This window comes from Oncorhynchus gorbuscha, linkage group LG08, assembly GCF_021184085.1.
Source record: "Oncorhynchus gorbuscha isolate QuinsamMale2020 ecotype Even-year linkage group LG08, OgorEven_v1.0, whole genome shotgun sequence".
Taxonomy (NCBI): Eukaryota; Metazoa; Chordata; class Actinopteri; order Salmoniformes; family Salmonidae; genus Oncorhynchus; species Oncorhynchus gorbuscha.
The window spans coordinates 45,210,692-45,266,319 of NC_060180.1; the positions used below are offsets into that span (position 1 = coordinate 45,210,692).

Here is a 55,628-nt window from a genome sequence, read left to right on the forward strand (position 1 = left end):
AGAGAGAGAGAGAGAGAGAGAGAGAGAGAGAGAGGATTTAGATGAAGAGAGCTTGGGACAAAGATACAGAGGAACAAGAAAAAGACTGAGAAAGAGAGAGTGTGAGACAAAGATAGAGAGAGAGGAAATGAGCCAGAGAGATCTGTTGCCTTGGCTGCATACGAGGTCGTCGAGTGTTCCTCCAGGCCTCCTCTCCTGGAGCCGTCCCAGTTCTCTCCCACTGAATGTGCTAAATAGGCTGTTTGAACACAATGTTTAGACACTGAGACAGAGCACAACAACAGAGCAAATCAACAGTAAATTAAAGACTCCTCAGGGGAGTCATAGAGAGACATCGGAGGCGGTTGGAGATTCCTACTGCCCAATTACTCATCCCCTAACCGTGTCCAGCCTCCCCTCACACAGCCTCACGCACAGCCGCATGCATGCTGCCTGTATTTATAGATATTAGAATCCACGCTGGGAGACCAGACCTATAGAATGAGACAAGACGTATAGAACATAACATGTGGATTTACAGGATTTGCTTGATTTATTACTGTCACATTGCAAGGTAGTTGCTACACTCAATCCTAAGCATAAATATGTAATTGATGCAACGCCATTGTATCATCAATCCCAGCAACATACAACTGCTGCGATATAGTTCATGGGAACGTTAGTAAGAGTGCGTGGATGCTGCATGTGTATTCTTATTTATGTCACGTCCCAGACTTGAAGTTCCCGTTCCTCCTCTCCCAATTAAATTGTAATCCTTTGTGCTGGAAGCTAATGTAGGAGCGTTTTAGAGGACAGACCCTCTCTAACCCTGTGCCCACCCATGCCTGGCCCTGTTGGAGCTGTGGCTAAATGAGTGCACTGCTCCAAGGTTTATTTTGACATAAACTCCATGCGGCAAAGAGGCCAATTGCGCTGCAAATACTAATTTTGTTTACCAGCTATATCCAGTGAACCTGAAGCCTCCAGTATCTATGGGGAGGCGAATGAGTATGCTGCTGCTGCTGCTCAAAGATCAACGCATGAACAGAACAGAACAGTGTTATTACGCTCTTTCTTTCCCTACTCCCCTCGCTTTGACCGTTGTGTCGTTTCGGTGGCCAGGCTGAGAGCTCTTCCATCTTGCTAGAAATGAGGTTAACTAATGGAGCGTGAAGGACCAGTCTGATATCAGAGGCCATCAGTCCTTTTGGAAGGCCAGACAGACGCTCGCTGTGGATCTCAGAGAATAGGAGATTAAAGGGGGGGGGGGACTCTTTCCTTTTGGGTTCCATCCAGCAATGTGACTCTTTCCAATCAGTGGTGCTGTTAAGTAGAACAGGGGGAAATCAATATTTTTTGACTGTATTTCTTTGGCTCTGTCCAGCACTGTTAATGTGGCTGTCTCTTATCAGTTTCACTGTTAATGTGGCTGTCTCTTATCAGTTTCACTGTTAATGTGGCTGTCTCTTATCAGTTTCACTGTTAATGTGGCTGTCTCTTATCAGTTTCACTGTTAATGTGGCTGTATCTTATCAGTTTAACTGTTAATGTGGCTGTCTCTTATCAGTTTCACTGTTAATGTGGCTGTCTCTTATCAGTTTCACTGTTAATGTGGCTGTCTCTTATCAGTTTCACTGTTAATGTGGCTGTCTCTTATCAGTTTCACTGTTAATGTGGCTGTCTCTTATCAGTTTCACTGTTAATGTGGCTGTCTCTTATCAGTTTCACTGTTAATGTGGCTGTCTCTTATCAGTTTCACTGTTAATGTGGCTGTCTCTTATCAGTTTCACTGTTAACGCCGGGGTTTAAATAGTAATTGCTTTCCTTATATTAGGAAGTGGGGTGCGCTTGATATATCTTATCGGTCGAATGTGTGAAGTGGATTTGCAATTTTGGGACTATTCCAATGGTTTTATAATGCCAGGCAAGCCAATTAAAGCAATGAGCACACCTCGTTTTTGAGAGAAAACAAAAGTAACAATTTAATTTATGTGCCCATAATGATCTGGTAATTCATATGGAAACCACATGGTAACAGAATAAGTCATTATCAGCCAATTTTATTACCAATTTTATTCATGAATTATTTCAAGTAAGCCTAATTAGGCCACCACAAAATACCAAATACTATTTCCACCCAGACCTGGCAGGGTAAAACCTTGTTGTTTGGGCACACAGATGAAATAACTCAATTAATTGGTAGCCTGGAAACAGTAATAAATTGCAGTATAGAGCTGTTAACCAATTACAAGTAGCTAATTAGATATCCACTAGCAGCAAATGATATGTCATCTCATATTGGAGGGCTATCAGGTGCTTGTTAGGCCACCAGAGATGAGAGATGATCATTTCTTGTGAGGGCTTGATAACAATTGCTGAATCCATGGAGACAGCTCCCTAAATGAGTAAAATGATCTTTCATGCCCAAAGAACAAACCCTTTAAAATCACTGATGTTATTTAGTACATTAAAAAAACTATGTTAGGCCTTGAAGTACTGTAGAGAGGACATGTTGCCTGGGACTATCCTAGGTGACACAAGGTAAAAACAGCAGGGTGAGTCTCGCAGGCACCGGGCTGGAACTGCAGCTAGCTCAGGCAGGTTGTGACAGTCCTGTCCCCATCCATAAGCTGGCGGGCATTTTGTAACAAAGATGACCAGCACTAGGTGCCAAAGCCAGTCTGTCAAACAAATGGCCCCACCACCCCCAGGCCACGCCAGCATTGGCACCACAGCAACCCACACAGATAATCTAGGGACAGGCCTGGCCTGCTAGTCGACAGACATGTCAGCCACACACGCACACACGCTCACACGGACACACACACATGCTGGAGTGTCTGCTGAGGCTGGTATGAATACAGACGTAATAGGCTGCTTATGGATGACCTTTCAACCTTTGTTACCCATCTGTAAGGTAGCTAGGGACTAATTTTACCATCTGAGCCTAATGGTACATTAAGATTGTGTTTTAAATGCTGCCTCTATTAGGAGATACAAATACAGGTAAACAGGAAATAGAATGATGTGATGTTTGCCTTCACTCAGAACTCTAATTTGTTTTGTGCTTAGTGTGACTAGTGATGCTGGTTAACATGAATGACTACACATAAATTAAGCTTTAATGTGATGATGGAGATCGAACTTAAAGTTGAATTTAATTTGGAAAATATTTATTTCTAATTTAGTTTTTTTGATGGGATTTGAATGCTTCCTTTGGTGAAATTCAGAACATCAGTTGTGTTTGACATGTCTCAGTATTCAGTATCAGGGGATACAGTCAGTTACAAATTAACAGCAACGTCTGAAGTGGAATCAATCCTCAGTATGCCCAGGGAGCTGGTTGAAGATACATTCATATTTCACCATATTGACAACATATTGGCAACATCATCTAAAAACGCAATCGAAAGAATGTTAAATCAGTTCCAATGTTAACTGGGAAAATGTTAATACGGTGTGTCATACTGAATGTCTGCGAAACAAAAGAGCAAATTGATTTCCTCTCTTTGATAAAAAAATATTCTGAGCACATTTCTGCTGCGTGACAGGTTATATATACCTGATACCCAAAGGGTCTGGCTTTGACATGCGAAGGTGTGTGCTCTGACTCCCTCCCCAAAAATCAATGGCTTACTCGGTGATTGATGTTCTCAGTGTTAAGAGGAGAGAGTTGTCATATTTCATCAGGCTTCCTTCCCCACACGGCAAGAGGCTGTATCTGTTAGCTAATCCCGTTTTTGACGGCAGCGGCAGATTTTTGGACGGGAGCAGCGGAGGGGTCGGTGGGGGCTGAAAATATATTTTGCTTAAATTAGCCCCAACCCCCCCCCTCTCTGTCTCTCTCTCTCTCTCTCTCTCTCTCTCTCTCTCTCTCTCTCTCTCTCTCTCTCTCTCTCTCTCTCTCTCTCTCTCTCGGTGTCTCTCTCTCTTTCTCTCTCTCTCTCTCTCTCTCTCTCTCTCTCTCTCGCTCTCTCTCTCTCTCTCAATTGCTCGGTGTCTCTCTCTCTTTCTCTCTTCCCCTCGTCTCCTAAACTGAGTGAAGACAGGAGCAGGAGGAATAGACATGGAAATGAAATAGACTTACTTCCATACGGAAGTGTTCCCTCAGCCCCTCCCTCACATGAGAAACACAAGAAATACAAATGAGCCAGATAAATAAAATAAAGTTAGGACTTTTGTCTCCAGGCTTTGACAGACTGACTCTTAACAGCTCAGTGTGAGAGGAGAAGCTGTGATGAACACACACCAACGCGTGACGCTCCATCGCTCGTTAACTCTGACCCAAATCACAAGACTGGAAGCTGTTAAAACACAGAGCAGATTGTGTGTGTGTGTGTGTGTGTGTGTGTGTGTGTGTGTGTGTGTGTGTGTGTGTGTGTGTGTGTGTGTGTGTGTGTGTGTGTGTGTGTGTGTGTGTGTGTGTGTGCGTGCGTGCGTGCGTGCGTGCGTGCGCACGTGTGTGTGCGTGCATGCGTGTGTGTGTGGGAGCGGGAGGGGGGGTGCGTGTGCGCTTGTGTATGTGCGGGTACATGTGAGTGTGTGGGTGGGTGCGTGCGTGTGTGCCTTTGTGTGTGTGTGTGTGTGACCTACATACCACTGGTTTCATCACATTAAATTGCTCTTCCATCCTCTAACTAACTAATATATTGAAAATGACATCACAATAGGGGTCTTTGTGACGGGGGAAAGGGATTCGCCTTCCCTTGTCTTCTCTGACACTCGGAGGGTTTGGTCAGAGATGTACTTATATGTATATTGGCCTCCCACTCGGATCAGACGACGTGACATCATCTGCCGTGACATTATAAGCGCACTTGAATCATTCCCCTGGTGAAATGCTTGCAGGCAGGGCGACACACCGGGCCAGACATTTAGGTACTCACACGCAGAGAAACAGTAATGACTAGACGGGTTGCAATACCCTGTTGTTCTGGGAAATGTAATGTGATGTGCCTCCTGTGTTTGAGTAATAGCAGGGCTGAAGACTCACCTGTAGAGGATGGAGGAGAGGAGCTAATCGAATCAAATGTAATTTGTCACCTGCTTTGTAAGCAACAGGTGTAGACTAACAGTGGAATGCATACTTACGGGTCCTTTTCCGACAATGCAGAGCTAAACAGTGATTAAAAAATACAAATAAAACAAGAGATAGAAATACTGACACAAGGAATAAATACACAGTGAATAACGAATAACAAAACGAGTAAAAAATAACCAGTACCGAGTCGATGTGCAGGGGTATAATTGAGGTAGCTATGTACTGTACATATAGTAGGGGTAAAGTGACTAGGCAACAGGATAGATACAGTTGAAGTCGGAAGTTTACCTTAAAACTAGTTTTTTAACCAATCCACAAATTTCTTGTTAACAAACTATAGTTTTGGCAAATCGGTTAGTAATTTTTCCCAAAATTGTTTACAGACAGATTATTTCACTTATAATTCACTGTATCACAATTCCAGTGGGTCAGAAGTTTACATACACTAAGTTAACTGTGCCTTTAAACAGCTTGGACATTTCCAGAAAATGATGTCATGGCTTTAGATGCTTCTGATAGGCTAATTGACATCATTTGAGTCACTTGGAGGTGTACCTGTGGATGTATTTAAAGGCCTACCTTCAAACTCATACCGCCCAGGAAGGAGACACGTTCTGTTCCTTTGAGATGAACGTACTTTGGTGCGAAAAGTGCAAATCAATCCCAGAAAAACAGCAAGGGACCCTGTGAAGATGCTGGAGGAAACAGGTACAAAAGTATATATATCCACAGTAAAACAATTCCTAAATCGACATAACCTGAAAGGCCGCTCAGCAAGGAAGAAGCCATTGCTCCAAAACCGCAATGAAAAAGGCCAGACTACGGTTTGCAACTGCACATTGTGACAAAGATTGTACTTTTTGGAGAAATGTCCTCTGGTCTGATGAAACAAAAATAGAACTGTTTGGCGATAATGACCATCGTTATGTTTGGAGGAAAAAAGGGGAGGCTTGCAAGCCGAAAAACACCATCCCAACCGTGAAGCATGGGGTTGGCAACATCATGTTGTTGGGGTGCTTTGCTGCAGGAGGGACTGGTGCACTTCACAAAATAGATGGCATCATGAGGAAGGAAAATTGTGGATATATTGAAGCAACATCTGAAGACATCAGTCAGGAAGTTAAAGCTTGGTTGCAAGTGGGTCTTCCAAATGGACAATGACCCCAAGCATACTTACAAAGTTGTGGCAAAATGGCTTAAGGACAACAAAGTCAAGTTATTGGAGTGGCCATCACAAAGCCCTGACCTCAATCTTATCAAACATTTGTGGGCGGAATGGAAAAAGCGTATGCGAGCAAGGAGGCCTACAAACCTGACTCAGTTACACCAGCTCTGTCAGGAGGAACGGGCCAAAATTCACCCAACTTATTGTGGGAAGCTTCTGGAAGGCTACCTTAAATGTTTGACCCAAGTTAAGAAATGTAAAGGCAATGTTACCAAATACTAATTGAGTACATGTAAACTTCTGACCAACTGGGAATGTGATAAAAGGAATAAAAGCTGAAATAAATCATTCTCTCTACTATTATTTTGACATTTCACATTCTTAAAATAAAGTGGTGATCCTAACTGACCTAAAACAGGGCATTTTTACTAGGATTTAATGTCAGGAATTGTGAAAAACTGTATTTGGCTAAGGTGTATGTAAACTTCCGACTTCAACTGTAATAGACAGTAGCAGTAACGTGTGTGTGTGTGTGTGTGTGTGTGTGTGTGTGTGTGTGTGTGTGTGTGTGTGTGTGTGTGTGTGTGTGTGTGTGTGTGTGTGTGTGTGTGTGTGTGTGTGTGTGTGTGTGTGTGTGTGTGTGTGTGTGTGTGTGTGTGTGTGTGTGTGTGTGTGTGTGTGTGTGTGTGTGTGTGTGTGTGTGTGTGTGTGTGTGTGTGTGTTGGGTTGTCAGTGTAAGTCTGTGTGAGTGTGTGGGTAGAGTCCAGATTGTGTGCGTAGAGTTAAAAAAAAGGAGCTGTTGCTCTATCCTGGATAGGAAGTTTCTCTCTCTCTCTGTCTGTCTCTCTCCCTCTCTCTCTCTCTCTCTCTCTCCCTCTCTCTCTATCTCTCTCTTTCTCTCCCTCTCTCTCTCTCTCTCTCTCTCTCTCTCTCTCTCTCTCTCTCTCTCTCTCTGTCTCTCTCAGTATATCTCTCTGTCTCTCTTGGTTTATCTCTCTGTCCCTCTCTCTGTCTCTCTTGGTTTATCTCTCTCTCTCTCCCTCTCTCTCTCTCTCTCTCTCTCTCTCTCTCTCTCTCTCTCTCTCTTCTCTCTCTCTCTCTCTCTCTCTCTCTCTCTCTCTCTCTCTCTCTCTCTCTCTCTCTCTCTCTCTCTCTCTCTCTCTCTCTCTGTCTCTCTCAGTATATCTCTCTGTCTCTCTCGGTTTATCTCTCTGTCCCTCTCTGTCTCTCTTGGTTTATCTCTCTCTCTCTCTCTTTCTCTCTCTCGCTCTCTCTCGCTCTCTCTCTCTCTCTCTCTCTCTCTCTCTCTCGGTTTATCTCTCTGTCCCTCTCTCTGTCTCTCTTCGTTTCTCTTTCTCTCTCTCTCTCTCTCTCTCTCTCTCTCTCTCTCTCTCTCTCTCTCTCTCTCTCTCTCTCTCTCTCTCTCTCTCTCTCTCTCTCTGTGTCTCTCTCGATTTATCTCTCTCTGTCTCTCTCTCTCAATTCAATTTCACTTCAATTCAAGGGGCTTTATTGGCATGGGAGACACATGTTAACATTGCCAAGGTAAGTGAAGTAGATAATATACAAAAGTGAAATTAACAATAAAAATGAACAGAAAACAAGACACTCATTGAAGTTTCCCAAGAATAAAGACATTACAAATGTCATATTATGTATATATACAGTGTTTTGTAACGATGTGCAAATGGTTAAAGTACAAACGGGAAAATAAATAAACATAAATATAGGTTGTATTTACACTGGTGTTTGTTCTTCACTGGTTGCCCTTTTCTTGTGGATACACGTCACACCCAGTAGATATGGGAGTTTATCAAAATTGGGTTTATTTTCAAATTCTTTGTGGATGTATATAATCTGAGGGAAATATGTGTAACTAATATAGTCATACATTTGGCAGGTTAGGAAGTGCAGCTCAGTTTCCACCTTATTTTGTGGGCAGTGTGCAGTAAGCCTGTCTTCTCTTGAGAGTCAGGCCTACCAACGGCAACCTTTCTCAATAGCAAGGCTATGCTCACTGAGTCTGTACATAGTAAAGCTTTCCTTAAGTTTGGGTCAGTGACAGTGGTCAGGTATTTTACACTGTATACTCTCTGTTTAGGGCCAAATAGCATTCTAGTTTGCTCTGTTCTTTTGTTAATTCTTTCCCATGTGTAATTAATTCAATTCAATTTAATTCAAGGGCTTTATTGGCATGGGAAACATGTGTTAACATTGCCAAAGCAGTGAGGTAGACAACATACAAAGTGAATATATAAAGTGAGAAACAACAAAAATTAACAGTAAACATTACACATACAGAAGTTTAAAAACAGTAAAGACATTACAAATGTCATATTATATATATATACAATGTACAAATAGTTAAAGGACACAAGATAAAATGAATAAGCATAAATATGGGTTGTATTTACAATGGTGTTTGTTCTTCACTGGTTGCCCTTTTCTCGTGGCAACAGGTCACAAATCTTGCTGCTGTGATGGCACACTGTGGAATTTCACCCAAAAGATATGGGAGTTTTTCAAAATTGGATTTGTTTTCGAATTCTTTGTGGATCTGTGTAATCTGGGGGAAATATGTCTCTCTAATATGGTCATACATTGGGCAGGAGGTTAGGAAGTGCAGCTCAGTTTCCACCTCATTTTGTGGGCAGTGAGCACATAGCCTGTCTTCTCTTGAGAGCCATGTCTGCCTACGGCGGCCTTTCTCAATAGCAAGGCTATGCTCACTGAGTCTGTACATAGTCAAAGCTTTCCTTAATTTTGGGTCAGTCACAGTGGTCAGGTATTCTGCCGCTGTGTACTTTCTGTGTAGGGCCAAATAGCATTCTAGTTTGCTCTGTTTTTTTGTTAATTCTTTCCAATGTGTTAAGTAATTATCTTTTTGTTTTCTCATGATTTGGTTGGGTCTAATTGTGCTGTTGTCCTGGGGCTCTGTAGGGTGTGTTTGTGTTTGTGAACAGAGCCCCAGGACCAGCTTGCTTAGGGGACTCTTCTCCAGGTTCATCTCTCTGTAGGTGATGGCTTTGTTATGGAAGGTTTGGGAATCGCTTCCTTTTAGGTGGTTGTAGAATTTAACGTCTCTTTTCTGGTTCTTGGTCATTAGTGGGTGTCTGACTAATTCTGCTCTGCTCTGCATTATATCTTTTCAGAATTCTGCATGCAGAGTCTCAATTTGGTGTCCCATTTTGTGAATTATTGGTTGGTGAGCGGACCCCAGACCTCACAACCATAAAGGGCAATGGGTTCTATAACTGCAAAAACACACACACGCATTCTATGCCATCAAAAGGAACAGAAAATTCGACATACCAATTAGGATCTGGCTAAAAATTATTGAATCGGTTATAGATTCAAGAATTTTTAGCCAGACCCTAATTGGTATGTCGAATTTTCTGTTCCTTTGATGGCATAGAATGCCCTTCTTGTCTTGTCTCTCAGATCATTCACAGCTTTGTGGATGTTACCTGTGGCGCTGATGTTTAGGCCAAGGCTTCTTTTGTGTGTTCTAGGGAAACGGTGTCTAGATGGAATTTGTATTTGTGGTACTGGCGACATTATTTTGGTCTTACTGAGATTTACTGTCAGGGCCCAGGTCTGTCAGAATCTGTGCAGAAGATCTAGGTGCTGCTGTACGCCCTCCTTGTTTGGTGACAGAAGCACCAGATCATCAGCAAACAGTAGACATTTAACTTCAGATTATAGTAGGGTGAGGCCAGGTGCTGCAGACTGTTCTTGTGCCCTCGCCAATTCGTTGATATATATGGTGAAGAGGGTAAGGCTTAAGCTGCATCCCTGTCTCACCCCACGGCCCTGTGGGAAGAAATGTGTATTTTTTGCCTATTTGAAATCAAAGTTTATTTGTCACGTGCGCCGAATACAACAGGTGTAGACCTTACAGTGAAATGCTTACTTACAGGCTCTAATCAATAATTCAAAAAAGGTATTAGGTGAACAATAGGTAAGTAAAGAAATAAAACAACAGTAAAAAGACAGGCTATGTACAGTAGCGAGGTTGCATACAGACACCAGTTAGTCAGACTGATTGAGGTAGTATGTACATGTAGATATGGTTAAAGTGACTAAAGTGACTATGAATATATGATGAACAGAGAGTAGCAGTAGCGCAAAAGAGGGGTTGGTGGGTGGCGGGACACAATGCAGATAGCCCGGTTAGCTAATGTGCGGGAGCACTGGTTGGTCGGCCCAATTGAGGTACAATGTACTTTTTTTAACCTTTATTTAACTAGGCAAGTCAGTTAACCTGTTGCGACGAGCAATCCCGTATCCGGGAGCGTAATTATAGCCTCAAGCTCATTACCATAACGCAACGTTAACTATTCATGAAAATCGCAAATGAAATGAAATAAATATATTGGCTCACAAGCTTAGCCTTTTGTTAACATCACTGTCATCTCAGATTTTCAAAAAATGTTTTTCAACCATAGCTACACAAGTATTTGTGTAAGAGTATTGATAGCTAGCATAGCATTAAGCCTAGCATTCATCAGGCAACATTTTTACAAAAACAAGAAAAGCATTCAAATAAAATAATTTACCTTTGAAGAACTTCGGATGTTTTCAATGAGGAGACTCTCAGTTAGATAGCAAATGTTCAGTTTTTCCAAAAATATTATTTGTGTAGGAGAAATCGCTCCGTTTTGTTCATCACGTTTGGCTGAAATTCAGTCATTACAACGCAAACTCTTTTCCAAATTAACTCCATAATTTCGACAGAAACATGGCAAACGTTGTTTAGAAACAATCCTCAATGTGTTTTTCACATATATATTTGATGATAAGTCACTCGTGGGAGTTTGGTTTCTCCTCTGTTCAAAATGGAAACATGCACGCACCTGGAGATTACGCAATAGTTTCGACGGAGGACACTGAGAGGACACCTGGTAAATGTAGTCTCTTATGGTCAATTTTCCAATGATATGCCTACAAATACGTCACAATGCTGCAAACACCTTGGGGAAACGACAGAAAGTGTAGGCTCTCTCCTTGCGCATTCACAGCCATATAAGGAGACATTGGAACACAGCGCCTCAAAAATCTGGCTCACTTCCTGTATGAAATTTCATCTTGGTTTCGCCTGTAGCATTAGTTCTGTGGCACTCACAGACAATATCTTTGCAGTTTTGGAAACGTCAGAGTGTTTTCTTTCCAAAGCTGTCAATTATATGCATAGTCGAGCATCTTTTCGTGACAAAATATTGTTGTTTAAAATGGGAATGTTTTTCATCCAAAAATGAAATACTGCCCCCAGAGGTTCAAGAGGTTAAGAACACATTCTTATTTTCAATGATGGCCTAGGAACAGTGGGTTAACTGCCTGTTCAGGGGCAGAACGACAGATTTGTACCTTGTCAGATACCCTCGTTGTTAGATTATGCATATATGATAAACAGACAGTAGCAGCAGCATAAAAGAGGGGTTGGGGGGGCACACAATGCAAATAGTCCAGGTAGCCATTTGATTACCTGTTCAGGAGTCTTATGGCTTGGGGGTAAAAACTGTTGAGAATCCATTTTATCCTAGACGTGGCACTCCGGTACCGCTTGCCATGCGGTTGTAGAGAGAACAGTCTACGACTGGGGGTGGCTGGGATCTTTGACAATTTTTAGGGCCTGGATGGCAGGCAGCTTAGCCCCAGTGATGTACTGGGCTGTACGCACTACCCTCTGTAGTCCCTTGCGGTCAGAGGCCGAGCAATTGCCGGACCAGGCAGTGATGCAACCAGTCAGGATGCTCTCGATGTTGCAGCTGTAGAACCTTTTGAGGATCTTTATTTATTTTGTATTTTTTTTCACCTTTATTTAACCAGGTAGGCTAGTTGAGAACACCTTTATTTAACCAGGTAGGCTAGTTGAGAACACCTTTATTTAACCAGGTAGGCTAGTTGAGAACAAGTTCTCATTTGCAACTGCGACCTGGCCAAGATAAAGCATAGCAGTGTGAACAGACAACACAGAGTTACACATGGAGTAAACAATTATCTTTTTAGTTTCCTGGGGGGGAATAGGTTTTGTTGTGCCCTCTTCACGACTGTCTTGGTGTGTTTGGACCATTCCAGTTTGTTGTTGATGTGGACACCAAGGAACATGAAGCTCTCAACCTGCTCCACTACAGCCCCGTCGATGAGAATGGGGGCATGCTCGGTCCTCCATTTCCTGTAGTCCACAATAATTCCCTTAGTCTTGGTTACGTTGAGGGATAGGTTGTTATTCTGGCACCACCCGGCCAGGTCTCGTTGTTGTCGGTGATCAGGCCTACCACTGTTGTATCTTCTGCAAACTTAATGATAGTGTTGGACTCGTGCCTATTTTAACCGCACACTTGTTTGTGTACATGGATTTTATAATGTTGTATGTTTTTTCCCCAACACCACTTTCCATCAATTTGTTTAGCAGACCCTCATGCCAAATTGTTTTCACTGAGGAAATGTATGAGTCTGCTGTTAATGATAATGCATAGGATTGTCCCAAGGTTGCTGTCTCTCACTCTCTCTGTCTCTCTCGGTTTGTCTCTCTCTGTCCCTCTCTCTCTCAGTTGATTTCTCTCTCTCTCTCTGTCTCTCTCTCGGTTTGTCTCTCACTGTCTCTCTCTGTCTGTCTCAGTTTGTCTCTCTCTCTCTCTCTCTGTCTCTCTCCTGTCTCAATTTATCGCTCTCTGTCTATCGCTCTCTCTCAGTTTATCTCTCGCTGTCTCTCTCTCTGTCTCTCTCTCTCTGTCTCTCTCGGTTTGTCTCTCTCTGTCCCTCTCTCTCAGTGTATCTCTCGCTGTCTCTCTCTCCCTGTCTCTCTTGGTTTGTGTCTCTCTCTCTCTCTCTCTCTCTCTCTCTCTCTCTCTCTCTCTCTCTCTCTCTCCTTGTCTCTCTCTGTCTCTCTCTCTCTGTCTCTCCCTGTCTCTCTTGGTTTGTCTCTCTCTGTCTCTCTCTCTGTCTCTTTCCATTTATCTCGGTTTATCTGTCTGTCTCTCTTTCGCTCTATATCTATATCACACCCACTCTCTCGTTCGCACACACCCACACATACACAAGTACAATGTCACACAATGTCACAGCACACACGTGCACAATGCCATATGAACAACTGAGCAGAGCTGCTCTTTTTGAGGACAGACACAGTGGAGTAGAGGTCTACTCTTCCAACAATGAACCATCACCATGCCAACCACATTGCTGTTCTCTGTGCCAGCTTTTGCCTTGGCACGGCCCCTATGTTAGAAGTGGATAATTCAAGGGCATTAAAAGCGCTGGGGCTTCCAATTCAAAGTGTGTGTGCGTGTATGTGTTTTGTGTGTGTTTTTGTGTTCCAATTCAGCGCTCCTAATGCCAAGATCCTCTCTCTCCACAGTTCTGCCCTAGAAATGAATCTGCTCTGTTTGCAGCCTCCTTCCCTTTCCTCTATAGTAAATAGCACATTATAAAAAGCACTGACCAGTTGAGGCTGGTGGGAGGAAGACGGACTCATTGTAATGGCTGGAATGGAATGAATGGAAGGGAGTCAAACATGTGTTTTCCGGTATCTTTGATGTGTATGATACCGTTCCGTTTAGTCCATTCCAGCCACTACAATGAGTCAGTCTTCCTGTACCTCCTCCCACCAGCCTCCACATTCACTGACCCTATGTGGGGTGTAGACGTTTGTAATGCAGTGTTTGCTTTCAGCTTCAATCTGGGATTCGTTTTTCAGGAAAATCACAGAATGTCCCTTGAGGAATGGAAATAACCGTGCGATCTAAACATAACCCAAACTGTGATAGCTAGACAAGAGAATGACTACCTAGTTTAGTGATGAATTGGTATCAGCCATGTTCACTTTTTAACTCATTATAATGAAGACTAATGCAGGAATGTGTTTTGTCGTGTTACTTACCAGTGGCTAATACACACACGTTAGCTAATGCTAAATGTCTTCCCTGTCTCTTAGACTTCCAGTGCTACTCGAAGGAGGGACAGTGATGTACAACATGAGGACAATCTCTGAAGTATCCTACCCAAGAGGCATAGCCCTACTCAACCTGGCCTAAAGAATATAAAAGTACCACCACAACCCATGCGTTCCCTTTGGGAGGAAGTATTCACCAATCACTAGGTGGGAACTGCACTAAAGAGCAATAGAGGGACCATGTAATACTTGACCTTCTTTGAGGGACATTTTAGCCGCCATGTTAGAACTAGTCTAAAGCATTCCAGAGGGCCACTCCAAGATCTGCCCCTTCATCAGCTCTGAGAGATCACTCAGACACTCCCAGGATGAGCCTACACTGAGAGAGATCGGAACTCCATGGCTTTCTTCACTAAATACCATCACACTTCCCACAAAGGACATGGAGGAGAGCTCCATCTTAGACTTGGAGTATAGGGAATTAGTGGACTCCATCTTAGACCTGGAGCATAGGGAATAGTGGGCTCCATCTTAGACCTGGAGTATAGGGAATAGTGGGCTCCATCTTAGACCTGGAGTTTAGGGAATAGTGGGCTCCGTCTTAGACTTGGAGTATAGGGAATAGTGGGCTCCATCTTAGATCTGGAGTATAGGGAATAGTGGGCTCCATCTTAGACCTGGAGTATAGGGAATAGTGGGCTCCATCTTAGACCTGGAGTTTAGGGAATAGTGGGCTCCGTCTTAGACTTGGAGTATAGGGAATAGTGGGCTCCATCTTAGACCTGGAGTATAGGGAATAGTGGGCTCCATCTTAGACTTGGAGTAGGGGACAGTGGGTAGGGTGCAGTGAGGTAGGTGGGCCAGTCCATAGGAGGTTGGGGGTGTGTGGTAACCATCCTGGATTAGGGGACAGGGGAGTAGTCCATAGGAACTTTAGGGATAGTGTGCTCCATCCTAGACCTGGAGTAGGAAGATAGTGTGCTCCATCCTAGACCTGGAGTAGGGGGATAGGAGACCATAGGAGGTAGGAGTGGAGTGATAACCCCATGGTGGATCTGCTGTGAGGAGGACTGAGGACAGGAAGGACCCGGGAGGATGTCATCAGCCGGAGGAGAGTCAGCCAGCTTGGAGCTCCAAGCAGGTGTCAAAACCAGCACTCTGAGACGGGAGTCCAGGAGGACTAAAGGTAAACATTCTAGATACAAACACAGAACTACGTAGATGTAATATATGCTATGCAAACACCCCCCACTCATGTGAACACACAAATACAGTTATTCTATTTGATACAATTCTAACCCATCATCACAACAAACTGGAACATACACAGGGTACTGTACGTGCGTTACATGTTTCACCAACCCACACAAAGTACACCGTATTCTCACAGAATACACACCACACCCCAATCACACACACACACACACACACACATACACATTTCTAGACGAAATGAAAAGATAGACGCTTGTATGTTTGCCAGCAACCAGAGACAAGCTTCTGTCTGTATTGCATTGTTTTTATCCATTGCTCCATTGCACATTTGTCCAAACGGAATTCGCCTTTTCAAACCAATGGACACCTTGCCCCAAACTGAAACACGTTGGTCAAAATGCATTAAGACTCTGAAAACATTAAATACATGACACACATTAACTACCTCCATCAAAACATGCAACTTGTTATCTAATGAAAAGTGATTTCAATTCATTGTTACACAATGGCCCAATAAATACTAACTACAGCTATTAATATACCCTAGCATGGTTAACCCTCTTTTATATGAAAGAGAGAGACAGCCAGAGAGAGCGAGAGAGAGACAGAAGAGAGAGAGAGAGACAGAAGAGAGAGAGAGAGAAATAGACAGGGAGAATGTGAGACAGAGAGAAACATAGAGGAAGGGAGAGAGACAGAGAAAGAGAGATAGAGACAGAGTGACAGACACAGAGAGGGGGAGAGAGAGAGAGAGAGAGAGAGAGAGAGAGAGAGAGAGAGAGAGAGAGAGAGAGAGAGAAAAATAGACCGAGGGAGAATGTGAGACAGAGAGAAACATAGAGGAAGGGAGAGAGACAGAGAAAGAGGGATAGAGACAGTGACAGACACAGAGAGGGGGAGAGAGAGACAGCCAGAGAGAGCGAGACAGCGACAGACAGAGAGAGAGAGAGAGAGAGAGAGAGAGAGAGAGAGAGAGAGAGAGAGAGAGAGAGACAGACAGACAGACAGACAGACAGACAGACAGACAGACAGACAGACAGACAGACAGACAGACAGACAGACAGACAGACAGACAGACAGACAGACAGACAGACAGACAGACAGACAGACAGACAGACAGAGAAATCGGTAATACAGACATTGTCATCCTGCAAAAAACCTGGTATAGAGGAGACGGACCCACTGGTTGCCCTCGAGGTTACAGAGAGCTGGTAGTCCCATCCACCAAACTACCAGGTGTGAAATAGGGAAGGGACTCAGGGGGATGCTAATTTGGTATAGAGCAGACCTAACTCACGCCATTAAATTAATCAAAACAGGAACATTTTACATTTGGCTAGAAATTCAAAAGGAAATTATCTTAACAGAGAAAAATGTCCTCCTGTGTGCTACCTATATCCCCCCACTAGAATCCCCATACTTTAACGAAGACAGCTTCTCCATCCTGGAGGGGGCAATAAATTATTTCCAGGCTCAGGGACATGTACCAGTCTGTGGCGACCTAAATGCCAGAACCGGACAGGAACCTGACACCCTCAGCACACAGGGGGACAAAAACCTGCCTGCAGGTGAACCCTAACCCTATGGTGAATCACTAAAACAATACAGAAATACACTACGGAAAAAGAAGGAACATCACGTCAGAAATCAGCTCAATGTAATTGAAGAATCCATAGACTCCAACCACTTCTGGGAAAATTGGAAAACACTAAACAAACAACAACACGAAGAATTATCTATCCAAAATGGAGATGTATGGGTAAACCACTCCTCCAATCTTTTTGGCTCTATAACAAAGAATAAAGAGCAAAAACATATACATGATCAAATGCAATTCTTAGAATATGAAGTCTTAAAGACTACCAGAACCCACTGGATTCTCCAATTACCTTGTATTACAGGATAAAAATAAAGACTCTCCAACCCAAAAGGCCTGTGGTGTTGATGGTATCCTTAATGAAATGATCAAATATACAGACAACAAATTCCAATTGGCTATACTAAAACTCTTTAACGTCATCCTTAGCTCTGGCATCTTCCCCAATATTTGGAAACAAGGACTGATCACCCCAATCCACAAAAGTGGAGATAAATTTGACCCGAATAACTACCGTGGAATATGCGTCAACAGTAACCTTGGGGAAATCCTCTGCATTATCATTAACAGCAGACTCGTACATTTTCTCAATGATAACAATGTACTGAGCAAATGTCAAATTGGCTTTTTACCAAATTACTGTAGACCAGACCATGTATTCACCCTGCACACCCCAATTGACCACCAAACAAAACAAAACAAAAGCAAAGTCTTCTCATGCTTTGTTGATTTCAAAAAAGCCTTCGACTCAATTTGGCATGTGGGTCTGCTATACAAATTGATGGAAAGTGGTGTTGTGGGTAAAACATACGACATTATAAAATCCATGTACACAAACAACAAGTGTGCTGTTAAAATAGGCAAAAAAACACACATTTCTTCACAAAGGGTCGTGGGGTGAAACAGGGATGCAGCTTAAGCCCCACCCTCTTCAACATATATATCAACGAATTGGCTCAAAAAAGGTCCAGTCGCCAGGACCACAAATTCAAATTCCATCTAGACACTGTTGCCCTAGAGCACACAAAAAACTATACATACCTTGGCCTAAACATCAGCGCCACAGGTAACTTCCACAAAGCTGTGAACGATCTGAGAGAGAAGGCAAGAAGGGCATTCTATGCCATCAAAAGGAACATAAATTTCAACATACCAATTAGGATCTGGCAAAAACTACTTGAATCAGTCATAGAGCCCATTGCCCTTTATGGTTGTGATGTCTGGGGTCCGCTCACCAACCAATACTTCACAAAATGGGACAAACACCAAATTGAGACTCTACATGCAGAATTCTGCAAAAATATCCTCTGTGTACAACGTAGAACACCAAATAATGCCTGCAGAGCAGAACTAGGCCGATACCCACTATGATCAAAATACAGAAAAGAGCCGTTAGTAAATTCTACAACCACCTAAAAGGAAGCGATTCCCAAACCTTCCATAACAGAGCCATCACCTACAGAGAGATTAACCTGGAGAAGAGTCCCCTAAGCAAGCTGGTCATGGGGCTCTGTACACAAACACAAACACACCCCACAGAGCCCCATGACAGCAGCACAATTAGACCCAACCAAATCATGAGAAAACAAAAAGATAACTACTTGACACATTGGAAAGAATTAACAAAAATATATTTGGCCCTAAACAGAGAGTACACAGTGGCAGAATACCTGACCACTGTGACTGACCCAAATTTAAGGAAAGCTTTGACTATGTACAGACTTAGTTAGCATAGCCTTGCTATTGAGAAAGGCCACCGTAGACAGACCTGGCTCTCAAGTGCTCACTGTCCACAAAATGAGGTGGAAACTGAGCTGCATTTCCTAACCTCCTGCCCAATGTATGACCATATTAGAGAGACATATTTCCCTCAGATTACACAGATCCACAAAGAATTCAAAAACAAATCCAATTTTGATAAACTCCCATATCTGTATGTGTAATGTTTACTGTTCATTTTTATTGTTTATTTCACTTATGTACATTATCTACCTCACTTGCTTTGGCAATGTTAACACATGTTTCCATGCCAATAACGCCCAGGAGAGAGAGACAGCCAGCCAGCCAGCCAGCCAGCCAGCCAGCCAGCCAGCCAGCCAGACAGACAGACAGACAGACAGACAGACAGACAGACAGACAGACAGACAGACAGACAGACAGACAGACAGACAGACAGACAGACAGACGGAGAGGGGGAGAGGGGGGGGGGGGGGAGGGGGAGGGGGAGAAAGAGAGACAGCCAGATGGAGCGAGACAGCGACAGACACACAGAGAGAGAGAGAGAGAGAGAGAGAGAGAGAGAGAGAGAGGGCCAGAAAGTGAGAGAGAGAGAGAGACAGAAAGAGAGAGAGAGACAGACAGACAGATGGACATACGGACGGAGAGGGGGAGAGAAAGAGAGACAGCCAGAGGGAGCGAGGCAGCGACAGACACAGCGAGATAGCCAGAAAGAAAGAGAGAGAGAGAGAGAGAGAGAGAGAGAGAGAGAGAGAGAGAGAGAGAGAGAGAGAGAGAGAGAGAGAGCACGACTCCAGAGCTGTGCTGCTCCACCCAGGGTTTCATCCAGATGCAGCAGATCTAGAGCAGCTATTGGCTGGAGCCTGGGGGCTGGTAGTGTCATGAATTAGGTGTCATGGACGGGGGAACGCACACCCTGTCGCTTTGATCAACAGCATAAGTGATGTAATAGGACAAGGCAGCCTCGGAAAAATCACAGTGAGATTGAAATGGGATTGAATTGGCTGAGAGGGAGAGTAGAGAGAGAGTAGAGGGAGAGAAGGAGTGAGAGAGAGCAAATGAGGCACAGAAGGAGAGAAAGAAAGTAAGAGAAATGGCTCATGCTTGTCTCTCTCTGTCCCTCCCTTTCTCTCTTTTCATCCCTCCCTCCCATCTCTGCGGCCATAAATAAAGCCACTCCTGGCGTTACAGTAAATCTGGCTTCTCCTAGAACAGAGGCGTCAGCAGCAGGGTTCTGGGGCCAGGTCCTCTGTGGCCGTCTCACTGGCTCCGTCCGTCGGATCACACCAGATAAATGGCCGGGCTGGAGGATTTGAGTTAAGTGGATGAGGGGAGCGAGAAGGTCTATTACGCACGTGGCCATGCGATGCACAGGGCCATTGGCGGAGAGGCTATCAGCGTAGGCTTTAGCATGTTAATCAGCTGTGCTGCTGCAGGGCAGTTGTAGCTATCACTGGATAGGCCATTTAGATTCATAGAAATGCAAATGGTGTTAGCATGGAGATTGATACACACTGTCAGACAGCGCTGGGCTCAGAGAGGTGACTCACTGGGGTTGGGTGAGGGACCCTCTCAAGGTGTATTTGCAGGGCCAAGATGGATGGATGGATGGCAGAGTTTAAGACAAAGCCTGCGTTCATTTGTCTAGGTGGTTATAGAGTAGGTTAATGTAAGTGTTTTCAGTGGCAATTTGGTTATTTCTTTCCTGCAATTTGGTTATTGCCTTCCTGTAATTTCTCCCAATGATTTTCGTTGTTAAATTTTTTTTTTTAAATAAAGAATGAAAAGATGTATAAACTACGCACAATAGAGGGCAAATCCTTTTTAGCCTTTTAGATGTGAGCCTTTTTGTTTGAGGAATTTCGATCCCTGGCGTTCTCTATAGCCAGACCAGACATTAAACAAATCTAACCCTTACTGCAGTGTGCGTATGTGTTGAGATGGTAAAAGCAAGCCTCCCCTCTGCCCATCGGTGGCATCACTTCACTCAATCTCCATAGCTACAGTTTCTCACCAACTGTAATCTGTGCAACAACAACAACAACAAAAATGACTCACTTAAAAAAGAAAAAGCATAAATCTACAGTCAGTAACCTCTCTCATGTGTATTGACCTGGCAGGGTTGAGATGTCCTAGAAATTAAATACCATTATGGTCGCATGCATTTCAGCTCCGGTGTATCTTCTATTTCCAATCACAGTTGGGCAATGGTGCCACCTCAAACTCCCTCTAGTTAACCAATGTATCATCAGAAGTCTGACTATGCCATTGTCGGCTGCTCAGGGGTGTCATGCACTGACATTTTGTCAAATTCAATATACACCACATGTCCAAAAGTATGTGGACACCTGCTCGTCAAACACCTCATTCCAAAATCATGGGCATTGATATGGAGTTGGGCCCCCGGTAGCTGCTTAAACAGCCTCCATTCTTCTGGGAAGATGTTGGAACATTGCTGCAAGGACTTGCTTCCATTCAGCCACTAGAGCATTAGTGAGGTCGGGCACTGATGTTGGGTGATTAGGCCTGGCTCGCAGTCGGTGTTCCAATTCATCCCAAAGGTGTTCGATGGGGTTGAGGTCAGGGCTCTGTGCAGGCCAGTCAAGTTCTTCCACACTGATCTCGACAAACCATTTCTGTATGGACCCCGCTTTGTGCATGTGTGCATTGTAATGCTGAAACAGGAAAGGGCCTTGTATGCCACTGTATGCTGTAGCGTTAAGATTTATCTTCACTGGAACTTAGGGGCCTAGTCCAAACCATGAAAAACAGCCCCAGACCATTATTCCTCCACCAAACGTTACAGTTGGCACTATCATTGGGGCAGGTAGCATTCTCCTGGTATCCGCCAAACCCAGATTTGTCCTGTCAAGAATATCATCTATATTCTACATATTTATCTTGAAAGAGTATCAAATTTGGGGGCACATGATCATACTGTTGTAATCGTCGCCGTAATGATTCTGTCATTTGCCCCCTGCTAAAGAGTCATTTGACCATGACTACCCAGCTAAAGCACATCGATACATTTGTGTAACTAATGTGATCAGTGTACTATCCACTGCATTGATGATGTGCAAAATGCCCCTTCGCTAACACACTAATTGGTTTAGCGATTCATTCAAGAGGCACCCCGCCGTCTCGTCTGCAGTGTGTTCACTGCTACACGGTGTAGACCCAGGCCACGTCTCCATTCTCCACCCTTCTCCAGAGGTGTGCACCTGCGCACTCCACCCTCGTGGATTTAAAAGCATCCGTGGAAGCATTGGCTGGGGGGGAGTTTCCACCGTTGTTAAATCTATGAGAGAAAGTGTGCAAGTGGGAGAAGGGTGGAGAATCGGGACTCTGCCCTAATGTTGTATTCTAATTCCAAGTCTGTGTGCATTGGGTCAGGGAATGTGTGTATATAGTTTAGTAAATGTGTGTGTGTGTGTGTGTGACGTGTGTTTGTGTGTGTGTGTGAGACGTGTGTGAGACGTGTGTGTGTGTGTGTGTGTGTGTGTGTGTGTGTGTGTGTGTGTGTGTGTGTGTGTGTGTGTGTGTGTGTGTGTGTGTGTGTGTGTGTGTGTGTGTGTGTGTGTGTGTGTGTGTGTGTGTGTGTGTGTGTGTGTGTGTGAGACGTGTGTGTCTGTGTGTGACGTGTGTCTGTGTGTGACGTGTGTGTGTGTGTGACGTGTGTGTGTGTGAGACGTGTGTGATGAGGCTTGTGAATGTTACTTCATCCACACACGCAGGGGATGGAAAGGAAGGGAAGGTAAAGGGAAGCGTTGGCAGATGGTGCAGCCAGACTTGCCCCAGTCTACTCTAGACAGGCCTTCACACCCAGCCTCAGAAGACTAGAAGCAGAGACATGACAGGAGAACATTCTGTAAGACTGTCTAAAGCTGAGTGAACAGACAGACCAAAAGACAGATGGATGGATGAATGGCTGCATGTATGGATGCATACATACATAGAAACATATTGTAGAAATGCACACATTCATATTGCACACGTATACATTCATATTATAAATAGACACTGATGCATAGATACAGCCTCTGTAAAGTTCAAAGGTTGAGCTTCCTTAGGTGCTGGGCTCCCGAACCAAAGTTCCTGTTGCCAACGTCTCGTATCTGGAGGGCCACTTATGACTCTCCATCTGGTGCCATCATGCCATCTGTCCTTTCCTCGTCCCCATTTAAATGAGGTGGGGGGGGGCGGCGCAGCCGCTATCTTCTCACGGCTAGCGAGTCCACTGACTCTACTTCCGAACTGGTATGGAGCAGGGCTAGCGGTAATCGTCCTCTCAGTAGGTTGAGGTATTTTCGTCTCAGGTGGGTACCTTGAGTGCTTTAGTCTGAATTGCTCCAGAAACCTATGTTTACAGTTTAACTATTACAAAAACAGGTTTCTGGCAGTGCCTGCTATACTTTCATGTGGCTAGCCTAGCAAGCTACTCTGCAAATTTTGACTCTGAAAACACAGAATAGGGCATGGGGACTTGCTCAACCTTTTTGTAAACTCTTCCAGGAAGCCAAGAGGGCGTGAGTCACATCGTGCTTCTTCCCAAAGCTGGGAATATCACGCAATCATCCTCATTCTCTGCAGCGGTTGGTTCTCAAGTCTATTGTAGTGCGCTCACCGCGATGTGAACCCTGAGCATATACTGCAGGGGTTACCATGCCGTACCTAGAGACCCTGGCAATGCTAGCGTTTCCTACGCAGGGAGTGCGGGAGTGCTTGGGGTTTTTGTGGATCTTTACATAAATCTACTAAATTTCTCGTCAAGTGTGATTACACAGTTGGCATAGAGTACAGTGTAAAGCAGCACTCTACTGAGGGGACACAGATGGGGGGGGGGCTTAAATGAAACAGTACTGTAGTAGTACAATATATGTTGGTAAGACTTGATGATGGATGACATATGATATGATGCACTTTACGATGCTGTTTTATGATGCAGCATTCAGTATGTTAAAAGTGTATGATGGAATAAATCAAGATGCACGCTATAATACCAATTCAACATGACCTGCAGTGTGGGTAATGTGAATAGATTTGAGGTGACGATATGGTACAGTCAAAACACATTTTGTGAAGAACGAATATAGGGAAGGGATGAGCTGTCAAGTGAACCGCGCACACACACACAAAAAAAGCCTGTGTTGTGTGGTTTCTCCCTAGTAGTTATAGATCGTGCATGCCAGCTGATAACGCACTGGACCGGTCTCCAACGCTCAGTGACTATAAGAGCCTTGTTTTCTAGGCCTGTCCTCTAGCAGAGGAAACAAGAATTAGATGTGACGTTCACCTACTTGGAGAGTTTAATGGCTTAAGCATCTGCAAGCCCGCTCCCCCCTTTAGAGAGTTGAGCCCTCATGAATTAGTGAGCGACTGTGCATCACGGGAGGCCGCTGAGGGGGCGGCTCATATTCATGGCTGGAATGGAGTGGATGGGATTCTATCAATCACATGGGAACGCTGTGTTTGATGGGGTCGATACCATTCCATGAATTCCGTTCCAGGTTTTACCATGAGCCGGGCCGTCTCCAAGATGACGAAAGGCTCTCCACCTTCATTCGCAGAGGCCATTTCATTTGACCTTTTTCTCATCCTATTTTTATTTCTACTTCCCCAGGCAATATAAACACTGACATACTATTTCACTGAAATATTCAGCGAGTGGAGGGGAAACTCAATTACATTTCTGTAAGATATGGCATGTGGACGGCATCTGTTTTCAGCGGTGGAATGAGCTCATTTTGGTGTAATATGGTCTTAGTGTGCAGCTAGACGTTTTTTTGTTTGTTCGGGATAGTAAAGGCTGTCCTGCTTCTGTTGCACAGGCTGTAGCCACGCAACCCGTTTAAAATGCCCCGCTGACTGATGTGATGTACTGTATAGTCCCGTGACCTATAATAGTGAGGCAAAGCGGGGCCTGAAATAGTCTAAACTCTCCAAGGTGCTGTCGACCTTGATTTGAAATACCACTATCCCTGTGTGTGTGTGTGTGTGTGTGTGTGTGTGTGTGTGTGTGTGTGTGTGTGTGTGTGTGTGTGTGTGTGTGTGTGTGTGTGTGTGTGTGTGTGTGTGTGTGTGTGTGTGTGTGTGTGTGTGTGTGTGTGTGTGTGTGTGTGTGTGTGTGTGTGTGTGTGTGTGTGTGTGTCAGCAGCGACAGATGGTTAACACTGACAAACCACCTACAGGTTATGTAGAGACAGGTTACTCACAGACACAGACAAGTGGATGGTTTGGGCCGACATAATCAAAACGCGGAGGGGAAGACAAAATGAGAAACATTTCGGTGTCGAGGCGATGGTTAGGTGGGGGAGGATGATGACAGGAGAGACCGACAGAGAGGCCGGACGTACACTACATGACCAAAAGTAAGTGGACACCTGCTCGTCGAACATCTCATTCCAGGCCTCCCGGGTGGCGCAGTGGTTAAGGGCGCTGTACTGCAGCGCCAGCTGTGCCACCAGAGAGTCTGGGTTCGCACCCAGGCTCTGTCGTAACCGGCCGTGACCGGGAGGCCCGTGGGGTGACGCACAATTGGCCTAGCATAGTCCAGGTTAGGGAGGGGTCAGCCGGTAGGGATATCCTTGTCTCATTGCGCACCAGCGACCCCTGTGGTGGACCGGGCGCAGTGCGAGCTAACCAGGTCATCAGGTGTACGGTGTTTCCTCCGACACATTTGTACGGCTGGCTCCCGGGTTGGATGCGCGCTGTGTTAAGAAGCAGTGCGGCTTTGTTGGGTTGTGTATCGGAGGACGCATGGCTTTCAACCTTCGTCTCCCGAACCTGTACGGGAGTTGTAGCGATGAGACAAGATAGTAGCTACTAACAATTGGATACCGCGAAATTGGGGAGAAAAAGGGGTAAAATAAAAAATTTAAATAATAAAATCATTTTTTTTAAAAGAACATCTCATTCCAAAGTCATGGGCATTAATATGGAGTTGGTCCCCCCTTTGAAGCTACAACAGCCTCCACTCTTCTGCGAAGGCTTTACACCAGATGGAGTTGGGCCCCCGTTAGCTGCTTAAACAGCCTCCATTCTTCTGGGAAGATGTTGGAACATTGCTGAGGGGACTTGCTTCCATTCAGCCACAGGAGCATCAGTGAGGTTGGGCACTGATGTTGGGTGATTAGGCCTGGCTCGCAGTCTGCGTTCCAATTCATCCCAAAGGTGTTCTATGAGGTTGAGGTCAGGGCTCTGTGCATGCCAGTCAAGTTCTTCCACACCGATCTCGACAAACCATTTCTGTATGTACATTGGGGCATTGTCATGCTGAAGCAGGAAAGGGCCTTCCTCAAACTGTTGACACAAAGTTGGAAGCACAGAATCGTCTAGATTTGCCTTCACTGGAACTAAGAGGCCTAACCCGAATCATGGAAAACAGCCCCAGACCATTATTCCTCCTCCACCAAACTTTGCAGTTGGTACTGTGCATTGGGCCAGGTAGCGGTGTCCTGGCATCCGCCAAACCCAGATTCGTCCGTTGGACTGCCAGATGGTGAAACGTGATTCATCACTCCGGAGAATGCATTTCCACTGCTCCAGAGTCCAATGGTAGCGAGCTTTACATCACTCCAGCCGACGCTTGGCATTGCGCATGGTGATCTTAGGCTTGTGTGTGACTGCTCAGCCATGAAAACCCATTTCTTGGAAGCTCCCAACGAACAGTTCTTGTGCTGACTTTTCTTACAGAAACAGTTTGGAACTCGGTAGTGAGTGTTGCAACCAAGGACAGATTATTTTTATGCACTACGCGGTTCAGCACTACGCGGTCCCATTCTGTGAGCTTGTGTGGCCTACCACTTTATGGATGAGCCGTTGTTGCTCCAAGAGGTTTCCACTTCACAATAACAGCACTTACATTTGACTGGGACAGCTCTAACGGGGCCGAAATTTGAGGAAATGACTTGTTGGAAAGGTGGCATCCTATGACGGTTCCACATTGAAAGTCACTGAGCTCTTCAGTAAGGCCATTCTACTGACAATGTTTGTCTATGGAGATTGCATGGCTGTGTGCTCGATTGTATACACCTGTCAGCAACGGGTGTGGCTGAAATAGCCGAATCTACTAATTTCAAGGGGTGTCCACATATACATTTGTGTGTATACCAAAAGAGCCTGTCGCAAGTCAGACAAAGATATTTCCTCCATCTCCCACACCTCACTCTCTCTCTCCCCCTCTGCCTCTCTCTTCCCTCTCTCCCTCCTCTTTTCCCATCCATCCATCACCCATAGGGGGCTTATGGGATTGTGGGCGTGCGCTGGACCGAGATGATTCCTCTCAATAGCAACCTTTCATGCTGTTTATCACCAGCCAAAAGCTCCCATGGGAACAGAGGGGAGGGTGCAGTGACCCCCTGCCCCCCGGAATGTCCTGCCGGGATAGGTGGTGCTGGATTGTTCAGTTGTCAAGTTGTTATCTGATGTGGTTTAGCCCTACAGTACAGTGGGTTATTTAGAATTTGGCATATTAGTCCTTAGATTTGATTTTTTTCTATTTCAAATGTATTTTTTTTCACTCAGTCAGAAAACAAGGAGGATCAAGACCCTCTTCATGGTATAAAAAGTCCTTTGTTGCTGTGGCATGTTGTTCAGGAGACCAGATTCTAAGAAGCCCCTGATGTGTTTTGGCGTCATAGCCTTCGTTAGGGAGACAGGATGATGAAGGATGATGCTCTAGTTTTCTCCTGAGACATTTGATATTAATATTCCATAAATATGTATTTTCCCCACCTACAGTACCCCTCTACCTTCGCATGCCCAGACATAGACACAGACACACACACTTCTGAGCTACTAAAATCAGTTGAACTGACATGTTCCTGCTACAGTACCTGTAATTTATCATTTCTCTCTCTTCTCCTCTCTCACTCACTCTCCCTCTCTCTGTACCCCCCCTCTCTCTGTACCCATTCCCTCTCTCTCTCTGTCCTTCTCTCTCTCTCCTGCTGTACCCCCCTCTCTCCCTCTATACCCCCCCCTCTCTCTGTACCCCTCCCCTCTCTCTCTCCCTCTCTCTCTGTACCGCCCCTCCCCCCTCTCTCTCGCCCTGTCCGTATCTCTCCCTCTCTCTGCAGGTCAGGACCGCAGTGAGGCGGGGCTGATTAAGCGTTTCCGTGGTGATGGCGTGCGCTACAAGGCCAAGCTGATTGGGATTGATGAGGTGACAGCGGCGCGTGGGGACAAGCTGTGCCAGGACTCCATGATGAAGCTCAAGGTGTGCGTGCGCACGCGTGAGCGTCTGATAACGAGGGCAGTGCCTTGCACTTAGGAGAGGGTGGTGGTATTCACGTCACAATACGTTGACAAAATACATTGAAACAGTGTTGATTCAACCAGTTTGTGCCCAGTTCTATTACATCTCTTCTGGACGATTTAAACCATGCTGGAGACATAGTGGCATTCCCGCACAGCCAGCAGGCAAATCCATCTCCTGCTCTGATCCTCTCAAATCAGATGTAGTGTGAGTTGCTCCACCTGTCCAATAACACAACAAGCAGGAGTCTTGTAGATCCACGCTGTGACATTTGAACAGTGACCTGCCTATGACTCCCATATCCAGCGGTCACTGCTAGTTACAGTCAATGCTCTTATGTCAATACAGGCATGCTGTTATCTAGACAGGCAGAGGAGGGGGATGGAGGGATGGAATAGAGGAGGGGAAGGGGTCTCTATCGAACTGCCTCTCTAAGCTTGAGGACTTAATCCACCAAATGGAGAAGCCGATTGTCGTTGGACAACAGCCATAGACTCCCCTCTCTCCACTATTCATTGGATCGCTCTTTGTTTCCCGCTCTGGAGAATGGGGAGGGAGAGAGTTTGATGGTTGATGTTTTCAAAGCGTCTCTGTATTAAGGGCTGAGGCGCCGAGCTTATGCTGAGGTTGAAGAGAGGAGAGGGGAGGGGGGGGGGGGTATAGTGTACTGGTAGTGTACAGGGTCGCTCGCTCAACCCTCCTCAACGTGACTGGGGTTCCAGGGTTGTCAGACGTGTTCAGCGTTCACAATGAGGTTCTGTCTTCTTTCTCTTCTCACACAGCTTCGTTACATGAAAGACATGTCAGGCGTGCGTTAGCGAGGGAGGGTCGTGCCTCGGTATAAGTCTGAGGAACATGCAGGAAATGTTAATTGTTTCTGTAAGGGGGAAAAGCAGCTAAGATGCATGGGAACATCTACTTCAAAGGCTCTGTGGTTGTTCAGTCAGCAAGACGTGACGGAAGTGCCTCAGCGAGGTGTAGGTTATGGTCGGTCAGCAGAATACGTTCAGTCAGCACAACTCAAACTAGCTACATTGTAGTTTGGCGGCTTGTGTCACGAGGTGCAGGCAGCAGCAGCCTACTTAAGAAACCAGCCTCTCAAATACTAAACAATAAAAGACTGTGGTGAAAAAGAAAAACACTTAAGTGTTGAGAGAAGGAGGGTTCAAAAGGAGCAACATGAAAGAACGTTCTGTCCTATTGCACCTTATGTAACATCTGCCACCCTCTTCCCTTCCCTCTCCCCCCTGTCATATTTACCTGAGTAGTGAGTCGGGCGGTATGCTGTGCTGTCTTTCGTGCTGAGCGTATTCCCCTTCATCGCCCTGTGTATCTTCCTTTCCTCCAGGGAATGGCTACGTCGGCGCGCTCCAAAGGAGAGCACAAGCAGAGAGTCTTCCTGACCATCTCCTTCGGGGGGATCAAGATTTACGACGAGAGATCAGGGGTGAGTGAGTGATGGGGCTCCACTGCGTAGCCGCGCCGCCAGGCCTGCCCATCGGCTGAGCTGAGTTACGCAGCCAGGCCTCAGCCCCAGCGGCACTGAACCTTTATAGGACATTCAAGTTCAATCGCAGTCATGTAGAAAAAGGGCAGCCATCTTGTGCGCCTACCTGGCATATGGTGCAGTTGACATGCCAAACGAATACGACAAAAGTAGATCGATATAAACATTGTGTAGGGTGTCCAATCAAAAACGCATCTTTTGACCAATGGGTAAAAGAGATACTCCTCTAGGAAAACCAATCATCCAAATGGAGGCCAGAGGAAAGAAGTAGTAAAAAATCAGGAAAATAGGCTACCGCCGTGGAACCCGTGGAATATTACATACAACAATATGGAGGTAGGATTAATATCGATTTTGCGACATGACATGTAATGTTTTCATACTTTAGTATGCGCTTTTCCTATAAATGCGAAATTTGTGTTATTTAAAAAATAAATAAAAAATCTCACAAAAACAAGTGTAGCCTATGTCTGTGAAATGTCAATGGAGAGCTGAGCGTAGAACAAACTTTTTTACTTTGGAACCCTCTTACATTTAATTTGGCTCGTATCATGCTAGTTTAGATTTTTGCAACCCGCGGAAACGACTTTGCATTGACCACCAAAACATGTACAATCCTCAAGTTGCTACGAGAATGCAGCACTGCTCTGTCAACAGAGCCCAGTGCTTATTATCGGATGTATTTTGTTACGAAATCTGACTTCTTGGATATAATGTTAATGACATGTTAGAGAAAGATCTCACTGAATGATTCAGAACATGAAGAATCATTATTTGTCTTGGTAAAATCTATTTTATAACATAAGGATGTGACATTTCATCACCAAGGCACTTTTTCACCCACTCAGAGTGGAAGGATGCTCTGCATTATGGTAAAAATGTCATCAAGCCTTCTAATTGGCTAGGTGGAAATGTCGCAAATTGCTTCCACCCATGTAATCCTTAGATCTATTATCCTGTGTAGTGTCGTGTCTTTTGGACTATCATTAATGTGAAGACTGTTATATTATCAAATCAATTCTCTAGGTGTAATTATTATGTGATTCAACTATTTACGTAAATATTAATTAACTAGGAAGTCGGGCACCACAGGAAATTGTTGTTTAAAGAGTTACTATTTCCTGAACTTAACTCTCCTCAGATATTTTCATATCTTATTGATTAGAGTCACTTATTAATGTATTATTACCTCATCAGTCATATTATGATTGTCGCAAACTCTTGGATATCTGCACGAACCCTAGCATAAATGATGAATCAGCGATATACCAATTGGCTAAATTATGTATTTACTAACTAATTAAATAATCACACAGAAGTACATAAACACACACAGGATAGGTTATACATTGGTTACTACTATGATACAATAAAAAGTCCCTAGTGGACTAAACCGACATGATGGCTTGTTTCACCAAATTAAAAGGGAGGGGCAAGGAAGAAAGAGCAGGATAAAAGACAAAGAACCCCAATATTGTACACACAAGAACTATGCTCATGGAAATGCTAATAATACTTTGCACATGAACAGCCGCTCATTTGAAAGGAATTGCAATTTACATATTTATGAGTGTAGGCCTTTGTTGTCTCTCTCTGTGATCGCCGGTCTGTCTGCTGGAGAGTCAGTCGACAGAAAGTCTCTGGTTTGTCCACCAGAGATCAAAGTCTTTCGTAGTTGTAGCTTGTTAAAATGGATACATCAGGTGTACCAATGGTCGTTCAATAGTGAAATGTTCTCCCGAATGGATTTTTCAGAGTACCATTTGGTCGTTCGATCAGTCGCGTTTACCAGACTAAAGTACTTAAACAGCTGCAGACTGAATGTGTAGTCTTTAGTTTTGTAGATTGCTTAACCATTCGTGACATCCAGTTCACGCCTTAGTCTGCTTGGTCTATAGGGTGGTAGATTTCTTAACCATTTGTAACGTATTCAGCTGGTGCTGCACGTAACTGTTCTAATGTACATTTTGTCGGAAGTGGGTTTTATACACTTCTGGCAAAAGGGGGCGTTCCATGACGCCGATGTAATGTCTGTGTTCATGTGAGCGTGGCCACTGACTTGGTTTAGACTTCATATGAAAAACAATTCTCTCATTTAGAAGGCTAACATTACATTACATCTTCTCACAAATAGTTTCATATACAGTGGGGAGAACAAGTATTTGATACACTGCCGATTTTGCAGGTTTTCCTACTTACAAAGCATGTAGAGGTCTGTAATTTTTATCATAGGTACACTTCAACTGAATCCAGAAAATCATATTGTATTTTTAAGTAATTAATTTGCATTTTATTGCATGACATAAGTATTTGATACATCAGAAAAGCATAACTTATTATTTGGTACAGAACCTTTGTTTGCAATTACAGAGATCATACGTTTCCTGTAGTTCTTGACCAGGTTTGCACACACTGCAGCAGGGATTTTGGCCCACTACTCCATACAGACATTCTCCAGATCCTTCAGGTTTTGGGGATGTCGCTGGGCAATACGGACTTTCAGCTCCCTCCAAAGATTTTCTATTGGGTTCAGGTCTGGAGACTGGCTAGACCACTCCAGGACCTTGAGATGCTTCTTACGGAGCCACTCCTCAGTTGCCCTGGCTGTGTGTTTCGGGTCGTTGTCATGCTGGAAAACCCAGCCATGACCCATCTTCAATGCTCTTACTGAGGGAAGGAGGTTGTTGGCCAAGATCTTGCGATACATGGCCCCATCCATCCTCCCCTCAATATGGTGCAGTCGTCCTGTCCCCTTTGCAGATAAGCATCCCCAAAGAATGATGTTTCCACCTCCATGCTTCACGGTTGGGATGGTGTTCTTGGGGTTGTACTCATCCTTCTTCGTCCTTCAAACACAGCGAGTGGAGTTTAGACCAAAAAGCTCTATATTTGTCTCATGACCTTCTCCCATTTCTCCTCTGGATCATCCAGATGGTCATTACCAAACTTCAGACAGGCCTGGACATGCGCTGGCTTGAGCAGGAGGACCTTGTGTGCACTGCAGGATTTTAATCCATGACGGCGTAGTTTGTTACTAATGGTTTTCTTTGAGACTGTGGTCCCAGCTCTCTTCAGGTCATTGACCAGGTCCTGCCATGTAGTTCTGGGCTGATCCCTCACCTTCCTCATGATCATTGATGCCCCACGAGTTGAGATCTTGCATGGAGTCCCAGACCGAGGGTGATTAACCGTCATCTTCCATTTTCTAATAATTGCGCCAAAAGTTGTTGCTTTCTCACCAAGCTGCTTGCCTATTGTCCTGTAGCCCATCCCAGCCTTGTGCAGGTCTACAATTTATCCCAGATGTCCTTACACAGCTCACTGGTCTTGGCCATTGTGGAGAGGTTGGAGTCTGTTTGATTGAGTGTGTGGACAGGTGTCTTTTATACAGGTAACGAGTTCAAATAGGTGCAGTTAATACAGGTAATGAGTGGAGAACAGGAGGGATTCTTTAAAAAAACTAACAGGTCTGTGAGAGCCGGAATTCTTACTGGTTGTTAGGTGATCAAATACTTATGTCATACACTAACATGCAAATGAATTACTTAAAAATCATACAATGTGATTTTCTGGATTTTTGTTTTAGATTCCGTCTCTCACAGTTGAAGTGCACCTATGATAAAAATTAGACCTCTACATGCTTTGTAAGTAGGAAAACCTGCAAAATCGGCAGTGTGTCAAATACTTGTTCTCCCCACTGTATGTTCATATACGTTCCCCCACATTTGGATGTGACCCTGACGACTGGGAAATATATACATTCAGAGATACAGTTATGTTGTCCTACCGTCTTTAGTTACATCACAAATTATTAACAAATTCCACTGGATTGTTCTTTAAATACCCACGGACCATTCCAAATGTCTGAAATACAGAAATACTGTTGAATTATTCAACCTTTTGATGTTACCGTACTGCAACGCCTTTCTCTGTGGTAACAAAGGGATTTAAAGTTCATTTCTGAGAGTGAGAGAGAGAGTTTTCCTGCAGGTATTTATGACCATCATTAAACTGTGGAGAGAGAGTGAGAGAGGGGCGGGGGGCTATGATCCCCTCCCCTACCCCCCAAGGGCACGTCATGACAGTAGATATAGTAACATCAGTGTCTAGGGAGTAGGGGCTAAGGGTCGATGTGGAATGTAGAATGAGTAAACTGCTTTGACTTAACCTGGGCCTGGCCTGCTGTATGATGGCTGGCTACTGTCGGATGATAAAGACCTGTCTGTTATAATGACAGTGTGTATATGAGTGATATGATATTATCCCCTTCCCCCTCATCACCTCCCCTGGGGGCCCAGAGACCTGCTGTCCCCCACACAACTCCCTCCCCCCCGTTCATCACCACTATCCACTAGGCTAATTAGCCCACAGTTCCACCCCTAATCATCATCATTGCTAACTGCTAGCCTAATTGTCCCATAGCTCCACTTCAACTGTCACTAAAGGGAAAAAAATGCATTACGCAATACTGTATATAGACCTGTTCCACAAGACAACTCATGGTTGGATATTTGATGACTTCCATTTTTATTTTCGTTGGATAGTGGTGCCACCCGTTATTTGCCACAAGCCCTGTCATTTATCAACAACAACTAGATAATACCCCGCATCGAGCCCCGTGCGTGCGTGCGTGCGTGCGTGCGTGCGTGCGTGCGTGTGCGTGTGTGCGTGTGTGTGTGTGTGTGTGTGTGTGTGTGTGTGTGTGTGTGTGTGTGTGTGTGTGTGTGTGTGTGTGTGTGTGTGTGTGTGTGTGTGTGTGTGTGTGTGTGTGTGTGTGTGTGTGTGTGTGTGTGTGTGTGTGTGTGTGTGTGTGTGTGTGTGTGTGTGTGTGTGTGTGTGTGTGTGTGTGTGTGTGTGAGCCCTACCCTCTGACGCTCATCACCACATGCGGCTTCTGTAATTTTGTTTGAGAATCATCGTCCCCCTAATGCCCTTTCATTTTATGAACTGATTCCCCGAGCAGCACTTAATTTACCCAACAATCGTAATGGTAAAATGCAGGGCTCTTTCAGCAGGACGAGGCGTTGCAAAACATTCGGATAGAAATGTGTCATGCAGACAAGACACTGTTTACTGTCAACTAGACTATAGAATATTGTCAGCTCTAGTATGTTCCATTTCTCTCTGCCACGTTCTTATCAGTGCACCCCACTGAATAAGCCCGGGTTTAATTTCTTAGTAGCTCATCCCCGTTGCTCAAAGCTTATCAACGCTGTTAGTGGAGCAGCAGGTGGGAGTAGATGAGTGACAGCCCAACTACTTTGAGTGTGTGCGTGTGCGTGTGCGTGTGCATGTGCGTGTGTGTGTGTGTGTGTGTGTGTGTGTGTGTGTGTGCGTGTGCGCGTGCGTGTGCGTGTGAGTGTGTGTGTGTGTGTGTGTGTGTGTGTGTGTGTGTGTGTGTGTGTGTGTGTGTGTGTGTGTGTGTGTGTGTGTGTGTGTGTGTGTGTGTGTGTGTGTGTGTGTGTCAGTTGTATTTTTAAACCAGGTGTTCAGGGCTGCCCACGCTCTGTTGACGATGCATCTTTTTGCATATATGTCACAATACACAACAATATCATTAACCCCAGGTTAGAGAAATCTTCCAAATAAGTGAAAAAGGGTTGTCTGATCTGTGCACATACACACGCACAAGCACGCATATACACACACGGACACCCACACCCTAATCGGCCGTTGTTCAAGCAGTAAATGCGTTGGGCCTCCTATCCCACTGAGACATGTGGGAGCTGGAAATGAGGAGAAAAAGGGAAGAATGGCATAAGTGGTAGTTATTCTTGTCAAGACTATTCCCTGTCAACAGTTAGACAAAGAAAGACTAATGCATTTACATTTGCTTTCCCTCATTCTCTGCTACGGTGAATCTGGAGCACAATATTGCCGTAGTATTATAGAATTAGTAAGAAGCTGTAGCCTACTTACCGTGAACTCCGAGTTCACTCCCTCATTTTGAAACAAAACATTCTTTAAGAATTCATGAAATTCATTAGAAATGTATAGTGTAGAGCCAGGAGTTGTCCTAGACAGGTCACATGTCTGAAAAAACTCCCGGATCTAACTAATCTATAAAATCAGGACCTTAACCCTACAGTATCCAACATGGGTCTCCAAGCCCCCTCCATTTTGTATGGTCCATTTCCTCGTCCTGACCTGTCACTTCCTCTTCCCTGTTTCGCAGGTCTATTACATCACTTCCTAACTCCAACTTATGTCACTTCCTCCCTGTGTGTTCAGGTTCTACTGCATCACCACTCGGTACATGAGATCTCCTATATCGCCAAGGATACCCGGGACCACCGGGCCTTCGGCTACGTCTGTGGGAAGGAGGGACACCACCGGTTCGTGGCCATCAAGTCCGGCCAGTCGGTGAGTCCAGGACCTGAGATCCTAATGAGGTGTAGTAGTCAGAAAGAGCATTACAGCCAAAGTTACAATCAATCAACACGTTTCAAATGCAACACATAGTGTTGCAACAAGGGAGCAACCGTTTGTAACACAGTTGAAAGATTGTCCAATAGGAAGGACTCTGCTTTTATCCTTTTAGATATTTGCAGCACTGTGTAGTTGGGATTGCGACGTAAGTGTGTGTGTGAACTGCGTGTGTGTCGTCTGGAAGATGAAGGTGTGTGCTCCTCTTCCTTCACATCCCTCCCTCCCGCCCTGACAGGCAGAGCCCCTGATCGTTGACCTGCGCGACCTCTTCACACTCATCTACGACATCAAGCAGCGCGAGGAGATGGAGAGGAAGGCCCAGAAGGACAAGCAGTGTGAGCAGGCCGTCTACCAGGTAAATAACAACAGGAAACAACAACAGAACTGTTACCATGGCCGTTATGCACAATGGCCATATTGAGTGTACTCATGAGTATAGTGAGAGATATTAGAGGAAGGGAGATGACGCGTATCCATTGAAGAAATGGGTTAATATCTGTCAAAGTGAGCGTTCCCCCCTCTTGTTAAGCATGCTTTCTTGCTTAGCCTAGCGACGAGCAGGCAGAGATGACTGCTTCACGAGCTTTGAGTACGAGTCCAGATCTCGGCTTGGGCTGTGACCGCAATGCAAATGATTTAAGGTGTTTTGAGGGATGTTTTAATGCCACTATTTTTTGTTATCCCGAAACATGACTTTCATGCATCGAAAGACTCCTGTCAATGTAAAAGGCTTAATGTAATGTATAACTGTGTCCACAATGGTATATATTATAATGTTGGAAAATGTATACAGTAACTCAGACATCAGGTTAAGACCAGGCCCAATAGGTTAAGACCAGGCCCAATAGGTTAAGACTAGACACAATATGTTAAGACTAAGCACAATATGTTAAGACTAGGCACTCTCCACTGAGTTCCTAATAGAAAAATGTTTTCCCCTAAGCCAATGGCTGATTGCTCACACCTGATGCCCTTGCATGCTCTTTTGTTCTCGCTCTTTTCTTCTCTCTGTACTTCTATTCGTCTATCCATGGTCTTGCTCTATTCTCCTCTGTATCCGTCTTCTTGTTGTTATGTAAAACGTTCCTTCTCTTCAACCATCACGCAGACCATTCTGGAGGACGAGGTGGACGATCCAGTTTACCAGGTACGTCGCCACACGACACGCGGCCCATCAGAACTAGCGATGAAACCCCGTGGGACCTTTTTCGCTCTAGCTTCGACTGACGACAGTGTTTTCACGTGATTCATTCTATGGAATACGAAACAATTAATCCTTAATGTAAATATCTGCCGCTGATCTGCTTGAATTAATGATTCATGATATCCAAACCATCTCAGTAATACGCAGTAGACCAACCATCACAGTAGACGGTTTTGTTCAACCATTCGACTCTCCCATTGCAGTGTTGTTGAACCATATCTTTTCAGTTGACCTGTGTATATGTTCTGATTTTCTTCTAAAGACCTATCTGACCCTGACTGGTTGTTCTCCCCTTTTGCTTTTGGCTGAACCTGATACTCTACTCTGTTGCTCACACTGAATACAGACAACACTAACCCTTACTCTGAATGCTAATGTTCAGTGGATATGCCCCAACTCATTACAAATTTCTGTTGTTTGTCCCTTTAGCTTTTCCTGCTGTATGCCCCCCCCCCCCCCCCCCCCCCAAAAAGTTTTACTTTGCAATTCTGTAGTAGTAGTGACTGTTTTTGTTTGTTTTGTTTCGAATACAAGAGTCCAATGACTGTGGGCAGAATCCAAACTTGGGATCCGTGCGTGTAACTAACTCAGACTTTCGTGTAAATCATCTAGGTTACAAACGCGGATCTCGAGTCAGGATTGGCCCCTCTGTGTCTAGGTGGTAGTGGAGAGGTGGAGCAGTATTCTGATGAAGTTGGTGGAGGGACCTCTTCAGTACCTGGAACTACTGCCTGACCAATTACTGTGCTCTCTCCTCTTCCTTCTTCACTCTATCGTCTCTCTCTCTCTCTTTCCTTCCTTGTTTGTCTCCCTCACACTCTTTTTTCTATCTCTTTCTCTTTCTCCGTATTTTGTCTCTTATTTCTCTCTTTCTTTCGATCGCTCTCTCTCTCTGTTTCCGTTAATCTCGACATGCTCCATCCCTCTTGGCCCCGCCCGCTACTTCTGTTGTAGTACATTGTGTTTGAGGCTGGACATGAGCCCCTCCGTGGCCACCAATCAGAGGAGAGCGTTTACCAGGTACAATACCAAGCCCTGCCCCTTCCATACGTTTTGTAGAGTAGTCAACCCAGAGTGTTGTGTTACATTAGACTATTTCTGTTTGTTAGAGAGCAGGGCAGTACACTGGGTAAAAAAAAGTATACTCACAATTTTCCGAATGTAAATTAGAATAACATCTCAAGTGCAGTCATGGCTAGTTATTTTGGCAGACCAATTCATCCACGCTTCTCTAGAGTCTATGTGGGCTCCCTGCAGACATCCAGAGGTTTGACCTTCCAGCTCAGTTCAAGGGACCGACAGGAGCCTCTAGGGACCTAGAGTGTGATTTAATCTGGTCCCCCTCCTCCCTCCACCACCTCTCTACTCCCTCACCCCTCCTCCCTTACCCCTCCTCCCTCCACCACCTCTCTACTCCCTCACCCCTCCTCCCTTACCCCTCCTCCCTTCTCTGTCCACCTCCCCCTCCTCCCTCCACCCCGCCCCCCCTCCTCCTCCTCCCTCCACCACCTCTCTACTCCCTCACCCCTCCTCCCTCCACCCTCGCCCCCTCCTCCTCCTCCCTCCACCACCTCTCTACTCCCTCACCCCTCCTCCCTCCACCCTCGCCCCCTCCTCCTCCTCCCTCCACCTCCTCTCTACTCCCTCACCCCTCCTCCCTTACCCCTCCTCCCTTCTCTGTCCACCTCCCCCTCCCTCCCTCCACCCTCGCCCCCCTCCTCCTCGTCCCTCCTCCTCCTCTTCCTTTCTGAAGATGAAAGATGAGTCGAAATGAATCATTTGCCATGCCATTTGAACTCCAAATGAAACAAGATCAATAGAGAAGAGAATTCCGCCCAACTCCAAGTCAGCTAGCCGAAAGCGAGAGAGAGAGAGGCCATATTGTTCACTACGGTTAATAGATTAATGTGAGGAAAATATACAAAAGAGAGGAGAGGGCAAGCGCTCCAGCGTTGTCAGTTTCCACAGATTTAAACCTCTAGTTGAATGTGATCCAAATGGAGAAAAACAATTGTGCCGCCTTAATGTCAATACAAAGAAGTAGCACACACAATCGTACAGCATTGCTTACAATCAATGTGGATCTAAATAAGAGTTGATTCAAGAGCTGTGCAACGGTAGAATTTGCATAACATTTTCCTTTAAACCATTTGCAGACCAGAGACACCTGAAATGATGAGTGTTTCAGCTGTAGCAGAAGAAAGGATTCACTGAATAATCAATACGTTTTTCTCTTTCTTACTCAACCTTGGTAAAATGGTGTTGCTCAAAGCTCACTTTATTCTTTCATTTTGACTCGACCTCCAACACAGGTCCCTACCGCTACCAGTCAGCAGAAGGGAGAAGGGATCTATGACGTCCCAAAACGCCATTTCATGACTGTAGGTGCTTTTGTTTTTGTTTTTTTTTGGTTCGTCCACTCCCTCCACTGGCAAACCTCTCATTCCCTCACTAAGGAAAACTCCCCTCTTCTTTAGTGTCCATTCATGAACCCCTGTCTGTGTGACCTTGTGGAATTATTGGACCCCTAACCACCTCGCCGACACACGTAGACGTGGTCGTATACACCCACAGACTGGTTATCAGCAGTGTGTCTCGAAGGCAGTGGTTGCCTGCCTGTGCAGTCTGATATCAGTTGTCTTGGGCAAGAAATGATCAAGCGTCAGGCCTAAGTATATTCTTACAGTATCTAAGGTTATAAAGATGCAATGATATTGTATATTGCAATATGTATCGTCATGTATACGGGGGTGTATATTGTATTGTTATGCACAGTCTGCCCCAACAGACACATGATTCCATCTAGCTAAGATGTGTGCCGTCAGTTCAGATAAATCCGGTGGAGAAGGCGATGTGTCTTTGCTTCAGATCCTCCACAGGATTTTAAACATAGAGGACTGTTAGACATCGAAGAGGCGTCTTTTCGTCAATAAAGACAAAAACGCTTTTGTCATTTCCAGTCTCACCAATATATTTTCTACAGCGAGGTTCATTTTGGACCAGAACAAATAGACATAACATGGATTCACTTTTTGGTTGCGCAGAACTGGAAATATATCTCTTTCTATCCTTTCACCATGTCAGATGCAATAGTCAATGCATTTACACGGAGAGAGAAGAAAACGTCCACCTGACTTCTGAAACAAACCCTAAGAAGAAAGTGGGCTTTCTTTCTCGCCTCGCTTCCTCTCTGTGCTGATAGTTCAGCAGCATATCAACTCGGCATGATAGCTATCCTGTCCCCCTTGCTATCTCCCCCCAAAAAACACATCATGCTAGCTGGTGTTGTATCAATAGCTGCCGACGCTGCTTCCATATCTCTTAAGAGTTACTGCTTGTCTGTGCATTCAGTTGGAGCTCTACTGAGAGATCCCCCATAGCTTGATGTGTGTGTCACTCTGCCTGTCTGCCTGAGGTAAAGAGCCAGTATAACTATAATCTATGTCTGCCCACCTTTTACAAATGACTGTACCTCCCTCTTGCTCCTACTGGATACATAGAACTGTAAGAGCAAGCCATAATGTACAACAACAATATGTACCGTATATGATCAGACCCCCCCCCCCCCCCACACACACACACACACACTTCAAACAGGACATAGACAATGTTATGTTGCCCCCCTTCACCAACACTGATTGCTGTTTTCCTCTCATTTTCGCTCTTCTTTTCGTGTCTGTGTGTGTGTGTCTTTATTTATAGCATGCAAATCCCCTGTGTATTCCCGTGGTGATACATCGTCTGCTTGTGCATGGCCCCTGCAGTCTAGGACATACATTTCATGCGACTTATCCATTTCATAGTCTAGTTGTAGAACATATGTCCTTCCTTCCTACTTCCTCTGAAATGTAATTGTACTGTTAGAGCGCTGAAGTTATATGGCTGGGGGAGGGGGGGGGGGATATGAGAGTAGCTGGAGGAACGGTCACATCTGCTATATGGGTCAGGTAGTTATATTGTCTCGGTGGGTAAATATATAGAAGTATATATATTCATTGGGTTCTGGAAACACAGTGGTGAATGTACTGGTAACTGCCAAAATAAAGGAAACACTTGAGTAAATGAGGGATACAAAGTATATTGAAAGCATATGAGACAATTAAGCAATTCACATCCCATCGTGCAAGGGATCATGTATTAAAATGTCCCAGTTGCCCATTATTTTGACTACCATGGCTAGAGATCTCAGTGACTTTGAAAGACGGGTCTCAAAGGAGCAAAGAGGGTGTAAAGTGTGTGTGTGTCTGTGTCTGTGTCAGTCCCCAGATCTCAACCCAATTGAATACTTATCTGAGATTCTGGAGTGGTGCCTGAGACAGCATTTTTCACCACCATCAACAAAACACCAAATGATGGAATTTAATGTGGAAGAATGGTGTTGCATCCCTCCAATAGAGTTCCAGACACTTGTAGAATCTATGCCAAGGCGTATTGCAGCTGTTCTGGCAGCTTGTGGTATTGCCAAATGCCCTAAAACATTCCATGTTGGTGTTTCCTTTATTTTGGCAGTTACCTGTATATTGTATACCGTCCAAATCCTACCTAATCATATAATATTATCTTGTGTTTGAGAGGAATCACAATGGTAATGCATTGTGGGACTATTGGGGCTGATTTGATAGGTAGAGACGGACATAATAATATCTAATCAGTGTTCTTTTGATTAGACTGAATAGCCAATTATAGAGCACCGTGAGAGATTCATTTTAGATCCATTTTCTGATAATGAAATGAAAGGGGAGCTAGTTGTTTCTTGGCATCTTCAGTACAATTCTCTTCACACGCAATCACGCACACACACACACACACACACACACACACACACACACACACACACACACACACACACACACACACACACACACACACACACACACACACACACACACACACACACACACACACACACACCCTATTAGAGTAATAGAATGTGTTATGACTTAGAAAGTCTGCCTTTGTTTTGTCGTGAAATGTCACTGTTCTCCCTCTCTGTCCCTGTTCCTCTGCCCCACCACAGAACATCAACCACTTTGATCTGTTCGGAGATATGTCAACTCCACCCTCTGTGAGTAACTGTCCATTCCCTATTGCTTAGACAGACTCTGTCCGTTTAACATGACCCGCCGAACCGCGCTCCTTAACACGGAAGCCAGCCGCACCAATGTGTCGGAGGAAACACTGTTAAACTGGCGACCGGGGGCCCAAGAGTGCCGGGGACCCGGTCCGCCACAAAGAGGTCCCAAGAGTATGGTGAGCCACGTAAAGCCCCACAGCCAAAACCCTCCCCTACGCAGGGTGACGCTGGGCCAAATGTGCTTCGTCCAATGGGACTCCCGGCCACGGCCGGTTGTTGCCCAGCCCGGGAATGAACCTGGGTCTGTAGTAACGTCTCTAGCACTGCAATGTGCCTTAGACCGCTGCGCCACTCGGGAGGTCCATGTGTCAACATTTGAATGCGTTGTTATGCAGTCAAACTACTGTGTGGATAATAGAGAAACTCACAGTCATGACAACCGCTAAAGACCAGTAAGACATTGGAAGACATTTTCTATTCTGATTTCTGTGTGAACAGATGGTTCAATTGACCCCCAAATCGAAAAAGCCAATAAATGAATAATCACAATGACCGCAGTGAAAGGATAGGTGCCTGGTTCAGACGTGTATGTGGATGATGTCCCCCCAGATTCCCCCGTCCCCGGCCAACACTCTGGACCCCAGCAGGAGCCACCGCCAGCCCCAGCACCCCCCAGAGATGTTCACCGGCCCCTTCAGCCCCACCTCTGTCCCCTCAGGGTACATGACCATGGGGCCAGTCCAGGCAGCCCAGTGGGCCCAGCAGGGACCCTTCGCTGGCCAGGCCCAGACCCTGGCCTTTGGGGTGCAAGGGCCCCTCCAGGTGACCCAGGTCCTCCCTGGGGGCCAGCCCGTCATCTGGAGCCAGGCCAACATCTTCCCTGCCACCCAGCAGCAGTGGGCCGCCATGGCTGCCTACATGCCTGCCCAGGCTGTGGGGGGTCACCACCTCCCCATGATGGTGCCCATCACCACCATGTGCCCTGGGCCCCAGGGGCCCCATGGTGACCTCTCCTCCACCCCTTCCTCGGCCATCGCCAGCCCCCAGCATCAGACGATGGACCCCGTTCTGCTCCAGCAGCAGCATAGCATCGGTGGGGATTCTGACGCAGGCGAAGGCCCCTCTTCGCTGGGCCTTGTCATGGTGGGTAGCAGGTGTGGCACACCCAGGCCGATGAGCCCTACTTCAATGGGTCTTGGTGCCGTGGGTAGGTGTGAGACGCCCGTTGGCCTTGTCATGATGGCGAGGTGTGAGACGCCCGGTCTAGTGAACGTGCCCCCTGACACCCTGGTCTGTAGCCAGCTGGGCCTGGAGTCATCATCTGCCGCAACCCAGGAAGAGGAAGGCAGCTGTAGTGACCTTGACCTCTCTCGGATGACCTTGAGTCCAGGCACGTCTATCTCGCCCTCCACTGACTCAGGTAAATTCTACCTATAGCCAGTTTTTCCTACATTTACACTAGATAGTTGCACATACTCATACAAAACAAGTAAGTTACCCAACCCAAACCTTAAAGGGAAAATCCATCGGCCACATCATCATGATGATACAAAATGCATCATTTTGCATGTCATGATAATATGATCAGTGACACTTTGCTTCTTGAAAGTCCAATATGTTGAAAACTTGACCGCTGACATGCAAAACATTTTGGCACTATTTTGGACTAGTGAAAAAAAAAACTAAATATTGTGTTTTTTTTGACAAGTTTCCCTTTAACTAAACCCTAACTATACCCACCTGGATAATGTACAATGCTTTAAGACACGGTTAAAGTGGGATAAAAGGAGTACAGTACACCCAACAACCAACTCTGTCTCTGCAGCGTCCACCCCAGCCCCCCAACCTGGCTCGTCCTCAGACTCCGCCCCGTCCCAGGCTAGTGATCCCCCCACAGACCACTCCCCCATCGAAACAGAGGCCACACACCCCAGCACCAGGGAGGATGACTCGGTGAGTGTCAGCTAATCTGCTTCATAATGATATAATGAGCTATCAAACGGTTGGTAGATAGTCGTTTTATCACTTCACCTGCCATTTTGACTGCATCAGTCGAACAAAAACATTTGATATATGCCAAGAGGGGGAAAAGTCCTTTGGTTGTATTTATAAAGGTCTTGGGTAGCGTTGTAATTCGAAGAAAAAAAACATGTATTTCAAAAACACAATAGCATTTTCAGGACTGCAGGCTGTCTGCTACCGCGGGCTCACATGTGGAACGCATGGTACAGTGGTTATTCTTGGAAAAAGTGAAATTTTGAAATAGAGCTCATCTCTTCAATTTTGAGAGGCATTTGTCAAAGGGAAGTGTTTTTGGAAACCTCAGATACAATATAGGAATCAAAACATCTTACCTGCATGTGACTCTGTCGGAGGATGTGTTTGAAAAAGTCACCTTTCTGGTGCTCCAGAGGAGAAAACGATGTCCTCTTGTAACACATATATTCTGTTAGTGATATCGGCATTCTCACAACGTACACGTGTTAAATAAACGCACTTAGGAGAAGGACGGCAGGGGGCATGGCAGAGATATATAAACGTTACATTCATATGCAGTCAAAATTACTGCCTCGGCAATTGTGTTAATGGGTGAATACTGGAATTAACCATTCTCCCAATCTCTCTCTCTCTCTCTCTCTCTCTCTCTCTCGCTCTCTCTCTCTCTCTCTCTCTTTCTTTCTCTGTCTCTCCCTCTTTCCACCTAGGGCTCATGCAACCGGGCTCGGTCTCCTTGTCCTTCCAGTGATGCTCCATCTGACTGTCCACAGGCCCAGACCTGTCCGCAGGAAGACAGCTAGAGAACACTGGGACTCTGGGTGGGTTTCTTCTCTACTCTCCTACCACTCTCCTCTATCACCCCTCTCCCTCTCTCCGATCCTCTCCTGTTCTATTCTCTAACCTTTTGTATCCCCTTAAGGCTGCTTAAAACATCTCTGTTTTATTGATTGGTCTAACAACACTCTACCGCTCAGCTCTTATTGCCTGTCTGTCTGGTGTCTTTTCAGAGGCACAGATCTCTTGTTTGTCTTTTAGTCTCTCTCTCTCTCTCTCTCTCTCTCTCTCTCTCTCTCTCTCTCTCTCTCTCTCTCTCTCTCTCTCTCTCTCTCTCTCTCTCTCTCTCTCTCTCTCTCTCTCTCTCTCTCTCTCTCTCTCTCTGTGTCCTTGCAGCTAAATGGTCCTCAGCCAATTATGGAAGAGCTGTGATTTTCATTTAAAGGTTTATTTTATTATGGCTCTGTAGTACGTTGTAAAATGGAACATTGCTGCATTGATTAAGTATGATCAAAGTAAGGAACAATACTGCCACCTGCTGTCCATAGGCTCGTAATTGCACATATTTCACACAAGTGTATGTGTTCTAATGCGGCTCCCTCCCTCTCCAGGAGAAGAACCCTCTCTATGCCCAGAGATATAACCAACAAGAGGAAATGAGAAGAGAGGAGAGGAGAAGGAGGAGGAGGACAGCAGACTGAGATGGAGAGGAGAGACTCTAGACTCCTGTGTCTCTCCACATAGTTGGATTACACTGATCACTGTTTTGTTCTGGGGACTATTAATATTGGCAGTCTAAAGTAGCAGCACCATAGGACTGGCTTCTCTCTTGAGACGGACAACACAACACACTCCTCACAATGGACAAACCTTGTCTTTTTTTTCTCCCTTTGCCAATTGGAAGGTTTTTCTCCCAGGAAGTGACCTTTGAAACTGTAGCAGCAGGCCGTTGCCATGACAACATTCTGCCACAGGTCAGTGGGAGGAGACGTCCAATCTATCATGTGACCTGGAAGAACCAATCACACTGCAATTTCAGAAAGAGGATTGTAATGTGTTCTATGGATTCTGATGATTTTGTAGGTATTTTGATGAAGAATGGTGTCCTTTGGGGTTTGTACCTTGCAAGGACTCATTGTGCAGAACATATGGATTTCCCAAATGTTTTCAAAGAACTGACTTGTTCCATTTGCATGAACAGACTTTGTATTGTGGATCCAGCCAAACGCAACAGTGACTGCGAGACAACTGTTCTCCGTAGCTCCCTTTTCAAAGCAAAAATCTAAAAATATATATAATTTGCCATTTGTAAGCTGCGACTACCGAGTTGATGCGTATGAGAGTTTTTAAGGGTAAAAAAAAAAATGTTTGAGGCATCGGCCGAAATAAAAATCCTGTTTGCCAAACTTCTATTTTGTAAATAAGATTTCATCAAGGCCCGACTGTACACCTGCATCTCTGTGCCAGAAGATAGGGCCGTCATCTGCCTACCTGTGGTTCTCAACTCTAAAGCAATGCCCTACCAGCACCTCTGTCTGTATCATCTGGACGTTTGCTTTGCTTTTGTTGGCAATTTCTTTCTTGTTCTTTCTTGTTCTTTCTGTTTCTCTGTTGGGTTTGGTCGGTCTGTGACATATGAACTGATGCATCTGTGTTACTTAGCCATTGAATCAAAGCGATGATGCCTGTTACCTACGTGTGACGTAACTCACTCTTTTGAAAATGAAGTCACACAACAACAACAAAATATCCACAGGCTAATTTCTTAATAAAGTCACTGTCACTTTTACCTGGGGGAGAGGGAAGGGGGGGGGATCTCCTGCATAACCTTGTTTCTTAGCTGTTTTAGACTTCCAGACAGGTGTACTACTCACACTTCAATGTTTTGCTTTCAAACTCAATGTTGATCTACTCTACTGCTTCCAGACCTGGGTTCAAATACTATTTAAATACTTTTGAGCATTTGCTTTAGCCGGCCTCTAGTGCCAGGTGGGCGGGGTTTGCATTTTGGGAATTTCCTATTGGCCCCATTGCAACAGGCAAGCTCAATCACGCACAGCTGAACAATTTGAAACGATCTCAAATGGTATTTGAACCCAGGTCTGCTAGACATATCTAGGTGGTTTCTAGGAACCAAAACCAATAAGCTAGTTGAGATGGCCCATCCAGCTGCAGACTCCAGAGTACATTACTATGCCTTATAACTATCAGTTGGACAGGTTTGGTTGCCCTGTCACTGTTACATCGTCCTGTCATTGTATTTCAGTAACACAATTCATTGATGCAACTGAGGGTTTGGGGCATATTGTAGGTCTGTCCGCTTCGCAGAGTTACAAATGGCCAAAACATGGAGACTTTATATGGCTATGAAATAATATAAATATGATTACTATTTACTTCTAGACTACCATGATAATAACTGTAACCCTGCTCGTCTAAGAAGAAGCGAAATGGTCCCATGTTATTTATGAATCCCCCGAACCGTCTTGAAAAGAGAAAGAGGACTTTCTGTGCGTATATTTCGTCCCATCTACTGTGCTACTCTATGCCCACTGTTCAGTCACAAATAAAAGATCATGTGATCCACCGTTTTCTCCTGAACTCTGTATGTTGCGTCAGCCATTTGTAACACTGGGTACCGCAACCAAAAAAATGGTCATTCATAGGATATTGCTGTCGAATGACCAGTTCACGGTGTGCTTTCTAAGAAAACACCTGGTCATTTCAGCGACCCTGAAATAAGTCCTGCATGTATTTTGTTCCAACTCAATGGATCCAACAGAGGGGGCTGTGTTCTTGCTATTACCTGGGCCCTGTCCAGTCAGCACATGCAGAAGAAAGCTTTTTGAAATGGAGAATGGAAACGAGGTCATTCTTAATGCTGTTGAGATAGTACCTCCTCCATTTTAAAAGGTTTTCTACCATGTTTCTGCCAACCGTACATGACTCTGTAATTGTGTGTTGTTAATGGCATATATCCACCAACACAAACCTACATGAAGCATTTTAACTGAAGTTGACCTCAATCTATTTCAAATAGCTTTTTGGTTTTACATTTATAAGCAATCACTACATATTGTGTGGAGTGGAGCTGATGTTTCTGTCAAGGGTCATTTGATTGAGGTCAAAGAAGGTAAACCAACAGTCTGGGAGATCTCCAGACCAACATAACGTACTGTACACCAAACATGATCTGTGTGCTTTGAGTTTCCTAATACCTGACTTATGAAAGTGGAGATTCCCGTAACAGACTCACGGTCTGAACCTAACATTGAGTCCATGCCCCCGCTTGTATTGATCAGTGTGTGTTTACACACAGACAGAGATACCTGAACACACACACACACACGCACGGACAAACACACATGTACACACACTCATAAGTACACGCACGCACACACACACACACACACACACACACACACACACACACACACACACACACACACACACACACACACACACACACACACACACACACACACACACACACACACACACACACACACACACACACACACACACAGCTGAACACACTGTTGTCTCGTCAGGTCTGTGCGTCCGTCTTTATTGGAGATTTTTCAGATCCACCACAACTACCATGCTCTCTGTGTCCATGTTAAAGCCTACAGTTGGCCTAGGCTACTGCCTCCTCAGTGCTGCATTGTGCTTGCTCCTACTCCGGTAAGACCTTAATTCACTCTGTGTGTGGAAGATAGAGAGTCAAGGGCAATGGCTGTCCTCGACAAGCATCAATATCAGACATTGTATGACTTAATGTGAGGTTGATTGCAGTACACTTACTCGCGATGGGTAAGGTTTTAGATGGAGGCCTTGGAGGCCTAGATGGAGTACAACGGGAGGGAACATTATTCTGGATTTAAATTGTTGGCTGTTTAAATCAATGCAAAAGTCCATTGAGAATAGAAAATGGCGTGTGTGCGTGCAGAAGTCCCCACATGAATAGTAAACTAACAAACATTTGACCAACTGGGGACATTTTGTTAGTCCCCACAAAGTCAAATGCTATTTCTAAGGGGTTTAGGGTTAAAGTTAGAATCAGGGTTAGGAGCTAGGTTTAGTTTTAGTGCGTGTGTGTGTGTGTGCATATTTCTTCAAAGAAGTCCACCTTTTTGACACCATAATGATTTTCTAGCACATCAACACACAGATGATTCCTCCCTGCTTGACTAATATAATAGGCTGATGCAGTGCGGTAAGCTGTGAGTTATGGTGACCTATGTTTCAGTGATGTTGCCATAGCCGGCAGTGGCGAGGAGCCCAGTGGCGTCCGTGAGGCTCGGTCTGTGGGGACTCAGGTCGCCGTGCAGCCGGTGGACTGTGTACAATCAGAGTGGTCCTCCTGGACGCGCTGCGATGTCTGCAGGAAGAAGAGGGTGAATATTAGCAGGAGGAGGAAGAAATGGATGATGATGATGATGTTGAGGAGGATGGTAGATAAAAACCTGTTAGTGGAGTGTATAGCGTAAGTGGCACAGGTTGCTGTCTGTAATCCACTTGACACGGATAATGAGATGTAACGGACATGGGATGTATTTCACATTCTGTGCACAGACTGGGTAATGCAGACTGGATAATGCAGCCTAGGTAATGCAGCCTTTCTGTGACTAATAGCTGTACAGTAAGTGGGCTCTTAGGTGTTGCACTGTAGCATTCGAATTGTTTTCAATTGTCTTTTATTCTCTCTCACCCTCCCCTCTCCATCGCCCTTCCCCCAGTATCGTTATGCTAAGCTTGTCCAGCCATCTCAGTTTGGCGGGGAGCCCTGTCATGTCCAGGGCAAAGAGGTGGAGCCCTGTAGCCCTCCATCTCGCTACGACTGTACACATGATGAAACACCTCTATGTGAAGGCTTCCTCTGCACTTACACAGGTATTCTTTCCACACAATCCACCAAGTTAACCCTAACGTTAAGCCTGATTTGAATAATCCTAACCACTGGTATTCTCTCCTCTGATCTCAAAACTATATGCCTGCTATTTTTACACGGCTTAGTCCCATGCATGTCTTCTAGATGTCTGTGTGGATGTAAAAAAAAATCAAATTAAAAAAAGTGCTGTATATCAAATGAAAAGTTTTACTCCACAAAGTGCACTGCCAGTATAGGGCTCTGAAACAAAACTAGAGGACCACATAGGGAATGTGGTGTGATTTGAGATGTGACCTGTGTGTCTTCCCAGGGCGCTGTGTGCCTATAGACCTGCGCTGTAATGGGGATGATGACTGTGGGGACTGGTCAGATGAGAAGGGTTGTCAGAAGGTGAACAAGGCCTGCAAGCAGGAGGCACAGGAGTACCATGGCATCGAGAACCTGGCCAAAGGGTGAGGCATGTTCACTGTGGGCCGAGTAAAAACTTGAGCTCGGCGTACACATTGACATCAGCACTGGAGTTACGTGAAAGTGAATCCCTTTCTCTCTCCTGTAGAATCAACATACTGAACAGTAACTTAGAGGGAGTGGTCATTGACAACAGATACTACGCAGGCAGTTGCTTGCCTCACTACATCCAGGACGTCAGGTTCAGGAAGCCTTATAACCTGCAGCAGTACACACTGGAGGTAGGATGCCTTATAACCTACAGCAGTACACACTGGAGGTAGGATGCCTTATAACCTACAGCAGTACACACTGGAGGTAGGAAGCCTTATAACCTGCAGCAGTACACACTGGAGGTAGGATGCCTTATAACCTACAGCAGTACACACTGGAGGTAGGATGCCTTATAACCTACAGCAGTACACACTGGAGGTAGGAAGCCTTATAACCTACAGCAGTACACACTGGAGGTAGGAAGCCTTATAACCTGCAGCAGTACACACTGGAGGTAGGATGCCTTATAACCTGCAGCAGTACACACTGGAGGTAGGATGCCTTATAACCTGCAGCAGTACACACTGGAAGTAGGAAGCCTTATAACCTGCAGCAGTACACACTGGAGGTAGGATGCCTTATAACCTACAGCAGTACACACTGGAGGTAGGAAGCCTTATAACCTGCAGCAGTACACACTGGAGGTAGGAAGCCTTATAACCTACATCAGTATACACTGGAGGTAGGAAGCCTTATAACCTACAGCAGTACACACTGGAGGTAGTTAGGCTTATAACCTGCAGCAGTACACACTGGAGGTAGGAAGCCTTATAACCTACAGCAGTACACACTGGAGGTAGGAAGCCTTATAACCTACAGCAGTACACACTGGAGGTAGGAAGCCTTATAACCTACAGCAGTACACACTGGAGGTAGGAAGCCTTATAACCTACAGCAGTACACACTGGAGGTAGGAAGCCTTATAATCTACAGCAGTACACACTGGAGGTAGGAAGCCTTATAACCTGCAGCAGTACACACTGGAGGTAGTTAGCCTTATAACCTACAGCAGTACACACTGGAGGTAGGAAGCCTTATAACCTACAGCAGTACACACTGGAGGTAGGAAGCCTTATAACCTACAGCAGTACACACTGGAGGTAGTTAGGCTTATAACCTGCAGCAGTACACACTGGAGGTAGGAAGCCTTATAACCTGCAGCAGTACACACTGGAGGTAGGAAGCCTTATAACCTACATCAGTATACACTGGAGGTAGGAAGCCTTATAACCTACAGCAGTACACACTGGAGGTAGGAAGCCTTATAACCTATAGCAGTACACACTGGAGGTAGGAAGCCTTATAACCTACATCAGTATACACTGGAGGTAGGAAGCCTTATAACCTACAGCAGTACACACTGGAGGTAGGAAGCCTTATAACCTACAGCAGTACACACTGGAGGTAGGAAGCCTTATAACCTATAGCATTAGCAAGGGCCCTAATCGAATACTCTTAAAATGCATCCTTCCTTCTTCTACACTACCACATTTCTAATGATTAATATAACTGGACAATACAGACATGTTGTCTCAGCAATATGCTTCATGATTTCAGGTGTTTTAAGAGCAGTATAGAGGATACATTTATTCATAACTGGGTTGCTGCTACAGTACGTGTGTGACTGTGACCTGTAGTGAATGTAAACATTACTTTTCTCTTGTTTGTCTGCCACAGACCAAAGGCACATACGACTTCAAGCTGCAGTCTTTCGAGTCATACTCTGAGTTTGTCCATTACACCATGACGGAGCGCTCTTCCAAGACCACGGTGTCAATTGGCTTTGCCATACCGGGCGTGGCCGAGTTCGGCTTCAACTACGCTGACTCCAAATACTCCAAGTCAGAGAAGAAAATACGCCGCGCCTCTAGGAAGGTGAGAGTTGTCCACCAGGGGTCTGTTCAGAAGAGAGCATCATTACAGAATGTTCCCGATAGATATGCAGTGTGTAGAACAGATATGATTGTCTGTCTTGTATAATAGGGAACTGAGCCGGCTCTATTTATTACCGGTACATTTCTATCTGCAATGTTCTGAACAACACAAAGGCACAATCCACCCCAAAATCAACATTTTGGGTCATTCACAGTCAGTAACCAAGCCCTCCTGACACGCCCCTTTGCCCGCCACTCCTCCACAGGAAAACAGCTTTGTCCAGGCCAAGGCAGAGCTGCAACTGGCCCGATACATCCTGAAGTCAGAGGATCTGATGCTGCACCCGGAGTTCTTCCTGCGTCTTCGTGCCTTGCCCCAGTCCTACAACTACGGAGAGTACAGACAGATCTACAGAGACTATGGCACCCATTACATCACAGAGGCTACCCTGGGAGGAGACTACGAGTACACGGTCATCCTGGACAAGGAGAAGCTGGAGAAGACAGGTGACCGACGATGCTTTGCTATTCCATACAAAGAGGCTAGTGCACTGCTGCGGGGCCTTAGGGTGACATTTCACTTCACAGCAGCTACCCATGGACAAATGAAATAAAGTACCACATCACAATGGTAGTAGTAATACTCTACTATATCTCCACTCCCATTTTAGATTACTCTCTGGAAGCCTACAAGAACTGTGTGCAGATAGGTCTGAAGGTGGGGGCCAACATCAAGGGAGTGTATGTGACCTTGGGGGTGGAGGGAGGCGGTTGTGATGGTCTGCTCAATGAAATGGGAGGTGAGGAGTGGATCTAGATCACCGGCAACACGGGTCTCTCTTTCTGTCTCGTACTGTAGAACAAATAGCCATTTCCTCCTCCTCTTTAACTGTCTCTATCTTCCTCTCTCTCCGCGCCGTCTCCCTCCTCCTCTAGAGGACACAGTGAAAGGCAGCATGGTGGAGGACTTTGTCGCGGTGGTTCGGGGGGGTGACAGTGAGTCCATCACCTCGCTGGCTGCCAAGAAGCTGCCCACGCCACAACTGATGAGACTGTGGGGAGAAGCAGTGCATTACAACCCTGACTTCATCCGCAGCGTGGTGGGAATGCGGTCTCTCTCTCCATTTATCTCAGCCTCTTTTGTATACACTCCCTCTCATTCTACACCCACATGAAAAAATACTATCGTATACTATGGTTAAATACTATAGTATTCACTGTAGTGTTTTTTGAAGACTTTGCTGTAGTGTTCACTGTAGTGTTTTTGGCAGACTTTAGTCTAAAGTCTGCAAAAACACTACAGTTAATGCTATAGTATTTACTGTAGTGTTGCAGACATGACTGTAGTATACTGTGGTTTTTACTGTTTACTGTATACTGTAAATACTGTAGGAAAATAAGTAGTGTTTATACTAAACAGTAGTAATTATTGTAGTGTTTATACTGTACAGTAGTATTTATTGTAGGGTTTTTGCAGACATTACTATAGTATTTACTAGAGTTTTTTATTTGTATTATCTTTGGCAAAACTGCGGGGGTTTTGTCCTTAAAGAAAACTACTGGACAAAATACTGAAAGAGCACATTTTCCATAATCTGTAAGTAGATATATAGGAAGTAGGTAGGTATTAAGTAGGTAAGTATTGTTGTTGTTGTCTGTGTGACAGACGCGGCCGCTATATGAGCTGGTTGTGATGATGTTAAAGTATTGTTGTTGTTGTCTGTGTGACAGACGCGGCCGCAATATGAGCTGGTAGTGATGATGTTAAAGTATTGTTGTTGTTGTCTGTGTGACAGACGCGGCCGCTATATGAGCTGGTGACCGCCAGAGACTTCTCCTCTTCTAACTCGCTGAAGAAGAACCTGAGGAGAGCCCTGGCTGAATACCTGGAGGAGAACAGCTCTTGCCGCTGTGCCCCCTGCCGCAACAACGGACTGGCTGTTCTCAAAGGTAAACACCCTCCCTCCAGCCCCCTGCTTAAAGGACTTCCTCCCCGATCCAGCTATACTTTGTAGATTAGTGAAACTACGAAAGATGATGATGATAGTGATGATGAGGATGATGTCTTCCTCCCCCCCCAGGCACCAGGTGTGAGTGTGTGTGTCCATCTGGCTACAGTGGACTGGGTTGTGAGATCACCCAACGACCAGGTCATTCTCTTAATTAAAACACAAACCTACACGATAAAAGCCTTCACCTGTAGCTTTGACATCTCTATTTCATTTCCACAATATTGACATTTCCATGCTGTTGGCGAGGTTTAACCTTTTGAGCTTTGTCCCAAATAGATATAGGCATAGACGGCAGCTGGAGCTGCTGGGGTTCGTGGTCACCCTGCGCGGAACGGTCTAAGACACGGAGCCGCCAGTGTAACAACCCTGCACCTAGCAATGGAGGCATAGCCTGCAGAGGACTCCAGATGGAAACTACTGATTGTTTCTGATATTGTCCCGGACTCTTGATTGAAATAAAGATAATTCATGTCACCCTTGGAAATGTGCCTGTGATATGTTTGCATTCTTGACTCTCTTATGACAAAATGATCTACAGTGGGGCAAAAAAGTATTTAGTCAGCCACCAATTGTGCAAGTTCTCCCACTTAAAAAGATGAGAGAGGCCTGTAATTTTCATCACAGGTACACATCAAATATGACAGACAAAATGAGAAAAAAAATCCAGAAAATCACATTGTAGGATTTAATTTATTTGCAAATTGTATTACACAAATGTGTGTAAGCCAATTGAGAAAAACTGAGGTGATCAAGCGTAACAGAGAATGACTTTGTTTTTATTTCTAAACACAAACATTTTGGCCCATCTTTCTCATCAGATCAGAAGATTTGGTAACATCCTTTACCCCTTAAACATACATCGTTGGTATTGACTCCCACTTCCTGCTGTACTGTTGAAATTGGTGTCCCGTCTTTCTTATGACATCAGTAGCGTTGTTTCTGAGAGGAGGAGCCAAGGCAGACGGCGCCCCTGTCTGGCCGGGGGGAATCACATCACCGTCGGCGTGTCTTACTTTCTGACTGACAGGAAAACCACACACTCCAGCAACTCCAGGTCTGTCCGTCGTGGAACCTATCAGACAACAGTATGGCAGGCTCTGTCTCACCCACTCTGCTATTGCTCTTCACTCATCGAAGTCTCAACACATACACTATACACATAAAACTACGTGAACACCACTACAAATTAGTGGATTCGGCTATTTCAGCCTCACGGGTTGCTGACAGGTGTATAAAGTCGAGCACGTAGCCATGCAATCTCCATAGACAAATATTGGCGGTAGGATGGTCTTACTGAAGAGTTCAGTGACATTCAATGTGGCACTGTCATAGGATGCCACTGTTCCAACTAATCAAATCACGTTTATTTATATAGCCCTTCTTACATCAGCTGATATCTCAAAGTGCTGTACAGAAACCCAGCATAAAACCCCAAACAGCAAGCAATGCAGGTGTAGAAGCACGGTGGCTAGGAAAAACT

At 45.2% G+C, this 55,628-nt stretch overlaps 1 protein-coding gene across 1 annotated transcript; it reads left to right on the forward strand.

The window, feature by feature from the left end:
- Positions 1-14,963: 14,963 nt before the first annotated feature.
- c8b (complement component 8, beta polypeptide) lies at positions 14,964-54,632 on the forward strand. The gene is made up of 25 exons (XM_046357737.1): positions 14,964-15,265; positions 27,706-27,845; positions 29,233-29,331; positions 35,623-35,754; positions 36,056-36,175; positions 36,929-36,967; positions 37,979-38,044; positions 39,337-39,405; positions 42,042-42,089; positions 42,708-43,518; positions 43,924-44,051; positions 44,804-44,823; positions 45,775-45,844; positions 48,355-48,554; positions 49,120-49,267; positions 49,610-49,763; positions 50,072-50,213; positions 50,318-50,450; positions 51,940-52,137; positions 52,403-52,643; positions 52,808-52,936; positions 53,073-53,236; positions 53,933-54,086; positions 54,218-54,286; positions 54,425-54,632. Exons 1-25 carry the CDS (start codon positions 15,175-15,177, stop codon positions 54,577-54,579), a joined length of 3,720 nt encoding a protein of 1,239 aa, XP_046213693.1. The 5' UTR covers positions 14,964-15,174; the 3' UTR covers positions 54,580-54,632.
- Positions 54,633-55,628: the final 996 nt, after the last annotated feature.

What these genes read in the sequence shown, in the direction of transcription:
- c8b (XM_046357737.1), top strand. Translation starts at nt 15,175, where the DNA reads ATGTCATCAGCCGGAGGAGAGTCAGCCAGCTTGGAGCTCCAAGCAGGT. An exon ending in CCATCAAGTCCGGCCAGTCG is followed by an intron (nt 35,755 to 36,055) that starts GTGAGTCCAGGA and finishes CCGCCCTGACAG; the next exon opens with GCAGAGCCCCTGATCGTTGA. An exon ending in CTCGCCCTCCACTGACTCAG is followed by an intron (nt 43,519 to 43,923) that starts GTAAATTCTACC and finishes CTGTCTCTGCAG; the next exon opens with CGTCCACCCCAGCCCCCCAA.